This window comes from Pelophylax lessonae (assembly GCF_965119305.1).
Source record: "Pelophylax lessonae genome assembly, chromosome: 5".
In the NCBI taxonomy this organism is placed as follows: Eukaryota; Metazoa; Chordata; class Amphibia; order Anura; family Ranidae; genus Pelophylax; species Pelophylax lessonae.
Window position 1 is genome coordinate 382,790,937 of NC_138772.1, and position 72,089 is coordinate 382,863,025.

The following is a 72,089-nucleotide window of genomic DNA, read 5'->3' on the forward strand; positions in this document are numbered from 1 at the left end:
TTACACTTTGCTACAATGTGAAGTAGTGTACAGCTTGTATAACAGTGTAAATTTGCTGTCCCCCTCAAGAATAACTCAACACACAGCCATTAATGTCTAAACCGCTGGCAACAAAAGTGAGTACACCCCTAAGTGAAAATGTCCAAATTGGGCCCAAAGTGTTAATATTTTTTGTGCCCACCATTATTTTCCAGCACTGCCTTAACCCTCTTGGGCATGGAGTTCACCAGAGCTTCATAGGTTGCCACTAGAGTCTTCTTCCACTCCTCCATGATGACATCACGGAGCTGGTGGATATTAGAGACCTTGCACTCCTCCGCCTTCCATTTGAGGATGCCCCACAGATGCTCAATAAGGTTTAGGTCTGGAGACATGCTTGGCCAGTCCAGCACCTTTACCCTTGGTGTCTTTAACAAGGCAGTGGTCATCTTGGAGGTGTGTTTGGGGTCGTTATCATGTTGGAATACTGCCCTGTGGCCCAGTCTCCGAAAGGAGGGGATCATGCTCTGCTTCAGTATGTCACAGTACATGTTGGCATTCATGGTTCCCTCAATGAACTGTAGCTCTCCAGTGCCAGAAGCACTGCAGCCCCAGACCTTGACACTCCCACCACCATGCTTGACTGTAGGCAAGACACACTTGTCTTTGTACTCCTCACCTGGTTGTAGCCACACGTGCTTGACACCATCTGAACAAAATAAGTTTATATTGGTCTCATCAGACCACAGGACATGGTTCCAGTAATCCATGTCCTTAGTCTGCTTTTCTTCAGCAAACTGTTTGCGGGCTTTCTTGACATCATCTTTAGAAGAGCCTTCCTTCTGGGATGACAGCCATGCAGACCAATTTGATGCAGTGTGCGACGTATGGTCTGAGCACTGACAGGCTGACCCCCCCACCCCTTCAACCTCTGCAGAAATGCTGGCAGCACGCATACGTCTATTTCCAAAAGACAACCTCTGGATAGGATGCTGAGCACGTGCACTCAACCTCTTTGGCTGACCATGGCAAGGCCTGTTCTGAGTGGAACCTGTCCTGTTAAACCGCTATATGGTCTTGGCCACTGTGCTGCAGCTCAGTTCCATGGTCTTGGCAATCTTCTTATAGCCTAGGCCATCTTTATGTAGAGCAACAATTCTTTTTTTCAGATCCTCAGAGAGTTCTTTGCCATCAGGTGCCATGTTGAACTTCCAGTGACCAGTGTGAGAGAGTGAGAGTGATAACACCAAATTGAACTGTAATGGAACCACAACCCACACTGTACTTGTGGACTTCCGTCAGTATACGGCTTCCTCCCAGTCTTGAACATAGATATCAGATTTTCCAGCCGCCCTACATACAAAGGTAGCCGACAACTTAGCTTGTACTGGAATCTTCTCCTTTATTGAACAGTTTCACACTCAATTTATACACACATGAGCACATCCCCCTCCTGATCAGATTAACACACACAGGTCAGGGGTTGCCTGATTACATTATCATATGCAGATGAAATTGTATACAGAAATATAATTAACATATCTAAAGAACAACCAACACAACAGTATTCTATTTCCACTCAGCAACTAACAGATGACAATGATTCAATCAACCTGAGCCAATTAACTAGCAGACGGCCGTCCTCGAGCTCCTGAAATACAATACACATTATCAAATTCTCAGTGTCCATTAAGTATCTGTCTTTCACTCCCAGTGATGGTGAGTACCGTCACATTCATATACCTGCTCCCCATACACACCTGAGGCTAATTTGGGTCCAATTTTGACATTTTAACTTAGGGGTGTACTCACTTTTGTTGCCAGCGTTTTGGACATTAATTGCTGTGTGTTGAGTTATTTTGAGGGGACAGCAAATTTACACTGTTATACAAGCTGTACATTCTCTACTTTACTTTGTAGCAAAGTGTCATTTCTTCAGTGTTCTCACATGAAATATAATAAAATATTTACAAAAATGTGAGGGGTGTACTCACTTTTGTGAGATAATATATATATATATATATATCTAACATAAAAGTTATCCACTTCAACAAATAGAAAACTTTGAACCTAATGTAACTCAATATCCCCATGACAATTTATCATATATAAAATAACTCCAAAGTGACACCAAAGCAAAACATTTTTTTGAAAAAAGTAATTTTAGCAATGCTTAATGTGAAACATTGGAAATGAAAAATGGCAAATAAATAACATGCCTTGGTGTTGCCCTTAACCTGCCTGTGAAGTGGCACATCTGTGTGATGTATACAAGTTACTAAAGCAAAAAAGCGTGCTTAACTTTCTGGAAAATTATAGTTTCCAGCCGCAAAGCAGCCAGGGATCCCCTTTATCTATACTAGAGACTTATCCTAGTTAAGGGGCTAATATAGAAGTCAATGGTGACCCCTGCACAAGAAAAATGGGATGAGCTCTCCCCATTTTGAGAGGAATCTCATGCAAAAATAAAATAAAAATCTCTCCTAAATTTTAAATGACCACACACATCTGGTCCTGTTGCTTTTATTGCTTCTTTTTCACTGAATGACATCCCCTTTTTTTAATCAGACCTTTTGGTCCCCACTGCTAAAATGTAAAAAAGTTGTGAGGTAACGCAATTGACCATACATGTATATGACCGTATTTGGTCAGTGACGTCACGGACCTCCATGATGCCATTGACCAAATATAGATATGTCCATGTTTAGTCAGTGATGACACCCAGGAGACCCTGCTTCTTTGTTTATATTTAAGCGTCAGGTACTGAAGAAAAGTGATAGGACATGTGTTGGCAGGCTTTTTCTTTCATCAGCTGTTGGGCATTGTGATTGACATGGATCTAGATCACTCTCTGACCTGATTAATGATGGATGCACATTATAGGACATTTTTTTAAATTATGATTTGAGGGATGGGGTGCCACACACTTGGCCCTTTGCTTTTCCTGGCCAGCCAGGCTGCATGCTCGGATATGGGCCTGTGTGGATATTTGAGGTGGACCTCAAGCTTTTTTGCATGGAGTTTACCGTTAAAATCCATGCTAGACCTGAATGGTTGGGGAGAGAATTTGGGGGGAACCTCACATTTTTTTTTTTTGCATTGGATCCTCTTTAAAACTCATACCAAACCTAAATGACCTGGTATAAATTATGAGGGATCCCCCATTCCATTTATTTTACTAACTATCCCTGACTTCTTAGTTTACATGGGTTGGAATTTCTGGCCAGTAATTGAATGGAGCTGGCTGACGTCCTTGGTTGCCAAGGGCGCATGGGTGCAGTCACCGCCACATCCTTAACAACCATAGTCAGTGGAAAAAGAAAGCTGTCATATATAGTAGTGGGAGAAAAAACGTCTACTATATATGAATTTGACTCTTGTCAAGTTGGCTGAAAGACTGGCATTTCAATTAAAGCCTGAACAAGTTAAGTTCAGACAAAACCAGGAACACATCTCTAATCCCTAGGAATTGTTAAGGCTCATTTGCTAGTCTGCAGAAAAACATACAATACAGTTTGATTTATTTTGTGACAAGGTGTGATTGCAAAACAAAAAAGTATACTTTAGAGTGAAAATGTAACAGTAATTTGAATGTTTACTGCCAAGGAATTACACGAAGAAGTAGGTTTATGTTCAAGCAAAACTTGTCAATATCTGGCAATGTTTAAAAAAGGCATGGAATATTCACAATTTGCAAACAATGGATTGTAACAGAAACTCATCAAATTATCCCAAACCACAAAAGTAGAAGAAAATTGAATTACTGTACCTCTCACGGGACAGAGACCATTTATCCCTCTTTCACAATGCCAGATCAATAGTCTTGAATTCCAAATGGAGATTGATGTAAAAACTGGCCTGACATTAGCCTGGATAACGCTGGGTACATCCTTGCAAATGGAATTATTTTTTGATTTACAACAGAGTTTCTTCTTATGCATTGTTTATTATGCTAAGCACTGTAAAATGAATCACAAACCTTATAAAAACCTCAAAACTAGTTGATGAATAAACAGGTCTCTTGTGGCAAGTCGAACATTTGTCAAAAGGAATGACATGCGTTAGAGTGTTTGTGGGCTGATGTGGGTAATTCTGTGCTAACCATCCTCAGACATCTGTATCATATAGTACAATACACTGCAGGCCATACCAGGTCTTTTCTTGACCTCTACTAGTGTTCTGAATTAGCAGCAGTGATATAGGATGAATACTAGTTCCTATGGATTTAAAAAAGTTTAGTTATGTATACAAAAATAGGCTGTAGCGTAAGCGGCTTTTTACTTTAGGGCAGATTTTATGGGTTGATTTACTAAAGCCAAATACAGTAGGCTGTTCACTTTGCAATGTAATTTCATTTTACAAGGTCATTTGCCAGCCTTTCATTTAACAACACTCTTTTTGTTATTATTCATCCACATTACCAATGGTCTGTGTGTTCTAAACTCCATGCCACCATTTCTAAGAAAATTGTCATTGATGATTGGCTTCTGCCTCCTTGTTCTCTGCGCCAGCCCAGTGATAATGTCCATGCCATACCTTGTGTCATGCACCTTATGAGATCTAGTGCAGTTTTATATTGTTTATATGTTGCTACGGTGTTAGCAACATGAGCATCATTGCAGCAGCTGACACTCGCATTGCTAACACCATGGCAAAGTATTAATAAAAAACTTTTCCTTTTCTGAGATCTTACAATTTGCAAAGAAGATCTCACTGAAAAGTACTGATGACATAGCCTTCCCAGGGGGAATCTGTAAGGCCATGAATATGTCGCCAGTGCCTTGGGAAACAAGAAAGTGGAATGTATTAAAAGGTAAATACACAAATACATCTTTTATTAAACTCAGGACTTGAAGATGTTTTATATCAGCATGCAGAGCTGCATGCACAAGGCAATTTGAGTTTGGGGAAATGTCCACTTTTTTCCTGTCAGGAAGGGCATACCAGCAGACAACATGGGTCTTCTGGATGGTGTCCTGTGCATAGGTACTGGCTAATTCATATTCCTTTACATCCACATGGGAAATTGACTCGTGCTCATGCACATTGCGTGTGCACATTAGTTGCTCACGCGCACACATCTGTTAAACTGAGCCTGTTCTATGCTTCAGAGCTCTCTTGTATACAGCGTTCCTTTGTATACCTGCAACCTGTTACTCTGCATCTGGCTACTGTTACTGACCTGGCTTATCTTGACTACTCTTGAACTCCTCCTGCAATGACCCTGGCCTTCTTCTTACTATCCTGATTTTGCTCTTGCCTAGGCTTCTGCACCTGATCAGTGTGCCTGTGTATGGCCTGGTTTGTCTGCCTCTGTACCCATCGCTGCTGGACTGCCTGCTGCAAGCCTCTGCCTATATTCCTCTGGCACCTGCTCATTGCCTGTCTGCTTCCAGTCTGTGCCTGTAACCCCCAAAAAATAAATGTCCTAAATGTCAATCACAATGAACACAACCCCCCCCCCCCCCCCAAGAAAAATCCTGTCTTCCACCAAACACAACCAGCCCTGTTATTCGCCAAATGACAGGTAAACATGAAGATCACATGGGGGGTCAAGATATGGGGGCTTCCAGATTCCAATAAGTCACCCCCACCCTTGTCCTCCCCCAAAGCATCCTCCCTATGTTGATGACATGTGGCTTGGTATGGTTCGGGGGGAGGGGAGGGGGGAGCGGTTGTACTCTTAGAAAACAACACATAAGAAAAATGAATCTGAACAAACTGAATTGCACATGTCCACACAACACAGGGATGCAGGCTGCTTATTGACATTCACTCCCTTCCTTTTATTTAGGGAAATAAACACAGCAATCAGGTGATTTCTGCTGCTTCCTTCTGCTGCTATTGAAGCCTGTCAGAACAATGTTATGTCCTCTGTACAGAACTCTTGGGGGAATCTTGGAGGAGCCTTAGGTCTTGATTGGGCACAGGTTCCCCTGTGAGTTCAGCTGCCATCTTAGACCAGAGGGAATATATAGCCCCTGATGTGGCCATTGGGTGCACCTGCGGTTTGGGAGTAGGTAGGGAAAGGAACCTATCTTGTCAGGAACAGTTTGTTTTAGTGCAGGGAAAGGCATCTGTTGTATATGGATATTTTAGGGACCTTTTGGATCCTGTTTTTTTGTTCCTGGACTGGGTGAAAAGCATCCTAGCTCCGTTGATCAGATACCAGTCAGGCACATCCTTGTGCACTGTAAAGGAAAACGAATGATAGGGCGCTGAGGTCAGTAGTATAAAATAAAAAACACTTTATTAAAATAAGCAGCACCCTTACATAGAATTTAGCATGAAACAGAATGGATAGGGAACACCTGGGACCAAGCAGCTGTAATCAGTGTGAGGCTGCAGGCATCACTGTGTAAACAGAGACCGAGGATGACAGGAAGTTAGCCAGCTCAAAGAATGGATGTTATCAGGGGCGTTCTAGGCTGCAAACGAGAATGACAGCTGTCAAAATGCCTAGTGGATGGTGGGAGAGGGGGGTGTGCATCCTTGCGCACTGATGAAGTAAGAGAGAAGCTAAGATACTTCCCTCGTGTGGGTCCTGTGGCATGGACAGGATAAATCCCTCTTAAAGAGGTTGTAAACCCAGTTAACAAAAGAAAAAAAGCAAAAAGCCTGTACGACAAAGGCATTACTTACCTTTGAATGAAGCCCCGGCAGCGGCATCCGCACTTTGCTGACACGGCCGACATCTTCCCCGGAGTCACCAGTCACGGCACAGGCCCTGAGGAAACGGACCGGGTGGCCATTCCTTCAGAGTGCACGTGCCAATGATGTCATCAGCGCAGCATACAGTAAATATCTCCTAAACTGGGCAAGTGTAGGAGATATTTATAGTACCTATAGGTAAGTCTTATTATAGGCTTACCTATAGGTACAAACACACAAGGGGAGTTTACTTCCTCTTTTAAGGATGCAAGCCTCTGGCAGCCAGCCCCTAAAAGCATTGCATAATTGTTATATTCTGTATTGCAGAATATTTTTTGTGTCTGTGCACTTAATGGGCTACTAAACCCAGGACCCTGCATTCAATATATCTGGTCTCCCACAGTACACAGAACATGGAAATGCAATTATTTTAGTACATATAAACTGCTAAATATCTTTTCTCATCAGCAGTATATAGCAGTATATAGCAGTCTTGTGACTTTTATCAGTTGGCACAATTCACTAAAGGGTATCGCATGCGTTATGACAGTCACGTGACCACTTAAAGCATGTGATAATGAAAATGTCAATTCACTATTGCTTGTATGTGATATTTAGTGCAAACACCAAAAGCGCTTGTTAAATACAGCATAAAAAGGCACTAAAGTCGATTCACAAAAGGAAAAAAATAAAAAAATGCATGCAGTATTTAAGTATTGGTCCAAGCTTGCAATAACTATGGCAATGGTTAGACCCCCCCCCCCCCCCAGTGATTGGTTTAAAAAATAGAGTTTTGGGGGTGGCGTTGCTTGGTGCTGGATGATGATGGCCGCCTAACCTCTCGGCTCTCTCCCACAGAAGTCACAGCTTTAAGAATACAGGAGGATAAACTGCTCCAAACATGGGGAAAACATCGGGATCCCAATCATGCTCCCGATCCCCTAGGGATCAAACACCACAAGCTAATCACAGCATTCCCGAGATTTTCAGAGCACAGGAACGGGACAACCTGCAAGTGCCTCAGAACATGCCACATGGCGCGCACTCGCCTAACCTCTTCCCTAAAAGCTTGGATCAGACCCCAGCGACTGAAGATGGAGCTCAGAATGACCAGCCTGTCAGCATTGGGGTTCAGTTGCCTCTGATATTAAAGAGACCCTAGCAGCTGCCATCGCGGATCTAAAACTCAATATCCAGGCTATGGGTCTAAGGATGGATGCCATGGAAGAAACGGCAACATGCCATGAGACCGACATACAGATCCAAAAAAGAACAAGCTTGACTCATACCAACCAACTCCGAGACATGCAGAGACATCTCGAAGACCTCGACATAACCTGAGGGTGAGAGGCATCCCAGAGAGCGTTGATCCCAACTTGCTCACTCAGACTACAAGATCGATCTTTAATGACCTCCTGGGCAGACCACCGGACTCTGCAATAGACTTTGAGTGGCTACACAGAGCTCTTCATCCCAAGGGCAGAGACACAGAACCCCAGAGGGACGTGGTCTGCTGCTTGATTAACTTCAAATTAAAAGAGGACATCCTGCGGAAAGCCAGAGAAAGGAGAGAGAGATCTTGCTTCAGGGATCTGAAGTGAAGATTTTCCAGGACCTCTCCCCTATTACTCTACAGAAGAGAAGGGACCTCAAGCCACTACTAGATTTCCTGCGCTCCAGATCCATCGTATATAGATGGAAGTTCCCTTTTTGCTTGTCTGCATCCCATCATGGCCACACCGCACTCCTAAGATCCCCCGAAGATCTGCGAGCATTTTGTGAAACCCTCAATCTCCCACCAATTGACCTACCTGACTGGGGGAATCCTTACAGTATGCAGCCGATTCTCCGCACCACCTCCATGGATACTATTTCAGAAGAAGAAGATCCCCTTCTCCTAGGATCCATCATTCATCAGCGCCACGCTCTGGCAGAGGAAGCAGCCCTACATCCTCACTGATACACCAGAGACCACTTCATGAGGATGCCAGATAACTCGCTAAGGGCGGGTGAGTCTTCTTCCGACCTTCTGCATTATTGTTTCATCCTATTCCAGCGACAGAAACTCCCGCGGTTCCCTGACCCTTATACTCTCCAGTAGGCACCCAGGTCGTGAAGGATCGCATCCAAACTACCATGCACTCTCCACTCCATACCAGTGGCCGCTGGTCAATAGGGGACGCAGGGGCACCGCCCCCCCCAAGGCTAGTCACGTAGCATCAGCATTAAAAAAAAAAAAAAGTATTCCTTTACTGCAGCGGGGCGCCGGACCTGCCTTGGAGAGGGGGGGAGATTTGAGGGGGGATATGATATCAATGTACAAATATTGTACTGGAAATCCTAGCATATGGAAAAACCTATTCAGAGAAAGGAAATACAATAAGACACGTGGCCAGTCACTAAAACTAGAGGAAAGGCGGTTTAAACTTAAAATACGCAGGGGGTTCTTCACTGTAAGAGCAGTAAGGATGTGGAATTCTCTTCCGCAAACAGTCGTATCAGCAGGGAGCATTGATAGTTTAAAAAAACTATTAGATGGGCACCCTAAAGACCACAACATACAGGGGTATGCAATGTGTGGTTAACAGTAGACACACACACACATCATAGGTTGAACTGGATTGACTGATGTCTTTTTTCAACCTCACTAACTATGTAACTACAGTATGTAACACCCTGGCCAATGACCCGCAGATGTAGAAGATACCACTCTATATGATCTCCACACACAGCCCCATCTATGGTCCAGATTCTAATCTACTTTCCTCCACATACTCCTTCTCAAATGACTTCAAGGGTAACAGAACCCAAATACACTACATCGTCCTCTCCTTCAACGCTTCCCTACAACGAGACTCCCTCAGAGTCTCGCTTACCAACTCTGGTACTTACCTGCCTAGGCTGGGTCTGTCTTTTTTGACCCAAACCTCCGGATTTTAGAAGTAAACTTAACAACCGAATTTTGCAGAAGCCTCACTTTTCCGTATAGTGACTGAACCCATCTCCAAACGACTCCCTTATTTAGACCATCCTTTGCCCGTATCGCACTACTCTCACTTCTACATCACTACTCCTTCTCAGCCCAATTGATGAGGAAGGCAGATATATCCTATTGAACGGCCAAGTCAAAGGCCGCTTACTAACCCTCGCTAACATTTATAGTCCAAATAAATCCCAGGTCAGTTTCTTCAGAGACATCACACAACTTTAAACTACATTCCACCAGGTATGGTCATATTGGAGGGAGATTTTAACATTGCCCTGGACCCAACCCTGGACACCTCCTCAGGTACGTCCTCCTTACCCTATAGAGCTCTTTCACAAATTAAAAAATCTCTGAAATCGGTTAACCTGCACGCAGGGCCGGCGCTCCCGCTAGGCGAACTAGGCAGCCGCCTAGGGCGCACTGCCGCCTAGGAGTGCACTTTGCAGATTCAGACTGTGTCACCTACTGTTCAGTGAGTGAGTGACCCGGGCCGTGCGCACCATCTGGTGGATCTAAATCTCGTCATCATCACCCGGACGGAGCTGGGCCGCATCCCCGATCCGACTCTGTGGCTGCCGCAGCACAGTAAGAGCCAAGCGGAGCCCCATGTAGCCATGTCCAGGTAGTCAGTGTCACACGCTAGAGTGGCTGGTGTGGTGACAATGGAGCACTTTATTCATTCAGCATCCACACATGTCTGGGAGTCAGGTGTAATGAGGGTGCTGATAGTTGGGCAGTCGCTATGTGAACATAGTGGTACTGTGTGAGGAGGGTGAGGGCAGGGGATGAGCAGTGTGCAGACAGTATGCAGTGAGCAGTGTCTCTTCCCAGATATGTGGTCACTGCTTGGTGTACATCATCTAGGATCTCACAGTAAGGGGACATCCTGGATGTTTAATGGAAGGCTATGATGTGTAAGGGGGCACTCCTGATGTAAAGGGGCACTCCGGATGTTTAAAGGGGGGCTATGATGTGTAAGGGGGCACTCGTGGTGTGTAAGGGGACACTGCTGATGTAAGGGGTACCTTTGATATGTAAGGGAGGGCTGTGATGTGTAAGGGGGCTCTGATGTGTATAGAGGCAATGCTGATGTGTTAGGGGGACACCACTGATGTTTAAGGAGGCACTCCTGTTGTAAGGGGGCACTCTAGATGTTTTATGTAAGGGGGCACACCTGATGTAAGAGGGAGCTGCTGTTGTGTAATTGGAGGTTCTGATATATAGAGGTGCATGTATAAAGGGTGCACTCCTGGTGAATAAGGGGGCTCAGATGTGTAGGGGGCACTCCTGATATAGGGAGGCAATCCTGATATTTAAGGGGGACTCTGGTGTTTAAGGGGGCACTCCTGGTGTGTAAGGGGTCACTGCTTATCTAAGGGGTACCCTTTATATATAAGGGAAGGCTTTGATATGTAAGGAGGTTCTGATGTGTAAAGGGGCTCTCCTGATGTGCAAGGGGGCTCCTCTGATGTGAAAGGGCACTTTTGATGTGTAGATGTGCTTAAATGAGTAAGGGGGCACTTCCAATATGAGATGGCACTCCTGATATATAAGGGAGGGCTCTTATGTGTAAGGGGCTACTCCTGGTGTGTAGGGGGTTGCTGATGATGTAAGGGGTATCCTTGATATGTAAGGGAGGGCTGTGATATGTAAGAGGGTTCTGATTAAGGGGCTCTCCTGATGTGTAAGGGGGCACTGCTGATGTGTAAGGGGGCACTGATGTGTAAGGAGGCACTCCTAATGTGTGCGTGTGTGTGTGGGTGGGGGGGGGGGTGCGCAAGTAGTTGGTCTTGCCTAGGGCGCAAAATTGTCTAGCACCGGCCCTGCGCACGATTCTTGGCACACTCTGAATCCATCAGGGAAGGATTACACCTTCTTTTCACTGCCACACAACAAATACTCTACAATTGACTATCTGTTCATTTCACAGAGAGATCTTCCACATCTACAGATGGCGACCATTGAACCAATGGTATTTTCTGATCATCATCCAATTACCTTAACGCTTTCCTTCCCAGAAGCTAACTTCTCCACCAGGATTTGGCGACTAGATTCATCTCTACTAACCTACGAATATGACGTTAACTACATTAAATCCCATATTCAAGATTTCTTCAATCTTAACGACATACCAGATACATCTTCTATTGCTCAATGGGAGGTGCATAAATGCACGATAAGGGGTCTCTTTATGGCCATGAAAGCTACGAAAAACAATTCTCAACAACAAGAAATGTCCAAAATATTAGACAAAATTAGGAACCTTGAAGCCCTACACAAAAAGTCCAGGATAACACAAACTTACCAGGAACTCACCGAAGCTAGAACATCCCTGCGAGACCTCTTGGACAACAAACACACACGCAAACTTATGTTGTCACACAAACTCTTTTATGAACAAAGTAACAAATGTGGCAAATTTTTTGCCAAATGTATTCAAATCAAACGAGCCAGGACCACTATTTATTGTATCAAAGACACGAACGGTAATGCTCATGTAAAAACCCCAGACATAAATGCACAATTTGAAAAATATTATAAATATAATCATATAATCTAAAACCTGGCTATAACTCTCCTAATGAATTGTCCAAGAGGTCTCATCTAATTAATACCTTCCTCGACCAACACAGCCCCAACCCTATCTCCCCAAATGAAGCATGTCTTCTGGACAGAACTGGGATCAGTAACAAGGGGGGGGGGTATAGGTACAAGGCAAACAGCATTATCAAGAACAGGAACAGAATAAATGGCTAGCAGTATCTGGCAGCAGAGCAATACACTGGAGAGGAATATGTAGAGAAGAAATTAAATATCCTCCCAGAAGCCAGCATCAGGTGGAAATTATTTACTGGGATCTGCTGGCTGCTGGTAGACACCCACTGATGAGCATTTGGAACTACAACCTTCTGCTCTGGGAAGCACGGTTCCACCAGCAGATGATGCAGGTCCTGACAGTCCCCTCCCCTTAAGGATTGGACTCTGGATACTCTACCATGCCCCACCAGGGTTTGGAAGCAAAATGGGTACCCTGCAGCTGGATACTCGAAAGCTGGCTGAGTTCCCTGCTGGTCAGATCCCTGAAGAGGCACAACACTAGGAACTTACATTTCCTTATTGCAGTAAACATCCCAACGCTGGGATTCCAAAGGCAACCTAAAGGCTTAACACTGGAGTCCTTGATCCAAGCAGGTACTCTGATGACAGGGTGTCCCATCAAAACTGGACCTTGCTCATATAGGTTGCTAGAGACTGCTCCGCATTTTAACTGCCACTTAAGTTATCCAATCCGGGTCCCCCAATGCACCTGGGATCACAGAGATACCGCCTAGGTCAGGACAAGGTTCAAACGGAACTGTGCCCTTCCCTAGAAGACCTCTGCTACTGGGACTATAAGAGCGGCTGCAGCTCTCACATTCAAAGTCGGTATCTGGACCTCTCAGCCTTGCCACAACAGGAGCAAATGGCTGCAAAAAGAATTTGGGACAGGCAACACTATACATCTTAAACAAAACAGGTAACACATGCAAGCCACCTGACAACAATAGAAACTCAGAAGCTTCAGACCCCTCAGCAGGGGGGAGCTTATGTTAACAGGGTTCAGCTGGACAGGAGGTAGGGAATAGGCAAAGTCTAGCTGGGCAGCAGCCTGAGAATCAGCAAAGCCCAGCTGAGCAGCGAGCTGCAGATCATCAGAGGGAAGCTTGGCAGTGGACAGCAGATCGTGAAAGGCAGGCTTGGCAGCAGACAGCGTATTTCATGAGGCAGGATTGGCAGGAGAAAGCATATCACCAGAGGCAGGCTCTGAAGCAGACAGCAGATGACCAGAGGCAAGCTTGGCAGAGGTCAGTGAATCACCAGAAGCAGGCTTGGCAGTGGACAGCAGATGACCAGAGACAGGTTTGGAAGAGGACAGCAGATCACCAGAGGCAGGCTTGGTAGTGGACAGTGAATCACCAGAGGCAGGCTTGGCAGTGGATAGGGGATCACCGGAGGCAGGCTTGGCAGTGGATAGGGGATCACCAGAGGCAGGCTTAGCAGTGGACAGCAGATGATCAAAGGCAGGTATGGCAGCAGACTGAACCTCATCAGCAGGCATTAAGGCACACTGAACCACATCAGCAGGCAAGGAGGCAGACTATACCCTGTCAGCAGGCATTGAGGCAGACTGAACCCTATCAGCAGGCATTGAGGCAAACTGAACCCTGTTAGCAGGCATTGAGGCAGACTGAGCCCTGTCAGCAGGCATTGAGGCAGACTGAACCCTGTTAGCAGGCATTGAGGCAGACTGAGCCCTGTCAGCAGGCATTGAGGCAGACTGAACCCTGTACACAAGACTGAACATTCATGATATATCTGATCCCATGTTTACTTTACATTTGTTCGTTTTCATTTATTTTTCCGACACATTAAAGATATTCCAAACAAATGCTTATTATTGAAATTTCAGGAGTTGCCCAGTTATACCCCTTAGTGGAAGTTTACAGAATCTAATATACAGCTAACTGCATGTGTATGTGGATTTGTCAACTATAGGACAGCATCACAATTCTCAAATGTAGTATAACTGTACGGTTGTTTTTGTGATCCCCATTTAATTTGCAGTGTAACACTGGCATAGCTGTTTCCTCAAAATAAATTAAATGACACCACAGGCTGACCTCTTCACAGAACACAGCCTCATTAATCTCTCATCTATGCTTTAACACTGTAGGCGTGGGGAAAAATATAATTTACTCTTTACCTCAATCTAGAACGCACACAAAGCAAGCTTTGTTCTCAGAATAAGGTGGTATGTTTGTTAGCCAGCAAAATAGGTTTCCACAAATCACTTATTCATGGTGAGTAATTGTATATATTTAGCCACATGGACTTGTATTTGAGACACCAAGACTCCCCTTTTCACCTCTGACATCCATTTACAGTTAAAATACCATTTACTTGATTCAAAGCAATGTTCTAGGAAGATGTTGCAGAAAATGGCACAAGTGGATTCAAATATAATTAAATAGGTTTGTGGACTGGCAAGTTCTATGGGTCTAATGCACTTATACAGTATTTATAATAAACATGTATAGTGATCCTTTCTTCAAATATGAACATAATGCAGATCAAATAAATCAGACTGACTACTATTTCACTGAATATAGGGAAGGTATGTGCTAGGAGGAGAGATTGGAGTGGGGGGGGGGGGGTGGCTAAGAGATAGGATTTGTGTTTGTGTGTGTGTGTGTGTGTGTGGGGGGGGGGGTCTAGGGGGGAGGATTTCTGCTAGAATGGGGGGATTGGAGGGGTAGGAGGATATGAGCTAGGATGGGGGAGGATTTGTGCTGGGAATAGGAAATTGGGGGAGGGACAAGGATCTGTGTTAATAGGGGACATTTGGGGAGGGGGGCACTGCAGAGGCACTGCAGTCCATATTCCACTGGAAGAAAGCTGGGTCCCATGCAAGCAAAATGGTGGCCTCTTATACTGAAAGTGCTCTTCTGGCATAGAATAAAACAGTTTTCTCTCCCAATACTCTTTAATGATGTTGTGTTGTTATGTATCAAGTAGGACTTTTGTGCTTAAATAACTCATATACAGTACCTTGGGCATAGGGTATGCATCAAATTTGGAGACTTTATTTAATTTCCTAAAGTCATTACAGAATCAGATACTGCCATCCAGCTTGAGAATAAGGACAATGGGACTAGACCAATAACTGTGCAACTCCTCTATAACTCCAAGATATAAACCCATGGTCTAACATCTTATTTAGATCTGAAATGGCATGATAGCAAGCCTTAGGCACGTGCTAGGGTTTTAGATTAACTTTACATCCAGCTCAGTCAAAATATCATGTTTCATGATTGATGTTTGGGCTGAGAAAATATCTCTGTTTCATACTAAAAACTCTTAAGCCTCCTGTTTTTGGCTAACTGACAGGGTCTCGGCTGCTTTAGGCACCACCCTTGTTATTAACAGAGATGTATAGTAACTAAGTAGAACTACTTCACTACTGTACTTAAGTACCGAAAAGCGGTATCTGTACTTTCCTGGAGTAGAATTTTTTTCTCCTACTTCCACTTTTACTTCACTACATTTTTTCAATGATTTCAATACTTCTACTCCGATATTTTTTTTTTGTGCTGCATAGTTACTCGTTACAATTATAAAAATTACCACTGCCAGAACAGTAGATGGCAGGTTTCATGAAGTTCAAAAAAATGTGTATAACGTCATGTGTAAATCAGCACATACGAAAATAAATGCTACTGTATGTATAAATAAAATGGTCTACATATCTGCTGTTAAGGGGAAAGAGAACCTCCCCCAACTAAGGAGAGTCACAAACGTACATAGACCTTTTTTCTGGTAAGAGGCTGATTTTGCTTTTTTCACTGGAAGTTGAGAGCACAGGTTTTGCAGTTTTGTTTCACTGGAAGTGTCTATTTGGATATTATTTTGCACTTACCTTCATCCGCTGGGTAAGGGGGAAATCCACAAGGTGGTGGGAGTCTGCACCTATTATTTGGAATAGCACCTGTTTGATTCCTGAACCTTTGAAAATATAGTCATCTTGTTTTGTCACATATATATGGTATTATGGCATTATGGCATTATATATATGGACTTTTTATTGACTTTGATTTCATACACTCTTCCTTTATTTCATTATTGGAATATATTGTTGTATATCACATTGGTTTATATATGATTTTGCGCACCAATAAGAGGTGGAGAAAAAAAAAAACATGCAGGGAAGAGAAGGAGGGATGCTTTAAAGGGGAAAGGGAGGGACATACTTTATCTGTTTTTGTTTACAAAAAGTTACAGCCAAAGGAATTGTGATTGTCCTTTAGGTTAATCATTTGAAATAATATAAAACAATATGATGTTCAAACTTTTGACTTCTTTCTTTAATACTGTAACTACATAACACATTACTTGTACTTTTACTTTCAGTACTTGAGTAGCACATTTTTTTTAAAAACTACTGGTACTTTTACTTTCAGTACTTGAGTAGCAAAATTTAAAAAAAACTACTTGCAATACTTAAGTACAAAAAATGTTGAATACTTTTGTACTTCTACTCAAGTCACTTTTTGATAGAGCACTTCCACTTCTACTCAAGTCACTTTTTGATCGAGCACTTGTACTTTTACTCAAGTATGGGTTTAGAGTACTTTACACAAGTGTGGTTATTAATAAGGGGTTTTGGATAGTAAGGTAGTCTGTCTTTCCATGGCTCGATTTAAATTACATGATATATTTGGTAGGGCCTTCTTTTACCTGGCTGGCGAGCTCTATAATTTACCTCTCCAATCTGCTCTACAGTTTTATAGACCCCGTGTCATTTTGCCAAAAATGTACTTTTAACTGTTTGGATCAGAAATAGTACTCTGTCAGCAGGAATACTGGTTTGGATTTTGGCAGGGTGGTTATATACCTGAGACTGAGCCTGCTGGGCCTGTTTTACCTTGGCCTTACCAATGGGCATAACCTTTTCCATTCTGTCCTGCTTTTTGGCTATGTACTCTACCACATATTTGGAAAGGGTTTTCTTCTGTTCCCAAGTCCCTTTTTCAATGTCCAAGACCTCTTGGATTGCTGCACATGCCATGTGGCAAATATAAGACCGGGCAATAGGCAATATCAATCCTTCGCAATCAGCGTCCCCTTCAGAGTCTTATTAAACCTTTCTGGCTGACATCGTAAATTAATGCTTTTTAGCAATAAACACAACTATCAGGTATCAAGTGCTGGAGGCCAATGGAAAGAGGGCTTCCCTTGCAGCTAAGTTCCAAACTCCCCTGGAGATAAGACAGGAGGAGTTAGGCCCAATGTCGCACAGGTCGCCTGCAGAGTTGCTTGCAGAAAGGGTTCAGGGATACCGCTGTTGTGCTGCGGGGTTACTGCAGGCAGGTGGCACCTGTGAGATGAAGCAGGTAGTTAGGATCGCTGAGACAGAGGGTGGTTGATTCAAGCCAAGGTTTGATGCCAGGTGGGTTGCGGAGAAGACAAGGTCAAATGGTAGCCAAGGTCTGGACAGGTAGCAGGCAGAGGAGATCCGTTAAACAAGCCGAGTTCAAAGTCAGGAAGCAAGCCGGAGATGGAGGTGTAACAAGCCGAGTCAGTAACCAGGAATCACAGGAAACACAGGACGTTGATAGGAGCTGAAGATCAAACAGCACTTAGAGAAGGGCTGGCTCCCTTATAAAGGCCCAGGTGAGGGGCTGACGGAGATGCTGGGTCCTAGAGCCCTTCTCCTGTTCTGACGGATACTGGGTCCTAGAGCCCTCCTGCTATTGGTGCCCTGACAACAACTCTTTTATGACCTTTGATATAATGGGCATGCCTTTGTCTGTCAGAATTTCCTGCAGAAAACCAACTGGGTAAACTTTAAAAAAGTTACTTAGCAAAACTGTTTGTTAACTAATACCTTAAAGGGTTTTCCTCTGGATACTGGTTGGCATCATTGAAAACCACAAGGATATGCTGGTGAGCCCTAGCAAACATGAACAGGAGATACACAAGATCCATGGCAATCTTTTCTTAAAGGTTACCTCAACAACAAACGGTACCAGAGGGCTCCTGTAATGTGAAACTGGGCCAATAATCTCACACACAGGACAGGAATCAAAATACATTTTCACATCCTTATGTACAGTCCTTATGGGCAGTAAAACCTTTGTAATACCTGATCTTTGTTTTTATCATATCTAAAATGTCTTCCCAAAATATGAGTACGAGCTAGATCAAGTATAGTATGTCTGTGTGGTTGTGGTCTACCTCATTAACCCAATACAACAGGTCATTCTTCATGAGAGATGTGGGAGAAAAATGTATAAGCTCCCTTTCATATGGAAATCCCATTAATGACTTTTACCTGCTCCATGGCACTGCTTAGGGTTTGGTACCCTTAACTGAGCTGTCTTAAAGTTTGTTCAGTGTGATTTTTTTGTATTTAATAACTTTGCCGAAATAGCTTTTATTGGTGTGATGTGCTCAAATTGAGGAGTCTTTCCATTCTTGTGCAGAGATCATAAATGTGTTTTATAGCATAATAGCAAGTGATGTACAGTACAAATAATAAAATATAACCATGCCAAAAAGTATAGTTATATTGATGATATAAAGGTTTTGTTAAGTTCATGTAAGTATGTGTGTTCCCTTTTTTCCCTACATGGGCAGCTATATGCCCAAAAAGCCCCCAGCTACACCCCATCATAGAGGGTAGAGAGGTGGTAATTTGAATCTTCTTGGTAAAAGAATGTGCAGCTGTTGAAATACAAATATCGGGATTGGGCTCTTTTCTTTGCATCAGAGGTTGGGGGAAGTAAATATTTTAACATATACACACACACACACACATATATATATATATATATATATATATATATATATATATATATATACATACAGTAGGTATAGTTGTGTATACTGTATATAGCACCCTAGAAGTTTATCTATCGTCTGAATAATATTACATATAGCAATATTTGTATGTATAATCTAACGTTCTTCCCTATCTTACACTAGGAAGAATGTATATACTTTATGGACTATTTAAATTTCAATAGTGTGCTACAGGAAACCTCTGACTCACACAGTTTGGGATGGGAGGCGTTGTAATAATAGCCCATGCCTAATGAATACCATCTGTTAAATATAACAACTTTAGATTCTCTAATAATAAAATATGTTCCCAAACTAAGCCAAATAAAAATATAAAAATTCAATTCATCCTAAGTTCCATCCATTCATATGCATAATTGTATATTAGTATTGTTACTACATAGGTATGTATATAATATGGTAAAGAAGGCTCTAATAAAGTTATCTTGAGATAAGGAAAGGTCAGGTAAGTCTATCTGAGGACTGCCAAAACCTCTAGCAGAATACTCTCTACCTTGTTAGGTGTTACTGCTACTATGCCCATCTGGTTGACAGCTTCCAGGGTTTAAGTGGTGCAGGGTTTAATGCCAGTATGGGCACATTCTGTTCACATTTGCCGTTAATCCTTTTACCATAAGCCCCAAAAAAAGGAAATCACACCACAATATATTATTCTACAGTACATTTTTGACCACTCCAACTTCATGGTCCTGGTTTCCATAAGTGATTTTAATTAGACGACTCAGCAGTGGGATAGTTCTTGGTGTCCCTATGGATACAGGTGACTCCCACCAACTGGGTTTGTAGTTGGTGAGTTGAGCTGGGAATTTTCTATGGTTTTGTCTTGGCCCCAAACTTATTCTGCAGAAGAACAACGACCCTAAACTTTAAACCAATGTCATTAAGAGCTATCTTCAGTGTAAAGATGAACAATGAGTCCTGGATGTGATGGTTTGGCCCCCACAGAGCCTTGGTCTCAACATCATGATGGATAAGTATGTGTTTCTTTCTTGAGTACACACACACATACTACCTTCACAGCTTGCTTCAGCTGAGCTAATCAGTAAACAAGTTGGGGGAAAACCAAAAAAAAGTTCTATTAGCATCAGAGCCCATTTTACCCAAATCACTACATTGTTCTCATTTAAACTAACCCCAGTGCATTTTTTCTAAATAAATTCCTCCTATTGAGGTGGAGAGGTGGGTGGATGGTGTCATGATCTCCACCTCAGCCAATCAGAGGAAGCCTTGTATTCATTCTTAAAATACAAGGCTTCCTATGAAAGGCTGAGCAGCACTCAGCCCAACTTGATTTTATTCCAGGAATGGGATGGAAAGTGTATGTCCCACTGCCAGAACACAGAGCTGTATATAGCTTATGCTATATACAGTTTATACAGTGCTACCAGCAAATGCATCTGTTAATTAAGAAAATAGTTAATTTTGAACAGCCTGATCAAAATGAATAATTTAAAGTCACAGTAAACCTAGAGTTTTTCTTTAGAATATACCTCTTTTATGTCAGTCCTCCGTTCATATATGTCTGTATTTTTTTTATCTGGGTTATGTGATTTCTTATTTGTTATATGTTTGTGTCTACTATGAAACATGGAATAAATCAACAATTTGAGGCTTCACCTTATCTGGTCATTTTAGCAAGCGACCTACCTCATTTAAAGTCCCATGACCATTGTTCCCCCTTTTTTGTACATGTAATTAGGGATGGAGATTTGTTGCTCTGAACACCTCAGATCATATCTTTTATCATATATTTAAAATCCTGTGGAGCCATATACGTTACATTTTACACTTTTTCAGAAAGTATAGCTGATTTTACGCTCATTATGTGTATGGTATAAAAGGTATTGATCTATTTTTTTTTTTTTTTTGTTGCTTAAATTCATGTTTATTGTTGTATATCCTTCAATACTAGATTATTAATGCAGAACCAAATGTGAGCAGTTAATCTCTAATTTAAAAAACAAAAATATAATATGGCAGAGCTCTACATAGCCTTGTGAAATCAAAGAAACCAAGATAGTATATTATATAATATAGCTTTAAAAATAATGGTCGTTCTGGATGAAAGGAAGATCCACACTTTTGCATGCTTGTTTGCCATTTGGGATCCTATACATTAAAATCTGTATAGTGTTGTTTGTGCTCTCATCCAATATAATTTTTTTTGTGGAATTTTTCTTTATGCTATATTATTAACACATGACTATGCTATGAAGTACCTTTGTTTTGTTTGAACTTACTGCAGTTATATGGAAATCCTGTTTATCTGGAACGTCTGGAGCTCATGTCCTGAGACATAGGGGAGTAAATCTTTTTTTTTTTTAACCTGCTTATATTTTGGAGTTAAACAGGTCTGTTAAGTTTTCTTCCTGTAGGTAGAGGGTTGGTCCCGAAGTGGTGAGAAGTCTATAGAGATAAAGATATACAACATATGAACATTTAATTTGAACTGATTTCACATTTATATATTAAACTATTTTTATTAGGGTTGTATATTATTTCTTTTTTTCATGAGACTAAGTAGAGTGCTACCTTTTTATATTAAAAAGGTGATTGTATTCAGTAAGCCTTATTTTGTTTGTGCAATATTTATATTAATCTATACTGGCTTTCATAATAATATTCTATTCAATTTGCTTTCATTAAAGTGTTACTATAGCAAAAACTTTTATTTTTTTTTAGGTTTTAGACTAGGGAAGAGTTAAACTCCCTTCCAAGTTATCCTTTTCTGTATGTGTACCACTGGGAAATTTTTTCTTTACTTCCTGTCCCATAGACACAACAGGAAGGTTAAAGTACAGTAGATGTCCCAAAAGTGAAGGGAATAACCCTCTGGAAATTGTGTCTTAATTGTGAGTTTTCACATTATCTCCTGATTTGAGGGAAACTCCAAAATTTTGGGTGTCCCCATTTTTTCTATTTTAGTGACAACTGACACCAGTAGAAGAAGAGGAGCGATATCCCCAAGTAGGACAGTGCAATGAACTTGACAGAGGGTCTGACCCTTACCAGTTTAATCCAAAACTAAAACAAGGTTTTTCCTAGAGATACACTTTAATGTTAATGCTCTAAATTTCTTAAAGTTAAGATCTAATTATTATGGCCACCTTCATGTAACATCATATTTTATTAAATAAGTCTCTACATTTTAATATAAATTGTTTAGGCATTATGGCCACCTTCATGCAACATCATATTTTAATAAATACGTCTCTACATTTTAATATGAACTGTTCAGGCTGTTTTTCATATTCCTACCTTTTTTTATTTTAAACAGCATGTAATGTTTTTTTATAGATTTGTATTCTAAAACCCAAAACTGAAGATGATGTGATTGCAGAGAAGGAAGTACATTAGGTCCCAGGACAAGGTGAATCAAAGCTCATTAGTTTTGCATTAGTGTATGGGGAGAGCTCCAGTGCATAGTAATGGCATCCACAGGTAGATGTGATACATGGGGGCCCTTTCTGCTGACTTCCCACTAATGCACTTGTTAGCATTACATCTGTATTTGTCATGATGCTGAGGTTTTAGAAAGTGGTTATCAGAACCAGGTGGTGTGCATTAACATCACTCAAGGGTCATTGACAGTAATAACTGGAATGTTTTATAGCTTAACCTTCTGATAGCAAAAACCCCTAATGATCAATGGAAATCCTCATGTGTTTGCAGCAAAGTATTCAATAGCAGTATTGCACAGATTTCTGTGGGAATGAAATGGAAATATTTAACACTTGGAAATGGCTTTATGTGGTACAGAAATATCAGAGGTCAAATTTTAAAACTTTCTGAGAGTGTTATGATGTGTAGCTTGTCAAGGTTAAACATAAAAGGTAGTCAGCTTTCAGAGAAAAAGTGGAAAACCCTCCTGTGTCTTAAGCTGACCATATCCATTAGAGGACGGCTGAATTTTAGCGGAAATCTTCCTATGCACTTATGAACATGCTTGCTCATATACCAATGTTATGCCTGTTTGGGACCTTTGGGCATCTGAATTTCTGTTTTTACCTTGGGGGAGCTTTAGGATACTGGTTAAACTATTTCACCAGCCTATATTTTTTTCTTCATAGATCTCCACAAATTTAAAAGGCCATGTTTTGTATTCAAGTTGAAATTGTAGATATTGGCTACAAAAAGGTTTTTCGGTACACACAGTAATAGAAAATGATGGCAGTAAAACCTCTCATACCTGTTGCTTTTCTGTTAAAAAAAAAACTTTTCCTGCATCAGAGAGTTTGGCTTTCTTGGCATTTTATTTTAATTCTTCTAGATTTTAGGGCAAATTTAGAAATGTTAATTGTGCCTAACAAGTATATCAAAATACAGAACAATAAATTATAGCACATGCAGTTCTTTATTTTTTTAAATCAGAAACAAATATCAGTGAAATCTCCAATAAAAATCAGTATGGTTTAAATAATCCAATAAAATAAACAAAACGAAAAATACACCACCTAGTGTCACATAGTTACATAGTTACATAGTTACATAGTTAGTGAGGTTGAAAAAAGACAACAGTCCATCCAGTTCAACCTATGATGTGTGTGTGTGTGTTTGCTTTTAACCGTACATTGTATACCCCTGTATGTTGTGGTCTCTAAGGTGACCATCTAACAGTTTTTTGAAACTATCAATGCTCCCTGCTGATACGACTGCTTGTGGAAGAGAATTCCACATCCTTACCGCTCTTACAGTGAAGAACCCCTTACGCATTTTAAGGTTAAACCGCCTTTCCTCTAGTTTTAGTGAGTGGCCACGCGTCTTATTGTATTCCCTTACTCTGAATAGTTTGTTCCTTATGCCAGGGTCGCCAGTACAGTATTTGTACATTGATATCATATCCCCCCTCAATCTTCTCTTCTCCAGAGAGAATAGGTTCAGTGCTTGTAGCCTTTCCTCATAGCTGATGTCCTCCATTCCCCTAATTATTTTTGTTGCCCTTCTCTGAACTCTTTCCAATTCCAGCACATCCTTCCTGAGGACCGGTGCCCAGAACTGGACAGCATACTCCAGACCAGAGTCTTGTAGAGTGGAAGAATAATCTCTTTATTTCTGGAGTGAATCCCCTTTTTTATACATCCCAGTATTCTGTTGGCTTTACTTGCAGCGGCTTGGCATTGCATGCCACTGCCAAGCCTGTTGTCTACCAGTACCCCCAAGTCTTTTTCCATCTTAGACTCACCCAGAGGTTCCCCCCCTAGTGAGTAGCTTGCTTTCTGGTTTTTGGCCCCCAAGTGCATTACTTTACATTTTTAATCATTAAACCTAATCTGCCATGTAGTTGCCCACCCCATTATTTTGTTCAGGTCTGCTTGCAAGGTTTCCACATCCTGCATAGAAGATATTGGCATGCCTAGTTTAGTATCATCTGCAAATACCGAGATTGTACTAGATATCCCCTCCTCTAGATCATTTATAATAAATTAAACAGGATTGGTCCCAGGACCGAACCCTGGGGGACCCCACTTTCCACACCCGCCCAATCCGAGTACTCCCCATTAATCATCACCCTCTGGACTCTCCCCTGGAGCCAGTTCTCTATCCAGGTACTCACCTTATGGTCCATACCTACCTTCCTTAGTTTGTACAGTTAGCGTTTGTGGGGAACGGTGTCAAAGGCCTTTGCAAAGTCCAGATACACCACATCCACCGGCTTACCTTTATCTAGGTGGCAGCTCACTTCATCGTAGAAGGTTAATAGATTGGTTTGGCAAGAACGATTTTTCATAAATCCATGCTGATTGCTACTAATAATACAGTTTTCATTACTAAAGTCTTGTATATGGTCCCTTAATATCCCCTCCAAAATCTTGCAGACTACAGATGTTAGGCTGACCGGCCTATAGTTCCCCGGGATACACCTCGGCCCCTTTTTAAATATTGGTACCACGTTGGCTTTTTTCCAATCCGCTGGCACCATACCCGTCTGTAAACTATCCTTAAAGATCAAGAATAAGGGTCTGGCAATCACCTGGCTGAGCTCTTTAAGAACCCTCGGGTGCAAGCCATCCGGTCCCGGTGATTTATTTATGTTAAGTTTCTCTAGTTTAGTTCAAAGTCTATCTTCTGTTAGCCATGGCGGCACTTCCTGAGGTGTGTTGTTTAGTTCGGCCTTACAAGCTAGGTTCGTGTAGCCCCCCGATTCTTTTGTGAAGACTGAAGAGAAGAAATGATTTAACACTTCCGCCTTTTCTTTGTCCTCATTGGCCATATTACCTTTGTCATCTTTTATGGGGCCAATGTGTTCTTGCCTCGCTTTCTTACTGTTTATATACTTAAAGAACTTCTTGGGGTTCTTTTTGCTCTCCTCCGCTATATGTCTCTCGTGTTCTATTTTAGCCGCCCTGATTTCACCTTTACATTTCTTATGAAGGCCTTTTCTTTAGCACTAATATGCATTTTTATGTTGGTGTTTAGCCACCCAGGGTTTAATTTTGCTCTTTTAAATTTATTTCCCTTTGGAATGCACTGGTCAATCCCCTTGTTAAGTATGCTCTTGAAGCACTCCCATTTTTCCTCTGTGTTCTTTGTTCCCAGGGTTCTATCCCAATTGATATTTTCTAGCAGCGAGCGCAGTTTTGGGAAATTGGCTCTTTTGAAATTCAGCGTCCTTATATTACCCCTCTGCTTCCTATAACTGTAATTAATACTGAAACTTATTGACCTATGGTCACTGTTTCCTAAGTTGTCCCGTATTTCTATATCCGTGATCAGGTCTGTATTGTTGGTAATCAGTAGGTCAAGTACCGCATCTTTCCTCGTCGGTGCATTCACCATCTGACCCATGAAATTGTCCTGCAAAACATTTAGGAACTGCCTAGCCTTGGCTGAGTGTGCGGTTCCTTCTGCCCAGTCTATATCTGGATAATTAAAGTCCCCCATTATAATGACGTTTCCCGTCCTTGCTGCCAATCCTATCAGTAAAATGAGGTCTGCCTCCCCCTCCTCCCTCAGGTTGGGGGACCTATAGCATACGCCCAATATTACCTTCCCCACCGTGCCTTCCCTTTGAAGCTCTACCCATAGGGATTCTGCCTCGTCCATAGCTCCATTATTAATATCATCCCTCATATTTACCTGTATACTGTTCTTAATATACAGACATACCCCTCCCCCTTTTTTACCTTCTCTATCTCTGCGATAAAGGGAATATTCCTGATTGAACGCGTCCAATCATGAGAGCTGTCAAACCAAGTCTCAGTTATCCCCACAAAATCTAAGTCCTCCTCAAACATCAGCAGCTCCAGCTCTCCCATCTTGTTGGCCAGGCTTCTGGCATTGGTATACAAGCCTCGTAATTTTGATCGGTTACATTTATACTCACTTGATGTTTTTAGGCTGCTCTCTTGATTTTTCCCCATACCCACCCTGGGTATAGGAGCTCCGAACACTCTACCACTAATGCCCCCATTTCTGCCCTCTGAAACTTGCTTACCGCTGGCTAATTCTACATCTGTACCCTCCCCCCCATTCCCTAGTTTAAAAGCCCCTCTAACTTTTTGGCCATCCTCTCACCCAGTACGGCTGCACCCACCCCATTTAGGTGCAATCCGTCCCTACCAAAGAGCCGGTGGCCGACTGAGAAGTCGGCCCAGTTCTCCAGGAACCCGAAACCCTCCTTACTACACCAGCTCCTCAGCCACTCGTTAACTTCCCTAATCTCCCGCTGCCTCTCTGGTGTGGCTGGAGGTACAGGTAGTATTTCGGAAAATACTACCTTGGAGGTCCTTCTCCTCAACTTAGCGCCTAAGTCCCTGAAATCGTTTAGGACTCTCCATCTTCCTCTGCCTATGTCATTGGTACCCACGTGTACCATGACAGCTGGGTCTTCCCCAGCCCCACCCAATAATCTGTCCACCCGTTCCGCGATGTGTGTTGTACAACATCCAGAAATATATTAGTCCATTCGTATAATAAATTAAATTAAATACACACAGTGTCTTAATAATAAATCACGCATAGGTCTTCTTCATTAACCACCTCCCGCCCGCGCTATAGCCGAAAGACGGCTACAGCGTGGGCTCTAATTTCCGGGAGGCCGTCATTATACTGCCTCCCAGTAACAGGCTCCCCGCACGCTCCCGCGAGTGTGCATCGGGGAAAATCTGTGTCGGCTGTGTCCCTTGGACACAGCCAATCACAGATCATGGTGAATGGCCAATCACAGCGGCCATTTACCACGTGATTGGAACGTGCAATGAGAGATGATCTCAAATGTAAACATATGAGATCATCTCTCATCGCCAGCTCTCCTTCCTTACACAGAGACTGCAGTGTGAGGAAGAGGAGAGCTCATCAGCGGTAAGGGGACACAGAGAAATGTAATCAGGGCACTGATCACCAGTGCCCTGATTACACAAAAGGGAAAAAAATGCCATAACTGCCCACAGTGCCCGCCATCAGTGCCCCCATCAGTGCCCACAATCCTCATCTAGGCACTGATGGGCACTGACTAGCAGCGCTATGGGCACTGAGTGTGAGCACTGATGGTGCTGCCCATCAGTGCTCATCAGTGCCACCTGTCAGTGTCCATCAGTGCCACCCATCAGTGTCCATCAGTGCCGCCTCTCAGTGGTCATCAGTGCCGCCCGTCAGTGCCACCTCTCAGTGCCCAGCAGTGCCACCTATCAGTTCTCATCAATGCCGCCTATCAGTGCTCATCAGTGCCGCCTATCAGTGCCACCTATCAGTGCTCATCAGTGCAGCATATTAGTACCTTCTCATCAGTGCCACCTCATCAGTGCCCATAAGTGCCACCTCATCAGTGCCCATCAGTGCAGCTTATCAGTGCCCATCAGTGCCACCTCATCAGCGCACATCAGTGAAGGAGAAAAATTTATTTATTTTCAAAATTTACTCACAGAAAATAAGAAAAACTTTTTTTCAAAATGTTTTGTATTTTTTCTTTTTTTTTGTAAGAAATAAAAAACCCAGAGGTGATTAAATACCACCAAAAGAAAGCTCTGTTTGTGTGAAAAAAATGATAAAATTTCATATGGGTACAGTGTAGCATGACCGCGCAATTGTCATTCAAAGCGTGAGAGCGCTGAAAGCTGAAAATTGGCATGGGCAGGAAGGGGGTAAAAGTGCCCTGTAGGCAAGTGGTTAAAGTGCCCTGTAGGCAAGTGGTTAAAGTGCTCACATAAAGCTTCTTATTCGGGCACTTCTCCCATATAACTCTCACAAGAAGGGAAACTCCACACCAGTGCTCCTCTACCCAAAGTTGAAAACACACCTTTTCATTAAAGTGCTCATATGAAGCTTCTCATGAGCGCTCTTCTCCCAAGTAACTCTAACAAAAGGGGCTCTGCACCGGTGTTGCTCCACCCAAAAATTGGAAACACATTCTCTCTTTTCTTTGCCTGTTTTTTTCAAGATAGACACATGAGTATTTTTTACAGATGATTTTACAGTCATCCAGCTCAATAGGTGGCTCCACAGCAATTACTGCCACTAAATCTATTCTCCTTGCTCCACAGGTTCAGACATACTTAAAAAAAGAATCCGCCAATCGTTCAACCAAATTTTAATAAAATACATTTTTAATCAATACTTATTTTTTTTTTTTTCAATGCAGCAGCTGTGGGTAAAGAAATGTGGGATTTAATCCTACAAAGCATGGAGTGGGGAATAGTAAATACAAATGAAAAGTTTACCATTTGCCTGAAATTCCTTCTGAAGTGTAGCAGTGTACTTCATGGTTAGTGATGATGCCTAGGCACTCTTGTGCATTCATCCTTACAGCCGTACATTTGCAGTATAATATCTAAGGCACTGCTGCATCTGACTGCTAGTCTCTAAAGATTTTTAATGAGTTAGGATGTCGCTGCTGCTTACTGTGGTTTTTGCTGGAGGCTCTGACATGTGGAAGCAAAGCCCTGTGCCTCTATCGAGATGACCACCTTCTCAGAGAGGCTCAGTGTGTAGCAAAGCATTGTAATTCAGTACTGGGAGAAAGAGCAGCTGCAGGAAGAGCAAGGCAATGCTGGCAACTAGTTCTTTGATCTCAGCCTGCTTTTTTGGTGGGCAATGGAATGGCATACCTTCCAGAGATTAATTCTTCTTTAACATTGTAATATAGTGGAAAAAAAGCCAAAGTCCATCTAATTTAATTATAATGCCTTTATAAGGAATAATATTTATGTTAGAGAAAGCCCAGTGATCCTGAAATATTGAATTCTAGATCATTATAGGTTATATTACTCATCTGTAAGGTGATATGAAGTGCACCAATGTAGTCATTTTTGCTGCAACATTTCCGTAGTAGCATTGGGCTGAATTCTAACTTCAAAAGGGGGTGGTGAGAAGCACTATCTTCTCTAAAGAAAAAAAACAACTAAGACCCTATTTTGACGAGAAGAACATATCATATGGGTTTATCAATTTGAGTCTGGAGCTCTGTTTTCATTATAAGGCTATTACAAACATATTTCTTTCATGTTAGGCTTGTAAGGATGTGTAGCACTCTCCTAGGTAGGTGCTAGAAGAGAGAGTATAGCTTTTGGGTCTTTCTGTTTACCAGAGAGATTGCTAGGTAAATGTATATTGCTTTCTGACTACCAGAGAGCAGGATCTGCTAGAGAGGTCTGCTCATGTTGCTCAGGTGCAGCTCATTTTGTCTGAAGTGTTTCACATTGGTCCAATAGAGAAGCATATTGAACAGTGGGAGGAAATCTGACAAATGAGCGCACAGGCGTTTAGTACAGCCCTGGTGATTGGCAGAGGAAAGTGCCTTGGTGCATTTTGGGATACTGTGTAAATGCCAAGGGCACATGCGCTCAGAGTCTTTCAACTGGAGAGCCAGGTGCCAGAGGGAGGGGAACAGCTGCCCCTCCTCTGTAGGAGCAGCTATGTGGCCTCAGGTGGTTGACCTGAGGGATGGAGGCTCAGTGAGGAGCCGGACCCAGATGTCCTGCAGAGCTGACTGAAAGGGAGACACTGGAGATGATCTGATTCTGCCTATGGTGAGTACAGATCTGTGTCATGGGGCCTGTTCTGAGAGGGCCATCCCTTCTGTGAAAGAGTCAGTGGACGGGTGTCAGTCAAGGGGATGCTAGAGAGTGTCCTGAAGATAAAGTAGTTGCAACAAGTCTGCTGCTAGAGAGAACAAAAAGACTTAATTCTTCCATAAAAAGTAGCAGTTTGGTTAAACCTGGTGAGGGCAAGTGAGAGTTGTCCTTATCAACTATACAGTATCTCACAAAAGTGAGTACACCCCTCACATTTTTGCAAGTATTTTATTATATCTTTTCATGTGACAACATTGAAGAAATGGCACTTTGCTGCAATGTAAAGTATACATACTTGTATAACAGTGTAAATTGTCTGTCCTCTTAAAATAAGTCTAAACCGCTGGCAACAAAAGCGAGTACACCCCTAAGTGAAAATGTCCAAATTTGACCCAATTAGCCATTTTCCCTCCCCAGTGTCACGTGACAAGGTCTCAGGTGTGAATGGGAGCAGGGGTGGTAAATTTGGTGTTATCGCTCTCACTCACTCATATTGGTCACTGGAAGTTCAACATGGCACCTCATGGCATAGAACTCTCTGAGGATCTGAAAAAAAGAATTGTTGCTCTACATAATGATGGCCTAGGCTATAAAAAGTTAGCCAAGACCCTGAAACTGAGCTGCAGTACAGTGGCCAAGGCCATACAGCAGTTTAACAGGACAGGTTCCACTCAGAACAGGCCTCGCCATGATCTACCAAAGAAATTGAGTGAACGTGCTCAGCGTCATATCCAGGGGTTGTCTTAGGGAAATAGACGTATGAGTGCTGCAGAGGTTGAAGGGGAGGGGTCAGCCTGTGAGTGCTCAGACCATATGTCGCACACTGCATCAAATTGGTCTGCATGACTGTCATCCCGAAAGAAAGCCTCTTCTAAAGAAGATGCACAAGAATGCCTGCAAACAGTTTGCTGAAGACAAGCAGACTAAGCACATGGATTACTGGAACCATGTCCTGTGGTCTGATGAGTCCAAGATAAACGTATTTGTTTCAGATGGTGTCAAGCGTTTGTGACGGCAAGCAGGTGAGGAGTACAAAGACAAGTGTGTCTTGCCTACAGTCAAGCATGGTGGTGGGAGTGTCATGGTCTGGGGCTGCATGAGTGCTCCCATCACTGGGGAGCTACAGTTTATTGAGGGAACTATGAATGCCACCATGTATTGTGACATACTGAAGCAGAGCATGATCCCCTCCCTTCAGAGACTGGGCAGTGCAATATTCCAACATGATAACAACCCCAAACACACCTCCAAGATGACCACTGCCTTGCTAAAGAAGCTGAGGGTAAAGGTGATGGACTGGCCAGGCATGTCTCCAGACCTAAACTCTATTGAGCATCTGTGGGGCATCCTCAAACGGAAGGCGGAGGAGCGCAAGGTCTCTAACATCCACCAGTTCCGTGATGTCGTCATGGAGGAGTGGAAGAGGACTCTGTTACACTGTTATACAAGCTGTACACTCACTACATTGTAGCAAAGTGTAATTTCTTCAGTGTTGTCACATGAAAAGCTATAATAAAATATATACAAAAATGTGAGGGATGTACTCACTTTTGTGGGATACTGTACATACATGAGATATTATGACTAGTCAAACACTCAGCATACTTGCCACATGTTGCCCAAGAAGCAGGAGAAACCAAAACATAATAAAGGTAAGATTATTCTTAAGACAACAAATGAAAATGTTTGAAATGGTACTTTGAAAACTGGTTTCTGGACAATAATCATCCAGAGCACATGTGTGCAGTGGACATGAAATATTACAGGAAATGTGAATGCGTGGGTTTTGACCCTCAAGTATTTTCCCATAACAGTTTGGCTTTTGGAGTCTTCCTCTCATTGGATTTTACATGACTCAGTTCTCATTTAAGGGATTATTTCATTCAAGGCATTCTGACTGGAATCACTGGACATTGATAGTAAACATTCTATGGCATAATCACAAGTTTTTCTTAAGTAAGCTAGTTATTTTTACAATAGAAAGTTATATTGCTGGAAATGACTTAATATGTTCCCATACTGCTCAGAATTTGTAAAATATGTAAGTTTACTATTTTGGTTCTCCTACAGAAAAATTATATATAATATATATATATATATATATATATATATATATATATATATATATATATACATAAAAGAAAAATATTATATATATATGTATATACAGTATGTGTATGTACATAATTATGTATTATTATTTATTTATTAATTTTTTTACTATATTATTTTGGTACTATCTTGTGCTTCCAATTGAGGGTTTGGGCAGCCCTGGGCGTGTTTTACAGTCAGGGCTTGTTCACGTCATGTACAGTGAATGCAGTTTTGCACACTGGATCAACGAAGGTCACTGCCGGGGCACATAGAAGGCAAAGGATTTCTATGTGCCTCATTCATACCACAATGTTTCGACATGTGTGTTGCAATGCATTGCGTTAAAATGCAGCCTGTCTTCATTTTAACACAATACAATGCAGATAAAAAGGAAAGATATAAAAAATGTATTGTTGTTCCTATTTTGACACTTCCAGGGATCTGTCTTTTGACGGATGACATTAAAATGCATGCCAACGTGCAAAAAAACACAGTGTGATGCACTGTAATACACATGAAAATGCATGTTAAATGCACATTACCCTTGCTGTAGATATGTGCCCTAAGCCTGGTCAAAAACTTCCAGAGATGCTATCAACCCATCCTTCCTTGTTGCTTGGACATTGCTAAGACACTCCCAGCTGATTCAAACCCCATTTCATGCACTCTCTCTCCCCTGTCGCAGTAGCTCTGAGCGAAACTATGCTGCAACAGAGGAGCGCACCACACATGTGTGAGGGTTTGAGAATTTGCTCCTGTATTGTTGGGGGCCAGCAGTAATAGCTGGAGGTGTCTTAGCAATGTCCTAGCAACAAGGCAGCACAAGATGATGCCATCTCTGGGAATTTTTCAGCCAGGTTTCACAAGGTATGCAGATGGCCTACAGCTATAGCCAGGTCATTATTAAGTATGGGCACGTTCGCTAGCTGAACCCGAGAACAAACTGGGCGCTCAGTTGGAAGTTCGCCTGCTGCCGAGCACCCCATAATGCACTGCGATCTAGCAGTGCATTGTTTGCTGATGAGTGGCCAAAGCATGCAGCTGACCTGTATTCACAATGTACTGTGAGTGCCATGATTGGCCAAAGTCAGGGTGCCTTTGGCCAATCATTGCACAGGGGCTAAGTCCATGCTTCACACTATATAAGGCTGCTTACATAGCAGCCGTGTGTAGTGTGTTAGTGGAGATTAGGCAGGGTAGTCAGTGGATTGTGTGTTCAGTCAGTTTAGTGCAGTCTGTGTAGTGTAGTGCTGTGTTCTGATTCTTGTGTAGCATAGTGTAGTGGAGCCACTGAAGTGTTGGTGATTACAACATGTCTGTGTCACCCCACCGATCCCATTTTTATTGATAATTTTTTTTTTTGCAGCAGCATCAGGTTCTATTGCTTCATTATTAGTACTCCCCCTTCTGTGCCGCAGGTGCTATTCCTTCTGCGTAAGCAGTGATTTTCTTTTTTTTTTGGCGCATGTGCACTAATAATATTTAGGGCATAATTGCTGTCCCCCCTTCTGTGTCACGGGTGTTCCTCTTTCTGCGTCAACAGTGGTTTCCTTTTTTTTTTATTATTTTAATTATTATTATATATTTCTTTTTTTTTTCTGCAACAGCACTAAAAATTGCTGTTCCTCCATTCCTCCAGGCATTCCTCCTCTGCACCAGCAGCAGTTCCCTTTTTACTTGTTTTGTTTTGGTTTTCTTAATTTTATTTACTTTACTTTTTTTTTTTTTTTTTTTTGCAGCAGTAGTAAAAAGAAAATTCTCAACAGTTGTTACACCCTTATTTTCTTTATTGAAAAAAAAAAAACTATTATCAAACGGTTCATAGTGCACCAATCACAAAAGTATTGCACCTAAACACCATTTTTCCTTCCCACACTCTTTAATAAAAAGTTATAAAAATCCCTTTGAGAAAATAAAAAAACAAAAATAAAAAACTGTTTATAGTGCCCCAAGCACAAAAGTATTGCACCCAAGCATCATATTTCCATTCCACACTCTATAATAAAAAGTTATACAAATTCCCCCCAAAAATCCCCATTATGTTCGAAAGGCCAACAAGAAGAGGCAGACTTTCACAGACTACTAAAAGAAGGCAAGCAGCCTTTGCATCCACAGTGAAAAGTGGTGATCGTGGACATGGTGCATCCTCCTCAGGCGGGGCATGCTTGTCCTTTTTTCCCAGTGCTGGCTGTGTTATTGAGCCTTAATATGCAGAAGAGTTGGTGGAGTGGATAGCTTAGCCATCCTCATCCCCCTCACCCTCTGTCACCCAGGCTCATACAAGTTTGCCTTCCAATGCAGCTGCCAAAGTGGCCTATTCCACAGGATCCTTGTCCACAGCTACTCCTTCTGTAGCTCCACCACCTGAATTATTTGATTATAGTGTCAGTTACATGCTGCTGGAGGTTGCAAAGCAATTTAAATGCTTCAATATTGGTTCCCAGGTGAAGAAAGGGAGTAACGTGAGCCTAGAGTGAGCGGGTGCCAATGACAGACAAGAAACTAGCAGTCATGTTCCCCCAACTGCAGCATACTGCCAAGTCTGCTTCAGTGATGAAGAGGGAGAGCCTGATGGGGTCACTGACTGTACTTGGGTGCCTGAGAGAACAGAGGAGGAAAGTGAGAAGGAGGAGGAACAACTTCAACAAGGCAGGATGTCCTCCAGGGGCCAGCTTAAGGACAGCCACCCTGTTGCATCACACCACAGAGCTTCACAGGTGCAGGGCGCTGCTGACTCTCTGCTGACTTCCAAAAGTTAATTGGTGTAGGCTTTTTTCAACACATGTGCAGCAGACTGCAGCCTTGCTGTTTGCAATGTCTGTCTAAAGCGGATGAAGCATGGTCAGAACACCAGCCACCTGGGCACCACATGCTTGACAAGACATATGGTGACCTGCCATGCAGCCCATTGGCAACAGCACCTGAAAGACCCACATCAATGCAGACCTCTCCTTGTTTCTCATTCAGGATCTCTACCCCTACTATACCTCAAGTCTTCTCAAAAACCTGCACTAAGAGGGGTGATGGTATAGCAATGGGTGCCACAGGTACTTTCACCCAATCTGCTAGCAGTACACTACCTGTTGATTTCACCAGGCAAATTTCACTACCCCAGTTGCTGAACCGTAAAAAAAATACTGTTCCAGCTATCCACATGCTCAGCGTCTAAATGCTATCTTGGCCAAACTGCTAGCATTACAACTGCTGCCTTTTCATCTGGTAGACTCTGCCCCTTTCATGAATTTGCGGAATGTGCTGTACCACAGTGGCAGGTTCCAAAAAGAAATTTCTTTTCACGTAAGGCCATTCCAGCACTGTACCATTATGTGGAAGGCAATGTTTTGGCCTCATTGGACAGGGCGGTCAGCAGCAAGGTTCACATTACTGCTGGCTTGTGGTCCAGCAGGCATGGTCAGGGATGTTACATTTCCTTCACGGCGCACTGGGTAACTCTGCTGGCAGCTGGGAAGGATGCAGGACAGGGTTCAATGCTGGAGCTTGTTCGACCCCAATGCCTCCAAAAAGCTGGTGGTGATTCTGTCACATCTGTCTGCTCCACCCCCTCCACTTCTTCTTCCTCTCTTCTGCTGAATTGTCCTCTGAACCAGCAGTGCAAGACCAAACAGGAGTTTTGGCAACGCGCGTACCGCCATCTTTTAAGCATGAGGAAAGCGGACCCTGAGTTACCTTTGGGTAGACATGTGGCTACTGTACATGCCGGTAAAATGCCTAAGGTTAAGTTCTTGATTCTTGATCGAGTCCACCCCGCCCCTAGAGGAGGGGACTGGAATAAGTCCCTCCTCCAACTTGAACTAAGGTGGATCTATTTGCTCAGGGCCACTGAGCCCCCAGGACTTAATGGATCCCTATCGTTCAAGCCCTTTCTTGAGGGTTTTAACTCTGGAGGAATGGAGATCTAATTCTCTCCCTCCCAACCAGATGGCCATTTACCCTTAGCATACTCGGGGCTTTCATATAACATTACATTATCTTTAGTGTCCACATGCTTATATGGTTCCACTGCCCTGGTCTCAAGTATATCTATATTGTATCATATTGTATAACATGTAATTCTTTTCAATACAAAAATTATATGTTTGATATTGTCATGTAAAAATATATATGCATGCTTTCTGATGTTTGCTTCATCAATATTGACATACACTGTATGCACATTTCTCTTCCCTGTATGTTGACCCTGTCATTTTTTGTATTCTAGTGTCTGCAATTGTCTACATCTGCGGGTCGTGTCCTTGCTGACATGTATATGCAATAATTACAATCCTTAATTATTTTTTTGATTGATACAATTATGGTATATTTTTTTGCATTATAAATCAATTCGGCAATTAATTTGGCTTTTGTAAATCCCCTTCAGCAATCTGTGTTGACTCCGGGTTGTGCCCCTCCTTCGGTGGGCGTCCCGACACGGGGAGACATACACCGCGCTGCCTGCGTGGTAGTTTGGTCCTATTTTCCACCTTCTGTTCCCCTTGCGGTTCAGCTTGGACCAATTGGGAGCCGTAGTGTATTTACACTTCCGGCCCTGACCCCCGTGTCGGTGGAGCGCAGATGCCGTTCCCGCCCACGTTGCGTCATGTGTGACGCATGTTGTTTGTGGGCGGGTTCGGCACCAGCGTTCCGGGAAGCCCTTCCCTTTGAAGCCAGCTGATACATGCCTCCCACTAATCGGCCAGCACTCTTATAGTGCACCTCTCGCAACACACAGCCAGCGCATTTGTTTGCTGGCTGTGGTGCTGAGAGGACGCCGTTTGCTCCATTACTACTAACATCCAGGTACTGACCTTTTATTAGACCAGTTTATTATAAAGCAATCTTCTGTTTGTTCCTTCTAAAACCCCTTTTTTGGTCGGTTTTTTATATGTAGTTTGCATCTTATATTGGCCCTATTGCCCTCTTTATGTTGGGCTACTTTTGGCACACCTTTTGTCATAGTGCTATAAATCCTTTCCTCTACCTATTTACTATATATAGATATGTGGCTACTTTACATGCCGACATCCATTAATATACAAATCTCTTTTTTTGCCTATTTACTACATATATCAACCAATTTAGCCCTGATCTGTCTACCTTTCAGACCGGCGCTACCTATGTCCTTGCTATTCACCTATGTTTAAAGGCTGCTCCTGGCTTCTTCAAATTAAGGACTTCATACGTCCATTGATTGTGGGCTACACACCTGATCTCAACAGCTGTTGGTTTACTGACCAGTACATTCATCTACCACCTTCCTTATTGCATTTGGTCGCAAGGACACTCGCATCCACCAGATGTTTTTAATCATGCAGGCTACCTGAGCACAGTTATTTTTCAACCCTGTGAGTACTCGCTAACGTCATCATAATTATTATGTAAAACTTTAAGAGTCATGTTGTAATGTTTTTTTTTTTTTTAAAAAAACCTTTAAAAATTCTTGGTTTTTTTTATATATTTTCTTATATATCGATCTATTTATTCATTAGAGTACCGTTTGAACCATCCCCTGAAGAAGAAGCAAATTTCCTTTGGCTTCGAAACATGTTGGGTTTCAGTTCAGACTACTGTGGTTGATTTACCTGTCTCTCCTCCTCGCCTGTATTGTTTTTAACCATTATATTATATTTCTATGTTTATAAATAAAATTATTTTTTCAATTTACTTTTCTCATATATTCTATGTGCCTGTAAAGTCCCAACAAGGGGAACCCCATTCTTTGCCTAGTATTATTAGGGATGTGGCACACATAAAGCGCTAGGCTTAAGCACCTTTCCTGAACCAGCAGTGCTCCCCAAATGTTCAAGGAGCTACGCAAGTAGTCAGGCTAAAAGATGCAATGCAGTGCTTCAGTTGGTCTGTCTAAGGGACAGGAGCCACACTGGGCCAAAGATTCTGTCAGCTCTGCAGGGGCAGGCTCAGAGGTGGTTGACGCCACGGCAGCTTGAGCCAGGAATGGTTGTATGCGACAATGGCACCAACCTTCTCTCCACCATCCGACAGGGACACTTGACACATGTTCCATGCTTGGCACATGTCCTGAATTTGGTGGTGTAGCATTTCTTGAACAGGTACCCGGGCTTCTTCTGAGGAAGGCCAGAAAAGTTTGTGGCCATTTATGGCGGTCATACAATGCCAGTGCTAAGCTGGCTGACAATTAATGGGAGTTCCACCTGCCCACCAACTGCCTCATTTGTGACATGCCCACCATTGGCAATGCTGCAGTAGCTGCACATGCAGCAGAGGGCCATCAATGAGTACCTGTGTAAGTATGGCACATGGCCAGGCTCAGGAGAGCATGGCTTTTTTTGGCCACGCCAGTGGCAGCTGATAAAGGATGTACGCACTGTCCTGTCACCCTTTGAGGAGGCCATAAACAATGCATGCATCAGTGACACTATCCCTCTAGTCCTTCTGCTGGAGCACACTTTTCGGGGAATCATGGACAGGGCACTTGAGACAGAACAGTGGAAGGTAGAGGAGGACTTCCTTTCCTCTCAAGGCCCCCTTTGTGCAGATACTATTCCTGCAGGGCCGCAAAACATACAGGAGGATTGTGGCGGTATGGGTTAGAGGATAACATGCAACAGTCTTTAAAGGATGGAATAGATATATATACTAGATAGACATTGCACAATATCTCTACATATATATAGTAGCGCAAACTCATCAAAAAGATAGTGCCATAAATAATGTAGGGCTCTTTTACCATAGAGTTTAGCTGAAGGAGAGGAAGTTATGGTGCAAACCTAGTCTGCTATTGGTTAACACACCGGAGCAACCACCAATGGCCGATGCTGACAATCCCGGCCCCGCCCTGTGGGGTGATGGGCATGGGTATTAAAGGTTACCGCCAAGCCGCCGCGGTCACGCTCCCGGGGAAGAAGTGGAAATCACGAAACGCGTCGGGGCGTGACTAGGCGGTGTAACCAGGTTTTATAAGAGGAGTTTGGAATACCCAGAAGGCGCTGCGTCCACGGCGTGGAGCCTGGACATCATCTCCCGAAGGGCATCCCTCTCCGAATGGTGACTGTATTATACGTTTGATGACATGTAAGAAATGTGAGTGTGTTACCTTTTGTTTTATTTAATAAAGCCTTTAAAAACGGTATCACGCTATTGGGATTATGCTTTCTCTCTCCATATGCTGCTGAGCTTTTGTTGACTGTGCTGGTGTGATTCCCGGTGTGGATACTCTGGACCAGTGACCATCATTATAAGCCTTAACGCTCAAACACGAAAGTGGGTTGGGCCACAGCATCTGGTGAGTGGGCATTTCTCCTCCCCCCTTTGGAGCACGGTGGTGGTGGTGATCCCCTTGAGAAACACGTTTCTTCACGTAGTCATCCCAGGAGATAGATTGAAGGATTACGGACTGTTTATGATATCTCTTAGTCTCTCTCTTTTGCCTATGTGACATCTGTTGAACCATTGGACTTTGTGCGGTTTGCACATTATTTATGGCATTATTTATGGCACTATCTTTTTGATGAGTTTGCGCTACTATATATATGTAGAGATATTGTGCAATGTCTATCTAGTATATATATCGATTCCATATTTTCTCAGTTAAGTAGCTGCATAGCCATTGCATTTATAGGTGAGTGGTTCTCATTTTGAGCGCTTGGGATAGCTTATTTTATTTCATTCATTTTTGTCTTCGGTGGGCATTTAAGCTGTCATATTATATAGTCTTTAAAGGATGGTTTTCCTTCCCCAGAAACCCCAGTAGTTGTACGCAGCTGGGGAGAGGTAATTCCTGACAATGTCATCCTAAGTGACCCAGAGGACTCAGAATCTCCTGCCTCCTCAAACTTAGGCTGCATTGGCACCCTCATTCTGCAAAGCCTACGAAAGGACCCAAGGATTCATGGTATCAAGGAGAGGGATCATTACTGGTTGGCAACCCTTCTTGATCCACAATACAAGGGTAAAGTTGCAGAGCTAATCCTGCTTTCACAGAGGGAGCAGAGGATAAAACTTGAGGACGCCTTGAAAAATATTTTGTCAAACACCTTTCCAGACACTAGGAGGTTACCATTTCCTGGACAACATGTTTCTGATAAAAGTCTCCAGTGTAAAGTGGTCCTAGGGCAATTCCATAAGGTGCTTGTCTCCACGAGTGCTCATGCAATCCCACCACCTGTTCACACTGCCGCTCACCTTAACAAAGAGACCCTACAGGGTCAACCAGCATTTCATCTCAAAATCAAAGCATCCTCACACTTTCTTCCTTAAGCGTAGTAAATGATTACACCTCCGATGCACTGTCAGCTCCTCAAACAATGTTACCAATATGTGTAGGAGACAAGAAAAAACGATCTAATGCTCTCTGTATGCAATCAAGCACTCTTTAATCCATATAAGAAAACAACTCACATTTTTGATGAAAAAAACAGCGCATATCTGCAGAGTGTGCAAGCAGGCGTGCATCAGGTCCACCAACCCGGAAGAGTGAGAGGCGGCCGCGGGTCACGTGACATCCCTCGTACGCGTTACGTCCGTGAAAATAAGCGGGACTTCTTCAGCAAGGGTCACGTACCATACTGCGGACCCGTCTTTTATGACAATATGATCTGCCCACCTCCTGTCTTCAATTAACTAATCAGTATGATTCCAAATGGAAACAGGAAACAGGAAGTGATGTACACAGGAAGTGATGTACACAGGAAGTGATGTACACAGGAAGTGATGTACACAGGAAGTGATGTAAACTAAGGGCAGGAAGTAAACACTGCATGACCCTTAAGCCAGGACCAGCCTGTATTCTTATATGCAGTGTGTACGGGCAATTTAAAAACTTTCCACAAGAACCAGCTTGTGGAAATACATTAAATACAATTTAATAAATATACTATGCCCAAATTTAAAATAATACATCTTCCCATAATCCAAAGGATTCAATGGGTGGTAATCGTCATTGTGACTCCGGCTAAATCTCAACTCTCCACTAGATGGCGCATCTGAGCATTGCCTAATCATAAATGTGAACAATAAGTGACATATACACAATAATGCACATAAAATTATTAAAATTACTAAATATAAACCGCAATGTGAATACTATAAAAGACAAAGAACAAAGCAATAAATACATTCCCTATAAAATATAAAATATAAGAATATGGGAACATTAAAAAGGCAAAAAATATCTCATCGGTCAGAAATAAAACAGTTGAGATCAAACTCAACATTGAGTCCCAATGGCGTTAAAACTTTACATTCAAAAATCCAATAAGACTCCCGTTGACTCAACTGTCTAATAAAATTCCCACCTCTCCAGTGTGGGTGGACTCTCTCTATTCCCCAGAATTGCAACCCTCTGGGATTTTTTTGATGGAATTTTTTAAAATGTCTTGAGACACTATGCGTTTCTAAACCTTTACGGATATTAGTGATATGCTCGCCCACTCTGACGTGTAAAGCACGAGAGGTACGTCCTATGTACTGAAGGCGGCATTCACACTGTAACATGTACACCACCCCTTGCGTTTTACAGGTGATCAGATTTTTGATGTTATATGATTTATTAGTAGCAGTAGCTACAAATTCTTTTCGTTTCTTTAGGTTCTTCTTGCAGCTCTTACAGGTAGCACATTTCCCACATGTATAGGTGCCAGAAAGAAAAGAAAAAATATGATTCTCCCTGATACGAGGTGGGTCAACAACCCCAGGCACGATTTTATCTCGCAGTGAAGGGGACTTCCGGTAGATAAACTTAGGTATCCGATTACAAAAAATGCATCTTCTGATACAATTAATCAGTCTAATCTAAGGAATAGATCTACCTTTAACCCTCCAGGCCAAGATATAAAACATTTAGAAGTGTTCCGCAACATGGTCTGTGGGGACTTAGAGAAATTAAATGTGAAAAGAGTATCAGATCCCCAGTACATAAAAAGAGGGATTCAGTCACTTGAAAATAGGAGTGACATTGTAATTCGGCCTGCCGATAAGGGAGGAGGTTTGGTAGTCCTTAGTGGAACCTATTACAGAGGGGAAATGCTGAGACTCCTGGGTGACAGGAGCACTTATCAGATCCTGCCCCATGATCCCATGTTGGAGTTTAAGGATGAATTGCACTCTCTAGTGACAAAAGGAGAAAGAAAAGGGGTATTGAGTCATAAAGAGGCTTCGTATCTTAATCCCCTTTTTTGTAGAAGACCAATTATCTATTGTCTCCCTAAGATTTATAAAAGTACAGATAACCCCCCTGGCCGCCCAATCGTGAATGGAATAGACTCCATTTCTTCAAGATTGGGCCAGTATATTGATTACTATCTACAGCCAGTTGTGAGGGAAACAAGATCCTTTTTGAGAGACACTAAGCATATGATCCAACTCCTGAATGATTTGCCGTGTTCCAATGATAGTGTATTAATTACAGCAGACGTTGGGTCTTTATACACTATCATTGGACATGAGGACGCTTTAGCAGCAGTCAAATGGTCCCTAGCCACTTCAACTCTGACTAATAAACACAAAAGATTCCTATACAGAAGTTTGAACTTCTGTTTAAACAGGAATTATTTCTGGTACGACCATCGCTACTACCTCCAAACAAGGGGAGTAGCGATGGGGGCCAAGTTTGCTCCCAGTGTGGCCAATCTTTTCATGGCCCACTGGGAGGAAGAGGCTATATTTGGCACCCTACCACAGGAACTTATTTGTTACAGACGTTATATTGATGATATTTTTATGGTATGGGAAGGAGACATGGCAGATCTGCAAACATTTATGGATAGGTTGAATAGTAACACCAAAAATATCACTTTAACATGGAATTTGGAGAAGGAAAAGATTGCCTTTCTCGATCTTGAGATTTATAAACACGAAGGCGCCTTGAGAACAAGGAATTTTTTCAAACCTACTGATAGGAATGCATTTATCCCCTTGGATAGTTGTCACCACCAGATGTGGCTTTGCAACATTCCAAGGGGACAATTCACTAGATTAAGACGCAATTGCGCTTCGGATAGTGACTATCAAGTACAATCAAAGGTTTTGGAAAAGCGTTTTCTTGAGAAAGGATACAAAAAGGACCCCATTAGAAAAGAATTGGAGGATGTGGGAAGGAGTAACCGCGATACTCTCCTGAATGGAGACAAAATTAATCCAGTGGATCCAGGTTACAGAATAATTTTTGATTACAATATACACTACAAAAAAGTAGAACGTATTGTTAAAAAGTATTGGCCTATCCTTAAAGAGGACAAAATTCTAGGACCCCATCTGACAGAATTCCCTAAGTTTATCTACCGGAAGGCCCCTTCACTGCGAGATAAAATCGCGCCTGGGGTTGTTGACCCACCTCGTATCAGGGAGAATCATATTTTTTCTTTTCTTTCTGGCACCTATACATGTGGGAAATGTGCTACCTGTAAGAGCTGCAAGAAGAACCTAAAGAAACAAAAAGAATTTGTAGCTACTGCTACTAATAAATCATATAACATCAAAAATCTGATCACCTGTAAAACGCAAGGGGTGGTGTACATGTTACAGTGTGAATGCCGCCTTCAGTACATAGGACGTACCTCTCGTGCTTTACACGTCAGAGTGGGCGAGCATATCACTAATATCCGTAAAGGTTTAGAAACGCATAGTGTCTCAAGACATTTTAAAAAATTCCATCAAAAAAATCCCAGTGGGTTGCAATTCTGGGGAATAGAGAGAGTCCACCCACACTGGAGAGGTGGGAATTTTATTAGACAGTTGAGTCAACGGGAGTCTTATTGGATTTTTGAATGTAAAGTTTTAACGCCATTAGGACTCAATGTTGAGTTTGATCTCAACTGTTTTATTTCTGACCGATGAGATATTTTTTGCCTTTTTAATGTTCCCATATTCTTATATTTTATATTTTATAGGGAATGTATTTATTGCTTTGTTCTTTGTCTTTTATAGTATTCACATTGCGGTTTATATTTAGTAATTTTAATAATTTTATGTGCATTATTGTGTATATGTCACTTATTGTTCACATTTATGATTAGGCAATGCTCAGATACGCCATCTAGTGGAGAGTTGAGATTTAGCCGGAGTCACACTGACGATTACCACCCATTGAATCCTTTGGATTATGGGAAGATGTATTATTTTAAATTTGGGCATAGTATATTTATTAAATTGTATTTAATGTATTTCCACAAGCTGGTTCTTGTGGAAAGTTTTTAAATTGCCCGTACACACTGCATATAAGAATACAGGCTGGTCCTGGCTTAAGGGTCATGCAGTGTTTACTTCCTGCCCTTAGTTTACATCACTTCCTGTGTACATCACTTCCTGTGTACATCACTTCCTGTGTACATCACTTCCTGTTTCCTGTTTCCATTTGGAATCATACTGATTAGTTAATTGAAGACAGGAGGTGGGCAGATCATATTGTCATAAAAGACGGGTCCGCAGTATGGTACGTGACCCTTGCTGAAGAAGTCCTGCTTATTTTCACGGACGTAACGCGTACGAGGGATGTCACGTGACCCGCGGCCGCCTCTCACTCTTCCGGGTTGGTGGACCTGATGCACGCCTGCTTGCACACTCTGCAGATATGCGCTGTTTTTTTCATCAAAAATGTGAGTTGTTTTCTTATATGGATTAAAGAGTGCTTGATTGCATACAGAGAGCATTAGATCGTTTTTTCTTGTCTCCTACACATATTGGTAACATTGTTTGAGGAGCTGACAGTGCATCGGAGGTGTAATCATTTACTACGCTTAAGGAAGAAAGTGTGAGGATGCTTTGATTTTGAGATGAAATGCTGGTTGACCCTGTAGGGTCTCTTTGTTAAGGTGAGCGGCAGTGTGAACAGGTGGTGGGATTGCATGAGCACTCGTGGAGACAAGCACCTTATGGAATTGCCGTAGGACCACTTTACACTGGAGACTTTTATCTGTTTATATGGACACCTATTAACACTGGGACTCTGCATGATTTTATAATTTTACCACTAGGATTGCGCTGCATTATTTTTCTATTATGTATTCAGAAGGTGTTTTGGAGATATTGCCCTTGAGTGCTTAGCTGCTGGTCCATTTATTAGTGGTGTGTACAAGAGTCCAGCGCTGAATATTTCTTTTTATTTGAACATGTTTCTGAGACTTTGTTTGGTCAAAGGAAGAGTGGTGGAGAAGGCAGCTGGCTGACCGATGCCTTTGAACAATTCTTTAGACCTCAGAGCTGTTAGGTTTAAGCAACCATCAGCAGCGTCTGCATCATATGGTGCTGGATTTTCTTGGGGCAAGAGCAAACTTGGAGACCTTTCCAACTGAGCATCCACTGGGTTACTGGGCTTAAGGATGGACCACTGGCAAGAACTTCCTCAATATGCAATCGAGCTACTGGCCTGTCCTGCATCCAGCGTGCTCTCCGAATGGACATTCAGTGCTGCTGGAGGATTTGTGACGGATAAAAGAGTGCATCTGTCCACAGACTCTGTTGACCGGCTGACATTTATTAAACTGAATCAGTCCTGGATCAACAGCAGCTATCAAGCCTCTGATTCTGATGTAACTGATTTGAATTTGCTAGGGATCTGGGATCCCTTACAGACTGCCTATGCTGCCTATTCTATTCCTGAATCTTGATTATGCTAGCTTCCAACAATGTTTTTGGTTTAGGGCACCACCAACACCCAAGGCCCAATTTTTTTTCTAATTTTTAACAGCAGGGCACATTCCTGTGCTCAGCAAGAGCAACTGTGAGGGGTTACAGTGTTCAGGCACCACCAACACCCAAGGCCAAATTTTTCTGCACCTGTTTGACAGGTGCATGTAATTTAAATTTTGTTTCTAATTTTGAATAGTAGGGCCCAGTAATGCACCCAGAAAGAGTAACTGTGAGGGGTTACAGTGTTTAGGCCTCACCAACACCCAAGGCCCAATTTTTATGCACCTGTGTGACAGGTGCGAGTAATTTCATTTATTTTTCTAATTTTTAACAGCAGGGGCCTTTTTTGCACCCAGAAAGAGTAACTGTGAGGGGTTACAGTGTTTAGGCTTCACAAACACCCAAGGCCTAATTTTTCTGCACCTTTTTGACAGGTGCATGCAATTTCGATTTTTTAAATCTATTTTTTAACAGCAGGGCCTGCTCCTGCACCCAGCAAGAGTAAATGTAATAGGTTACAGTGTTCAGGCACCACTAGGGATGGGCAAATGGTTTGGACCGAGAATAAGTTTGGCCTGAACATCACCCATTCAGCTACTCGCCTAACACCTGAACTTTCATGGCACTTAGCGTCAATAGGTTGTTAAGGCTTCCTTGCTGAGAGCTGAATTTAAAAAAATAATTGTAAAAAAAATGTAAATGAAAAAAAATTGGGGTAAAAACAGCTTGGGGGGGGGATGGCTTTTAGGAGAACCCCATGACAGAATTAAGAATAAAAATGGTGTGGGCCCACACCCCCAAAATCCATATCAGGCCCTTTGGGTCTGGTATAGATTTTAACCCCTTGGAGACTAAGCCTTTTTCTGACAAATATTTCTTACAAGTTAAAATCAGTATCATTGCAATATTTTATGTTACACTGTATTTGGGCAGCGGTCTCAACTGCAATTGTTTTGGGAAGAAATACACTTTCATGAATTTAAACAAAACAAAACAGTAAAGTTAGCCCATTTTTTTTGTATAATGGGAAAGATGATGTTACCCCGAGTAAATAGATACCTAACATGTCATGCTTTAAAATTGCGCACACTCGTGGAATGGCTACACACTTTGGTACCTAAAAATTTCCATAGGCGACGCTTTAAAAAATGTTAACGGTTACCTGTTTAGAGTTACAGAGGAGGTCTTGTACTAGAATTATTTCTCTTGTGCCAATGATCACGGCGATACCTCACATGTGTGGTTTGAACGGCGACTTGCATATGCGTTTGCTTCTGCAAAAGAACACGGATGAACAGGATGCTTTATAAAAAGTTTTCTTAATTATTTTATTTTATTTCTTTTATTTTTACACTAGACAATTAAACATTTTTTTATCCCTTTTATTGCTGTCACAAGAAATGTAAACATCTCTTGTGACTATATTAGGCAGTGACAGGTTCTCATTATGGAGGGATCTGGGGTTTATAAGATTCCAAATCCCTCCTTTGCACTTAAAGGAATTCAAAATGCCAAGTTTGGCTGTTTTGAATGCTGTAATTTTTTTTTTAAATCTTGCGCCTTTAACAATCCAGTACCCTGAAGTGATGTCATGACATTGCTTTGGGGTTTTTACATCAGCTGCGGCTTTGTTCGGGTCTTCGGCCAGCCCGTCTCCTGGTGGGATGGGAGGCCCGAATGAGCCGCGGAAGGTGGCGAAAGGGGGGGGGTGTCCCCTCCCGCTTCTTGTAATGACAGCCGAGCGGGGTGATACCAGACCCTTATCGGAGCATGCAACCTGGCAGGCCAGGAAAGGGGGGGAACCCCCCCCAAAGAACCTAATCCCAATGTTGATGGGGACAAGGGCCTCTTCCCAACAACCCTGGGCTGTAATTGTCAGGGTCTGCGGGTTGGGTGCTTATTGGAATCTGGAAGCCCCCTTTAACAAAAAGGGCCCCAGACCCCCCCATGTGAATGGGTATCTGGTACATTTTACCCCTACCCATTTGCCAAAAAAGTGTCAAAAAGTCCTTTTTTAAAAAATAAAAAAAATAGTGTCCCTTGATATAATATTATTGTCAATCACGACGCCCGCCAGACCTGAAAAATAGAGAGGGGAAAAAAATGCTTTCACCTTTTAAGAGGCCGCCCGATGTCTTCCTCTTCTGTGATTTGACAGTTCTTATAAAGGCAAATGGCGGGGCTATCCGACTACATTACGTAACATCAGAAGGGGAGATGTCACAGGGTGATGTAGCTGGGTGGCCCAGCCCCTTGCCTATATAAGAACTGTCAAAGCAGAGAGGAGGCAGACGGCGGGGGGCCTCCCAGGAGATGGATCGTTTTCATTTTTTTATATGTTCCGGTGGGCATTGTGATTGACAACAGTTACATCATGGTATTCATCACAGTATTCCCAGGAGCTGGCAACATTACATTTCAGCCGAGAGCAAGTTTAAATGACATTTTTTTCTTTAGAAGTGTCAGTATTGCTGCAGCAGGCTCTATACATCGTACAGATGCGCCGCTTTACAGGCAGACTAAGTGGATCCCCCCCAGGCATTTTATTTAAAGGAATTTTTCATTTTTATTGCTTTTATTGCTTTATATGCATCATTAAAATCACTGCTCCTTTAAAATTGATCACTTTAAAAATTTTTTTGCATTTGTTCATGTCCCTAGCGCAGTACCCGGGTCCCCATACACTTTTTTGGCAATAGCTTGCATATAAGCCTTTAAAATTATGACTTTTGATTGTTCACGTTCGTGTCATATAGATTTTAATAGAGCTAGAACTTTTTCCCTGTTTGAAACTTTCTGGTGTGAACCAAACAGGGAGGGGTTTTCGACTCATCCCTAGTCATTATCCAACTTTAGGTAAAGCGGAACAGTTTGTTTTTAGCTACAGGCATCCCTTATCTGCATATGTAATGTTTTGGTAAATGGATAAAGGGAGGGCCCCTGCGCTATCACGTGAGAAAAAATGCGGTCACGTGACTTCCTCAGGGATGACCGTGACGATACGCGTCGGGATGTCACATGATAGGCAAACCCCGAAGTGCAGTGATACGGATGGCTCGAGACACAGAGCCACAGCGTTTTATAGATGTTGTATGCCGAACATCTGCTACTCAAATGTGAGTTATTATTATTCTATTTCCAAATAAATTACTTGTAAATACTACACCAGAAGAGCCTCTCTTGTCTATTCTCCACTTGGAGTTTTTAGGATGTTACAGTCTCCTTCCTGAATTACTGCAAGAGTGCCAGGAGTTTCTTTCACATGCTGTATCCTTACAGCAGTAAGGTAAGGGTGTAGTACACCCGGAAGAATTTCCTTTGAATTATTGATTCACCGCTTAATCATCTAGTGTTGGAGTCACCTATATGGTTATCTATTGAACACATATTGGAGATCACCCAGGATTTCTAGCACATATATTCCATTGAATGAACTTTTGATTTACCGTATATATATTCTAAGTACATTCTTATATATTGTGATTTGCAATTATTCACATTGCTTGGCACATGGTTCACTGAATGGACCTTTGATCTAAGAAGATTTTATGTCACTCATCTACCGCTTCACCATCACTTTTTATTATTCTACAATCTTTATTTAATTGCATTGATAAAACCTTGTATATTAATCTTCTTACCGATCACTTGGATTGTAAGTACTTCATTTGTATATTCCGTTTTTTTCAATCCATTCACACTATTCTTACACTCCGTTTGATAAGCCCAGCTTCATTTTCTATCATTGTTTTGGTAAAGGTGAACCTACACTTTAAATATTCTGATAATGTTGGAACCTGGTGGAGTTGAAGCTTTGTTTTGTGCGCCATTAATCTTTCATCAGTCTACAGTAAAGATAATATTTTCATCCATTAGTTCCAATTTCTCCGTCTAACCAGAATCCTCATACTCCAGAGCGCCTGTAAAGTCTTCTGTGAAGGGCAACAAACACTTTGCACAGAGACCATAACATGTTGCCCAGGTGATTTAAAATCTGCACCCATAATTCTGTAAGTAAATAACAACTAAATTCTGTGTAACCCAAATGAATGATATTTCTCACTAAGGAGGATCTTTACAGAAAATGAAAATGTCTGTCTGATAAACATTGAGAAAACGTAACCAAACAACCATTGAAGCAGAGTGGCCTTGTTTGCATGGTGAGGAAGAGCCAGGAATAAAAAAGTACCATGCTTTGTGTGTCACTCTTACTATATGTGTATAATAATGGACATATCAGTACAATTTCTGCTTGCTTTGACTTTTTGCATTATTAATAATGCAGGAAATAAAAAGCTTGACAACCAAATTAAATTACATTAAATTAAACATTTTATTGTGGCTTTAATTTGCCCCAAGTTACAATGGCTAAAATATACACATATGAATATAAAATTTCAGTGACTTGCTTGAATAGCATTAAAATAACTCTGTAAATGCAACTCTTGCTAAATATTTCTGCATTCTGAAAAGATGATGTACTCATCCCCCATTGTTGGAGTTTACTAAACAGTAATTCATTATTTAAAAGAATTATAGATTTTGAACAGGAAATGTTAAAAGAAGAAGTAAATTAAGTAGTATAAATTATTGATGACTTGCTGATACAGTCAAGGTTTCTTGTTTGTGTATGTGAGTGAGGAAAACAATGGAAAATTAAAAACCCGTGAGAAAAAAATCCAGAACTCATATTTGCTGCCTAGTTAGCCTAACTAAAAAAATGGCTGGATAATAGAAAATATAACAACCAGAAAGATTATATGGCTGTTTGTGGTGGTACCACATCAATTAAGACAATATACTATAAAGAACCTGAAAGAATTTGAACTTTACCGGTATCAGCGAGGCGAGGAAGGACCACATAGAATTTTTAAAAAATTATTTTTATTACAAAATATATATAAAAAAGACAGATAGAAATATAAGCTCCCATGTCCTGTGCAATTGGCCTATTAATAAGCCACCATCATATTAGAAGTACACATACTAATCAAACCATTGAACTTTGCAGAGGCTTTGTAAGAGGCCGATGCGTTTCGCCTTTTAGCTTCCTCAGGGCCTCATAATCTTGATCGCACAGATAGCAAAGTGGTCTAACCAAAAGAAAAGGCACAGTAAACAACATGGAATACATACAACACAATATACATTCAGTGTTTCTCTGTGTAAACTTTTACATCGCTTGAGCAATATAGCCTGGAGATAGTGACAACATATATAATATAACATGAAATGCCAAAAGCAGTTGAACAGGCGGAACCTAGATATGAAACAATATTGATTTTAATCTGTCTTTTTTTTAAATATATTTTGTAATAAAAATAATTTTATAAATTCTATGTGGTCGTTCCTCACTGGTACCGGTAAAGTCCAAATTCTTTCAGGTTCTATATTGGATAATAGAAAAAGAAATGACCTGATAAAGTGAATAAATGGTAATGGTGAACATGGTTCTTTTGTAAAGTTACCAGGCATATGTGGTAGCCAATAATAATCTAATACATACATTGTTAGCCACTTCGACTGTTGTATCTGTTGAAAATATACAGGAATACTAAACATATATATCTAGGTATTATCAACTATTATTAAATATTACAGAGTTTTGAATCTGACCACAGGGTAAATGTTGTCAGAGAAAATTATTAAAAGATTAGGCTAGGGGACACCAATATACGTTTTAGTTGTCCTTTATTATGCCACCAAGTATCCAGAAGCTGTCACTTTAAGAAATTGCTCATCCAAGGTCATCGCACTGGAGTTGTTTCAGATGTTCATGAGAACAGGGCTCAGATGTTCATGAGAACAGGGCTGACGGATCAAGGTACCCCATTTATGTCAAAAGTAAAGAAGGACCTCTATAAACTGTTTAAGATTAAACATACCGGACTTCAGTGTATCATCCGCAAACTGAAGGGTTAGTGGAGTGGTTCAACAAAACCCTAAAGGGAAAGCTTAAAAAGCAGTTGAGGAGGATGGCCATGATTGGGATTAGTTGTTGCCTCCCCTGTTTAAGAGAGGTACCCCAGGCCTCCACAGGATTCTCCCCCTTTGAGTTGGTTTATGGGAGACACCGCCATGGTCTACTGGATATAGTGAAGGAAACGTGGGAACAAAAGGCTTCCCCTTATCGGAGTGTGGTGGAACACATTTCACATTTGCAGGATAGAATAACAAATGTAATGCCTATAGTTTAAAATAGAAATGAAAGGCAAAACACTTTTGAATAGATAAAAAAAAAAACATTATAAATACCTTTTTTCCATTTTTTTTTAATAAAGGATCACATTCCCTCTGTTCTTAGCTGCATAAGAGCTGGAGGGAAGCAGCAGCACACTGAGCTTGCCAGTGAATGGCTGTGCAGCGGGGCATGTCAGGACAAGTCTGATCATTGGAGGAGAGTACACAGTGTTCCCAGCATAGCAAGATAACTAACTAGGGTGTGCTCCCCTGCTTAGTGTGGTAAGTTTTTTTAATAGAAAAGTAAGGGGACTAGCAGGAATACCAGAGATTTTATAGAAAGGAAGCCAATACAAAGATAACAGGATATGTTTTCTTACAAGTACATGGTACAGCAGGCACATATCAGGAATAGGAATTGTTGGCATAACAAACACTTTAACCTGGTTAGGCCATTTAAACACTTAAAATGGATCTTATTCTGGGATTTCGCTATTTGTTTCAAATAATCCTATTCGTAGTTTCTCAGTCATACTTACGAAAGCTCCGGCAGGTGTTCTCTGCTTTTCTTTGGCATAACAAACATCCAAGGCTCTGGTATAAATTGCTTACATTGCCAAAACTGCAGATAGGAGAAGGTGCTCTTAATGTGACTCTTTATCAGAAAGCAGCAGTTTGTACTATAATTCTTAACTGGTTTCATAATGTTTCCACAAAACTTCAATTTTAAAATTTCCTTTCCTCTGTAGCACCCTACAGGTAGGTGCTAGGTAAATGTATAGTGGGCTTTGCCTGCCTAACAGCAGGGCCATGATTTCTTTTTAGTAGGGTGTCATGGTTTCCAGGTGTGTCTGCTGAAGGGGGAGTCTCCCCACTTGCTCTGCGAGAGGCTTCTTATAGGGCAGTGCAGGAAACCCAATCAGGGAAACATTCAGGCTTGTAACTACCCTAGAAGGTAGATTCTGCCACAAAGGATTCTGGGAGTGGGTATAAGTTTGAGGGAGAGCATGACTCATTGTCTTTGGCGGGAAGCAGAGTCCCAGGAGGGAGAGGACGGCTGTCTCTTTTCCTGTCAGAGAAGGTGGAGGGTCCTGGGTGCTGCCTGAGAATCTAGAGAGTGCTGAGTGGAGCTGAGGGGGATCCGGTGTGCCGAGAACCAGCGGAGAGCGAGAGGGGTCCAGTCCCAGGAAAGCCTACAGTACTGAGGATTGCCCCTGGGGGGTCTGCCTAGAGTCAGTGGAGACCACTCCGGAGAAGGTTCTAGGATCCAAGTGTCAGCTAGCGGTAAAGGGGGTACCTAGTCAGAGGACCCTGAAGTGGTAGAGGGGGTACCTAGGTTGAGGACCTGAAGCAGAAAATGGGCGCCTGAAGTTTGGGCCCTGAAGAGTAAATGCACAGTGTGAGTGCACCAGTTGAGAGTTGCAGCCATACAGGAATACACAGCAAGCTACCTCAAGCCAGGGCAAGGCAGGAGAGAGTAGTCAGTGACTTTGCAGTGCAAGCAGTGTCAGATGTTCAAGGTTCTACAGTCCTGGATCTGCTAGACTTAAGTCGGGTTCTAGCACAGCTTTCAGAGATAAAGTGTGTTCAAAGAGTTAGTAAGCATTGGCTAGCATCGGCTGGCGTCAAGACAGCGCTAATGGGGATTTTTTGCTACAAAAGTCCCAGAATTGTACATAGTCAAGCCAAAGGAGTATCTCACTCATTCCCTTCTCCCATCCCCTAAAACTACAATAAAACAACCAAACAAAGAGGCCGGAGTTGTCAATGTGTCAGTTCTCACACCCAGGGCGCAGCTCACATGGGCTGAAGAGGTAACCGGTATCGATGGCAGACCCACCTCAGGCCACAGGCCTGGAACCCTTGCTACACCTCTTTAGATCTTTTGGCTTTACCATCTCCTTTTCTCCGAACTACCATAGAATATCTTTCAAATATCACAAAACAAACTCTTTCTTTATGGAACCAGACTGTTATAAATCTGAGGATTTCATAATATCTTGTTCCTATGACACCTCTTTTTGGCAACCCAGCTTTTCCACCTGCTATCCAGGGCAAAATTTACAGGCCTTGGACTAAAAAAGATTACCACAGATTATCCCAACTCTTACAAACTGACTCTTCTTATATCTGGCAGCCCACAAATGAGATTGTCAAGGGACTCATTGTTTCATAGACAACAACTTTTCATTTATTCATTCCATTCCAAACATCTCTAAATTTCAGCTTTGATTAATTACTTTTACAGAATACTTCTCCATCTCATGCAATATTTAAATGACTAAACTCTCTTCTCTCTGGCCCACCCAGGGCTACCTAAATATACACTATATTGTCAAAAGTATTGGGACCTCTGCCTTTATATGCAGATGAGCTGTAATGGTCTTAGTCTGTAGGGTTCAATATTGAGTTGGCCCACCCTTTGCAGCTATAACAGCTTCAACTCTTCTGGGAAGGCTGTCCACAGGGTTTAGGAGTGTGTCTATGGGAATGTTTGATCATTCTTCCAGAAGCACATTTGTGAGGTCAGACACTGATGTGGACAAGAAGACCTGGCTAGCAGTCTCTGCTCTAATTCATCCCAAAGGTGTTCTATCGGGTTGAGGTCAGGACTCTGTGCAGGCCATTCTAGTTCCTCCACCCCAAACTCGCTCATCCATATCTTTATGGACTTTGCTTTGTGCACTGGTGCACAGTCATGTTGGAACAGGAAGGGACCACCCCCAAACTGTTCCCACAAAGTTGGGAGCATGAAAAATTTCCATAATGTCTTGGCATGCTGACGCCTTAAGAGTTAATTTCACTGGAATCAAGGGGCCAAGCCAAATCACTTGCCTACCTAATAGTGAGAACCCCGTGAGGGCAGCTCTTCTCCAAAACAACTTTCTGTTGTTGAATAAAAGTGGGCAGAAAAGTTCTTGAAGCTCTTTATCTGAAAATCATGCAATATATTTAATATATAGTATAAAGCAAACATTTGGATATATCTACTCAATAAATTACAGGATACCATAGTTATTTTTTCTTTCAGACCCCTTTAGGCTCCAGTTTTTCTGGACTCTGGTGTCTTTTTCAAGGGAAGGAACTCCTTGGGCTTTTACTTTTCATCAGAAAACACTTCCAGTTTTCTTTCTTTATATGCTGTACCCACTGCAATTATTTCTAAACAATTTTTTCTTTCATACTTTGCTGTAGCTAACTTTATTGTCTTCCTATTTGACAAAACTTCAGGAAAACATATGCTTGCTAAATCTTTCAAAGTAATTGTACCATAATAGATTTACTGAGTGTTTTTGGTGTTTCTGGAAAGACCCATGGAAAAGACAATGGAGGATGGGCCACTGCATTATTAACTGTAACATCTGATTTGTTCATTAAGATTGTGCAAGGAAATCATAATTCCAAAATGGATCATTATTCTTTTATAAATTATTTTATTGATTTTTCTGGACTTCTAAATTTTTAAACAGTTCTCTCTCTCTGCCTAGTTTTAAGCTTTTTTTATGCACTATTTCATATTGAGTAAACAAAGTCTCAGTTATATATTTTGAGCCAATTTTCAGCTAGTCCAATAAAATAGCAGAATATTAGCATACACAGGGTACAAAGTAAACAGTAAGCTAAATGCCAAAAGTTAGAAAATATTTGTATATCCTTTTTACTGCTACTGTTACCAAGTTACCTTCACTGCAGTAGCGTAAATTACCATAACAATAAAGACTAGTAGCTGCTGTAATAACCAGAGCACATAAGGACGGCTTGTTACTCTATGTAGATAATATTAGTGATTGGATCTGGTAAACAGTCAGAGGTATGCTTTTTTTCTGGGATAAAAATGCTTGTTTTTTGGTAAATCAAATCAGACAACAGCCACAGAGTCAAGGATTGCTTTACATGGCCAGGATTTGTGGAAGGGCCACAGATGGTAACTTCTGAAAGTGACAGATTACTGGTCACCCACAGCACTGCACCTGAGTCATAGGCCCCTCAATATCTACTATTATCCTCTAGTTACATAAAGGGCAGTGGGAGGAACCATAGTGCAAGGATGGAACCAGGAAATTGACCTGTGCTCGTTTTTGCGGGATCTTTAGTGGTTAATATGTGTAATTGTATTTAGTATGTGGATTTCTTTTTTGAAGTAGACAGGGCTTTATTTACATTTGTATCCATGTTTATACTGTATGTCAACCAAGCCATTCCGCAGATGGAACAGTGACAGGGGTAGGGACATACTATAATGCCGTCAGATGTGCTTGAAGATTTGCAGCAACTATTTGCCTGTTTTGTAAATAATATATAAAGCAGTGCTAAAAAATTGAACTCAATATTGGGAAAACACAAAAATGAATCAATATAATGACATCAAACTTATTTGGTGAAAAATGTGTATAAAGAAATCACAACAAATATATAAATAGTGTCCACAAGATCCCATTTACAAGGGCTAAAAAGGAAAAATATATGAGAAAAAGAAAGTCCAAAGGAAACAAATCGTCCACGATTCACTTGCTCCACTAGTGTCCCCACAATCACAATTCGTAGTGTTTCCACCACCAGGTGACGCCAAGAATTAAAGCCTCTTACCAGATCCTGTGGACCATCACATAGTATATTCAAATGCATGTGTTACATCTCCTTATGAAGGGAAACTCCAAAGCCCCAAAAGTGATCCAGTCAGGGTTGGTTCATCCGCAGGATGAAAAATCAAAAGCATATACTGTACGCCCATAATGTAACCCAAAATATAACATTTATTCAACATATAGTAAGTGAAACTTGCAAAGGGAATCACACTAAGCAAATCCTTGGGCAATAGGTTTAAAAAACTTGCATATAGCAATAAAAACAGATACAATTGCTCTCCCAAAAAGCAGCAAGTTGTGTGGCTACACTGGACTCTCCCACCAGTCAACAAGTGTGCGTGAGGATGAAGCATCGTAGCCATGCCCAACTAGTTGTGTCAAAGAGATTATGTTGTTTTTTAAACCTATTGCTCAAGGATTTGCTTGGTGTGATTCCCTTTGCAAGTAGACATGTGCAGAATGGAAAAATTTGTTTTGTCCTTTTTTCCCACACAAATAGAGCTTTCTTTTGGTGGTATTTGATCACCTCTGCGGTTTTTAGATTTTGCGCTATAAACAAAAAAGAGCAACAATTTTGAATAAAAACTCCATATTTTTTACTTCCTGCTATAAAACATTCCCAATAAAAAAATGTAAAAAATATAATTTTTTCATGAGTTTAGGCCAATTTGTATACTGCTACATATTTTTGTTAAAAAAAATCCCAAAAATCATATTTTAATTGGTTTGCGCAAAAGTTATAGTGTTTACAAACTACGGGATAGATTTTTGGAATTTTTATTTATTTTTTGGTTTTTATAAGTAATGGCAGCGATCAGCATTTTTTAGCGGGACTGCGACATTGCGGTGGACAGATTGGGCCCCTAACTGACATTTTTGACACTTTTTGGTGACCAGTGACATTACTGTAATACAGTAATCAGTGCTAAATAATATGCACTGATACTGTATAAATGACACTGGCAAGGAAGGGGTTAGCACTGGGGGTGATCAAAGGGGTTAATGTGTACCTAAATATGCTTACTAACTATGTGGTGAAATGGTTCTGTGACAGGCACAGAGAGATCTAAGTTTCAGCTTAGCTGAAACTACTGATCTCTCCCTGCCTGTCTGACAGAAGACTCGCCTGCTTTGTTTTCATAAGCAGGCGGGTCTTCTGTCAGTTTATCTGATGATTGCGGGAGGCCGGCGACGGTCGCAGCCGGTCCTCCCGTGGCCCGCCTCCCGCTGTGTCTAAACAGACCTTGTGCACAAAATCACATAGTACTACGTGATTTTGCGCAGCCAAGCCGCCCTGCTGCAGTAATACTACGGTGGGCTGTCGGCAAGAGGTTAAGCAGCGGGCCGAGAAGCCAGCCACCTGCGTCCTTAACAACCATGAGGCTTCATCTGTCAGCGGGCTTCCCCACTGACAGATGAATATAAAGAAAAGAATGCCAGCAATTGCCCGGCAATAGAAAAATGTTAAAAAAAATGGTGTAGGGTCCCCCCCACGCCAATATTTTAAAAAAGAACAGCGTGGGGTCTTCCCCAAAGTCTATAACAGACCCTTTTCCGAGCATGCAGCCTTGCAGGACAGGAATAGGGGGGGAAACAACAGAGTGAGTGCCCCCTCCTGAACCATACCAGGCCACATGCCCTCAACATGGGGGGGGGGTGGATGCTTTGGGCTTTGCACACCCCCTACCCCAGCGTACCTTGTCCCCATGTTGATGGGGACAGGGGTTTCTTCCCGACAACCCTGGGCTGTGGTTGTCAGGGTCTGTGGGTGGGGGTCTTATCCGAATCTGGAAGCCCCCCCAGATCCTGGCCCCCCCTATGTGAATGGGTATCGGGTACATCGTACCCCTACCCATTCACCAAAAAAGTGTCAAAATGTAAGAACCACAGAAAACAGTTTTTGAAAAGCCCTTTATTAAAAAAAAAATTTTATGTAAATCCATAGTCAATCCCGATGCCTGCCAAACCCGAAAATAATAAAAAATAAAAAATGCTTTTGCCTCTTGGTAGGCCTCCCGGCGTCCGCCTCCTCTCCGCTTTGACAGTTTTTTTTTTATTTCAGTGTATATATACTTTCTACATTCCTACATCAGTACTCTGTGCTAGCATAGCTTCAGCCATTGTTGATCTACTCGGCATAGTGGAATAAATCCTGCTGTCTGTAAAATTTCAGCTTGAGCTATTGACCTTTGTAAACAACAGACCTTTTATAGCAGGAGGTAAGAAGAAGCTGGAAACATGTAAAAAAAGGAGCCTTAACTACTATTTGCTGACTAAGCACAACAATTGAAAAGATTTACATGCAATGGTTATTTTACCTGCAAAAAAAATAAACAAAAAAAAACAAATGTATTATTTAGTCCTGATCATAAAAAAGTAGGAAAACATGTACAAAGTCAATATACATTGACTTTAATAAAGGGATACCTATTTACCCCTTCCACCTGGCTTTACCATGTTGCCTATATAACCTGTTTTACTGTATATACAGCAAACATTTCTGCCACAATTACCTGAGCTGCATTTTTGTTATTATAGTATCTAAACTCAAAGTTACAATAACTGAATCCTATTATTTTTTTATTTTTTATTTCAAGGCTTAGGAATTTGTTTGAACATTAGCATATTAAATGAATGGCAAAATATTTGTTGACATCAGAAAAATGGTCAAACAGATGTGTATACAGTGGGGATCGAAAGTTTTGGCACCCCAGATAAAAATTTGTATTAATGTGTATAAAGAAGCCAAGGAAAGATGGACAAATCCCCAAAAGGCATCAAATTACAGATTAGACATTTTTATAATATGTCAGCAAAAGTTAGATTTTATTTCCATCATTGACACTTTCAAAATTACAGAAAACAAAAAAATTGCATCTGCAAAAGTTTGGGCACCCTGCAGAATTTATAGCATGCACTGCCCCCTTTGCAAGGCTGAGACCTGCCAGTGTCATGGATTGTTCTCAATCATCGTCTGGGAAGACCAGGTGATGTCAATCTCAAAGGTTTTAAATGCCCAGACTCATCTGACCTTGCCCCAACAATCAGCACCATGGGATCTTCTAAGCAGTTGTCTAGAAAACTGAAACTGAAAATAGTTGACGCTCACAAAGCTGGAGAAGGCTATAAGAAGATAGCAAAGCATTTTCAGATGTCAATATCCTCTGTTCGGAATGTAATTAAGAAATGGCAGTCATCAGGAACAGTGAAAGTTAAAGCAAGATCTGGAAGACCAAGAAAAAAATCAGACAGAAGAGCTCGCAGGATTGTGAGAAAAACAATTCAAAACCCACGTTTGACTGCACAATCCCTCCAGAAAGATTTGGCAGGCACTGGAGTTGTGGTACACTATTTCACTATAAAGAGATACTTGTACAAATATGGTCTTCACGGAAGAGTCATCAGAAGAAAACCTCTTCTACGTCCTCACCACAAAAATCAGCGTTTGAACTTTGCAAATGAACATATAGACAAGCCTGATACATTTTGGAAACAAGTTCTGTAGACCGATGAGTTTAAAATGTAACTTTTTGGCCTGAATGAGCAAAGGTACGTTTGGAGAAGAAGGGGCACAGAATTTAATGAAATGAACCTCTGTCCAACTGTTAAGCATGGGGGTGGATCAATCATGCTTTGGGGTTGTATTGCAGCCAGTGGTACAGGGAACATCTCACGAGTAGAAGGAAAAATGGATTCAATAAAATTTCAGCAAATTTTGGATGATAACTTGATGCCATCTGTGAAAAAGCTGAAGTTAAAGAGAGGATGGCTTCTACAAATGGATAATGATCCTAAACACACCTCGAAATCCACGGGAGATTACATCAAGAGGCATAAACTGAAGGTCTTGCCATGGCCTTCACAATCTCCTTACCTCAACATAATTGAAAATCTATGGATAGACCTTAAAAGAGCAGTGCGTGACAGACAGCCCAGAAATCTCAAAGAACTGGAAGACCTTTGTAAGGAAGAATGGGCAAAGATACCTCAAACAAGAATTGAAAGACTCTTGGCTGGCTACAAAAAGCGTTTACAAGCTGTGATACTTGCCAAAGGGGGCAGTACAAGATATTAACTCTGCAGGGTGCCCAAACTTTTGCAGACGCCATTTTTAGGTTTTCTGTTATTTTGAAAGTGTAAATGATGGAAATAAAATCTAACTTTTGTTGAAATATTATTAGAATGTCTAATCTGTAATTTGATGCCTTTTGGAGATTTTTTCCATCTTCCCTTGGCTTCCTTATGCACATTAATACAAATTTTTACCTGGGGTGCCCAAACTTTCGATCCCCACTGTACCTATAAACAGTAAACATGCAGCAAATAAATAACATAAAAGCAAAAAAAAAAAAAACACTTTGCCTAATAAAGTTAAGGCTAATAAGCAGAATATTGATTGCTTTCTTTCTGAAATGTTAGGACTGTAGACTCAGCAAATACAATGTGTTTGACACATAAAGATTAATGTGAACTTTTCCTTCAATAAGAGACAGTCATATGTCAACAAAAGCAATGATGGTTTGTAAAAAGCCTAACTAAACCATCCCAGTTGAGTTCAATTTGTTGTGTAAAAACACAATGGTGGTTTCCGGCATATGATCCAGCTAAATTATTCATCTGATTTGCGTGGAATATATAAATGCATTTTTAATTTTAAATAGAGTAGGAAGCAGTTCTCATACTTTGTACATATACAGTAGTTAGCATTGACCTCTTCCCACACTGTGCTTTCCCTTCACTCTTTGTTGCTTAATGGAGGAAAGATTGGTGGTATCTACTTGTCTGACATCTGATGGAATCTGTAGTTGTCTATACTCAAATGAAATTTGATCAGCAGACTAAACGCTGCTGTTCTGCCCCTATTTATTTTCCTCTGCAAATTTTATAGTTCAAGGTAAGAAGGCAAAACTTTGGAAATCGTATTTATTACTATTTGTAAACAAATATTAAAAAAAACAGTGATTTACAAGGTGATGATTTTTATCCCGCTGGGTGGAAATAAAAAAAAAAAAAAATACCAATTGGCTAGTGATTGTTTAAGCGTTTATTCACTCCTAGTGCACTGCCGTAACTCATACACTATATTATCAAAAGTATTGGGAATCCTGCTTTTACACGTACATGAACTTTAATGGCATCCCAGTCTTAGTCCGTAGTGTTCAATATTGAGTTGGCCCACCGTTTGCAGCTATAACAGCTTCAACTCTTCTGAGAAGGCTGTCCACAAGGTTTAGGAGTGTGTCTATGGGAAATTATAACCATTCTTCCAGAAGCGCATTTTTGAGGTCAGGCACTGATGTGGACAAGAAGGCCTGGCTCGCAGTCTCCACTCTAATTCATTTCAAAGGTGTTCTATCAGGTTGAGGTCAGGACTCTGTGCCAGCCAGTCAATTTCCTCCACCCAAACTCGCTCATCCCTGGATCTAGATGGACCTCAGGTAGGTATTCGGGGGGCTGCTGCACACAAGAGGCTTTTTATCTTAATGCAAAGAATGCATTAGGATAAAAAAACTTCTGACTGTACTACCCCTTTAACATAAAGAGTAGGATGAAATATATGAATAAATAAAAGAATAGCGAATGTCATATGGTTTGAGCATTTGACACCCAAGCCACACATCAATTATTTTCAGTAATAATAATAAATAATCTATAAGCAATAATAGAAAATAGAAAAAAAAGTCAAAACTGTAATGTCCCCTTACATTTGGTGGTCAGTAAAGTGCCCTCTTACACCAGTGATCAGTGAAATGCCCACTATGGATTTTCAGTCAGCGGGATAAAGTCCACCTACAGTCCACCTATAAAACTAGAGGAAAAACGGTTTAACCTTAAAATACGTAAGGGGTTCTTTACTGTCAGAGCAGTAAGGATGTGGAATTCTCTTTCACAAGCAGTAGTATCAGCAGGGAGCAACGATAGCTTCAAAAAACTATTAGATGGGCACCTAAAAGACCACAACATAAAGGGGTATACAATGTACGGTTAACATCAAACACACACACACATCATAGGTTGAACTGGATGGACTGATATAACTAAAAATTGCTGCTCATTGGGAGAAGGGCCCTCTTACACTGGTGATCAGTGGGAGAAGAGTCCCACTACACTGGTTGTCAGTAGGAAGAAGGCTCCTCATAATGGTGGCCAATTGGAAGAATGTTGCTTACATTGATTGTCATTGAGAGGAATCCCCCACTTACAGATAGAAAAGATCATTGCCGTTTGCTTTTGCAGTTACATATTTGAGAGAGAAGTTACTCAAGGAATCCTACCAACCTCTGGAGGAACTCTGGGGTTCCATGGAACCATGGCTGACAACAATTATTATTAAATCACTTTGTAGAACAAATAATATGAGTTATACAACTAAAACATGTGGGATGCAGCTGATGCACACAAATGGTTTGATTTTGCAAAAATGCACTAGTGTAAAAACCTGTTTTTTCTGCTACCAGGGAGACGCAGGTTGCGCATTCTGCCAGCCATAGAAGTGAATGGCTGTACTTACTGGTATTCAGATATATGCCACCGTTTTTGTGCACAAAAACACACATATGTGCTGATGCTGTATTCCATGAACAAGGAAATTCTACATTTGGGGAATACAATATTGACATGTGCATGTTTTACGCAGATGCACAAAAAAATATAAGTGTATATCCAAGTACAAGCACACACAGCCATTCGCTTCTATGGCCGACTGTGTGCGCCACCTGTGGTTTCCCAGATGCAGAACAATGCAGGCTGGTACATTTGTCCAGACTCAAATTGTCTGTGTTGAATTGGAAAATTTGAAGTACAATGTGCTGCTGCTGCTATTTAACAGAAGGATACATTTTATGCATTTGAACACAATACACCTATTTTAGAGTAATTGTTCATGGCTTCAGGGATAGTGCCTGTTTTTGAAGATTTGTCCTTGAATTTATTTAAAACAACATTTTCTGTGTTTTTAATATTTAAAGAGAACAGCATCAGTTTTCTGCAATGTTAGGGGTATTTCTCATTGTCTTTTCCTATCACTTTACACTGATCTCCAGGGTCGTACTTTGATGGCATTATAATGTGCGAGTATACTCTGGGGTGGTCTTTGAGTACTCATATGCTTATTTCTGCCCATCAATCAACCCTTCCTTTTTTTGCTAAACTGTAAAATTCAGATGGCCAGTAATGTTTATGTCAAAAAGTCAGAAGATCATTCTAGGATATCCCATGCTTAAGATTTATTGTTTGCTTTTTGAAAATAATTTCTCAGCTAAGGACACCCACCTGCTTGCATGCGTGAGCTAGGGGCATGTAGGCCAGTGTAATTCTCCCTTCATTCAGCTGGTGGCATCTTCCACTGTACAGATGGAATGGAGACTCAGAGGAATAATGTTCCACTGCAGCTTCCATGGGTGTTACAGGGAGGGCAGCTGTCTGATTGGACGCTGCAATTCCCAGTGATCTTCTGTGGCCATCTCGGATGAGGCAGCCCTTATAAATAGGGGATCCTGTCGGGGTTTGGCGCACATTTACAAGTGGCAGAGGACAGGGATAGGAACCTGTTTTGATTGGAAAAGAGACATAGCATTAGGGAAAAGTTCCTGCATAAGGAGGGAAGGCAAAGGGCTACGGCTGTACACCTCCTCAAGCATTGGCCCTTGGAATTCCGCCTGCTACCTTCTCAAAGTTTCCTAGCAGCGTTAGCCAAGTCTTGTGATTTTGCCAGTCAGCCAACTCTACAACAAATGCTCTCCTGCTATTGTGAGTTTAAAGAAGTTCCTCTGCATACCTGTGTTTATGCTGTGTGTGACCTTCTGGTACAAATCAGTAATACTTTGACTGCATTACCTGCTACCTGGTAATCTCTGCACCAGCATGCTGTTTCGGACTATTCTGTGTTTGAATAAAGTGCCGGCATTACTGCAACTGTTACTGCAAGTGTTAAAACCAGTGTTACCAACAGTGTTTCTGCAGGAATGCTGGTAACCCCTTTCCATACTACTTTTTCAAATACAAGAATATATACCGCTTACTTGTCTCTCTCTGTTTGTGCTGCTCTCACTGTATTAAAAAAGAAAGAGTTAGGACTTTAAATGAAGCATGTGGCTGCAATAGGTAAGATGATCAATGTATAATATCACATTTATTAATTCATATATACAGTGCCTTGCGAAAGTATTCGGCCCCCTTGAACTTTGTGACCTTTTGCCAGATTTCGGGCTTCAAAAATAAACAAATAAAACTTTAATGTTTTGTGAAGAATCAACAACAAGTGGGACACAATCATGAAGTGGAATGAAATTCATTGGATATTTCAAACTTTGTTAACAAATAAAAAACTGAAAAATTGGGCGTGCAAAATTATTCAGCCCCTTTACTTTCAGTGCAGCAAACTCTCTCCAGAAGTTCAGTGAGGATCTCTGAATGATCCAATGTTGACCTAAATGACTAATGATGATAAATAGAATCCACCTGTGTGTAATCAAGTCTCTGTATAAATGCAACTGCACTGCGATAGTCTCAGAGGTCCGTTTAAAGCGCAGAGAGCATCATGAAGAACAAGGAACACACCAGGCAGGTCCGAGATACAGTTGTGAAGAAGTTTAAAGCCGGATTTGGATACAAAAAGATTTCCCAAGCTTTAAACATCCCAAGGAGCACTGTGCAAGCGATAATATTGAAATGGAAGGAGTATCAGACCACTGCAAATCTACGAAGACCTGGCCGTCCCTCTAAACTTTCAGCTCATACAAGGAGAAAACTGATCAGAGATGCAGCCAAGAGGCCCATGATCACTCTGGATGAACTGCAGAGATCTACAGCTGAGGTGGGTGACTCTGTCCATAGGACAACAATCAGTCGTATAATGTACAAATCTGGCCTTTATGGAAGAGTGGCAAGAAGAAAGCCATTTCTTAAAGATATCCATATAAAGTGTCGTTCAAAGTTTGCCACAAGCCACCTGGGAGACACACCAAACATGTGGAAGAAGGTGCTCTGGTCAGATGAAATCAAAATCAAACTTTTTGGCAACAATGCAAAAGTTATGTTTGGCGTAAAAGCAACACAGCTCCTCACCCTGAACACACCATCCCCCACTGTCAAACATGGTGGTGGCAGCATCATGGTTTGGGCCTGCTTTTCTTCAGCATGGACAGGGAAGATGGTTAAAATTGATGGGAAGGTGGATGGAGCCAAAAACAGGACCATTCTGGAAGAAAACCTGATGGAGTCTGCAAAAAACCTGAGACTGGGACGGAGATTTGTCTTCCAACAAGACGATCCAAAATATAAAGCAAAATCTACAATTGAATGGTTCACAAATAAACATATCCAGGTGTTAGAATGGCCAAGTCAAAGTCCAGACCTGAATCCAATCGAGAATCTGTGGAAAGAACTGAAAACTGCTGTTCACAAACGCTCTCCATCCAACCTCATTGAGCTTGAGCTGTTTTGCATGGAGGAATGGGCAAAAATGTCAGTCTCTCGATGTGCAAAACTGATAGAGACATACAGCTGTAATCGCAGCAAAAGGTGGCGCTACAAAGTATTAACTTAAGGGGGCTGAATAATTTTGCACGCCCAATTTTTCAGTTTTTTATTTGTTAAAAAAGTTTGAAATATCCAATAAATTTCATTCCACTTCATGATTGTGTCCCACTTGTTGATTCTTCACAAACAATTACAGTTTTATATCTTTATGTTTGAAGCCTGAAATGTGGCAAAAGGTCGCAAAGTTCAAGGGGGCCGAATACTTTTGCAAGGCATACACATATACACATGTTCCATCATAGCACAATACAATTATAAATATAATGTTGGTTTATAACACATAATTAATTCATATATGTACACATGTTCTATCATAGCATATTATAGTTGATCCACATCAGCATATTACAGTGAAAATGATTCATGATTATAAAAACTTAATGTAGATGGTCCTAAAATGTAAACACATGATTATGACAACGCTGCATCTAAAAATCCAAACGCGTTTTGTGGATTTCCTCCACTTCCTCAGGAGGAGATGCGGGGTAAGTATCTGCAAAAACATACATGAATTCCACTATGGTCTGATAGTTATCCAAAAAGGGGGAGGAACACTTACCATTACTTACAAATCAGCTGTGAGTTCAAAATGTGGTACTGAGAGCTGAAGGTTCACTGCCGCTGTCTGTTTAGGGAGCTGCGGTAGTATGGCCCATTACACAAAGTGAAAAAATACCAAGAAACGAACATCCATGGGAATGTAATCCCCAAATAGTAATTAGTGGTGATGCAGTAAACATCTCCAAGAAGCATCTGTGGAGAGTATTGAATGTGTGTAAATATATATAAAAAAGGTATGTCTGATTACATATATATATATATAGGGTGTAGACCAGTACTTATCATTAAGTTAGAGAGGGATACGTGTGAAGTGGAGGTGGTACTAGTGAGCCTAAACCCAGGTAAGGAGCAGAAGCAGAGTAGTGTAAAAGAGTGATGAAACATTCCCCACCACTCTCTCACTGTATTGGGTACCATAGCTCCTGGCCCTGCCCACAGGAGATGAATTCCAGGAAGTAAATGTTATATGAACCATCTGCCCTTACTCAAGAGGGCAATGGCTAGAATGGCTAGAAATGCTAGGAAGAGATGCTTTTTCAAAGGGATTTCTCAACAAAATAAAGCGTGGAGACATAGATAGATGGGTGTGTTTGCCCTGAATATTAAAAATGAATTAAATAGCATCTTCAGTTTGTGGTGCTCAGATAAAGTGAAGTTTAACTTTAAAGATATTACATTTGCCTTAGAAACCTACCTAGGCCAGTAAAGAGACACAGTCACATTGTTCTTTAGCTGCATGTGTTTTCTAAGTGTAAATTCATTTTTACAAAATATTCCAAAAACCAAAAAATCAACATTTTTAAGTTTATGATTTTGTGTTGGGTCCCATTCATAGCCGTCATGGGCGGCAGGTTGGACACCCCTGAATTATGCATTAGCATATATTATTAATTAAGCACTTCTGGACCGGAAGGATTTTCCCCCTTAATGACCAGGCCCTATTTTGCGATTCAGCACTGCATTACTTTAATGGACAATTGCACGGTCGTGCGACTCTGTACCCAAACGAAATTTATGTCCTTTTTTTCCCCCACAAATAGAGCTTTCTTTTGGTGGTATTTGATCATCATCATTTTTATTTTTTGCGCTATAAACAAAAAAAGAGCAACAATTCTGAAAAGAAAAACAATATTTTTCACATGCTATATGACAAAATCTAAATTTTTTACATTTTAGGCTAATTTGTTTTCTGCTACATATTTTTGGTAAAAAAAATTACAATAAACATATTTTGATTGGTTTGCGCAAAAGTTATTGAGTCTACTAACTACGGGAAAGATTTATGTCATTTTTATTGTTTTGTTTTTTTTGTACTAGTAATGACGGCGATCTGCAATTTTTTGCGGGACTGCGACATTGCGGCGGACAGATTGGACCCCTGACTGACATTTTTTACACTTTTGGGGGGACTAGTGACATTACTACAGTAATCAGTGCTAAAAATATGCCATGTTACTGTAATAATGCCATTGGCAGGGAAGGGGTTAACCCTATGGGTGATCGAGGGGTTAAATAGGGGAGTGATTCTAACTGTGGGGGGGGGTGTGGCTTCTGAAATGACCATAGAGACATGTGATCCTATATAGAAGGATCAGATGGGCTATGTGATCATTTCAGAGAGAAGAACGGTCAGCTGTCTTTACAAAGTTGCCTTGGAGTATGGCTATGACTACCCATATGCTCCAAGGGAGGTCATGCTATTAGTGGAAAAATACAGAGACTGGTGGTGCGATGAACATGGGACTATCTCATTGTCCCTAAGCGGTACCGAGATTCTCCGAAGGAAGGATTGAAGGAAAAATTTAAAAAGGTCAAGGTTCAGTGGTATTATGGATGCTCCATCTACATAGATAGGGTGGAGGTCCGTCGCCCAGATGGCTCCAGACAAGCCTGGTCCATCCGGGTCAAATGTGAAAATGGGGAATATGTTCAAATACCTCATCCGGAGTACTATATCTGAGAGAAAATAAATTCATCAGTATTCATCAGTGGCTAGAGGAGGAAGGAGAGACTTAACAAGAAAGTTTGTGTGGCCGGCCGGCTACCACAACTGACCAAGGAAATCTTTTTTTCATGCAATAATAGAGTGCTGAATTCAAGTTGCATCTGCTAAAGTGAAATAGACCCCTTGAACCATCGGGCCAGGGTCTTTGGCAAAGTGAAGTGGTGTGTTGCTAGACCTTTTGGGAATATCAGATCAGGGTCTGGGTCCTTTGAAAGGTAGATTTTGTGTGCTGGATCCTTTGGGCCATCGGGCTGGGATCTGTTATGGGGTGCCCTGCTGGACCACTGTGATGTTTCCCTGACTCAGCACGACTGTGGGTCATGAGAGACCGTGACCTGCCCTGTTTCCTCATTGGAGTGTTCAAAGAGACAGCAGGAGGCGCTGTGTTTCACTTAAAAAAAAGAGGACTCTGTTTAGACACCTAGTGTGAGGGGATCGGCTCTTCCAAGTTAAAGGAGGACCCCTGTGTAAAGACACTGGTTGGCAGAGGTAGTCAGGGAGGGAATGAAAAGGTTGCCATTGCAATCTTGAAGGAGGGTCTTTCCATGCAACTGTTCAGTTATATAGCAATGTGATGTGATTTCCATGTGATGTATGAGATTGACTAACTTTTGCTTCCTTTCTTCATACAGGTGGGACCACCTTAGAGTTAGGCAGTCAGGATGTTTGCATTATATTTTTCCTTGTTGTTCTCCACCAGGTGAGTTAATTTGGTGGGGGGTGCATCAGTTTTCATGCACCTTAAGATGTGTATATACATGTACAGCAGATTGTAAAGGTATATTTTGTCACGCTAATTTATTCAGTAAATTCGTTTTTTCCCTTTTCCCCCTTTCCAGGTTTGTGGCATACTCCTGATTTTTTTGGCAGAGTTTTTGAGTTCTTGAGTTCCAGGGACCTGACTTATTTTGGTGTGGGGTTGGTGTAGCACCCTACAGATAGGTGCTAGGTAAAACCATAGTGGGCCTTGTCTGCTTAACAGCAGGGCTGTGATTTATCTAGCCAGGGTGTCAGGGCTTCCAGATGTGCCTGCTGAGGGGAGAAGTATCCCCACTGGCTCCTGTTAGAGGCTTCTCATAGGGCAGTGTGGGAAGCCCAATCAGGGGACACATCCCAGCTTGTAACTACCCCAGAAGGCAGATTATGCTGCAAGGGATTATGGGAGTGGGTATAAGTTTGGGGGGAAGTACGTGGCACGGTGTCTTTGGCGGGAGCAGAGTCCCAGGAAGGAGAGTGCGGCTATCTCTCCTCCTGTCTGAGGAAGGTGGATATCTCGGGGTGTCGCCTGAGAATCCAGAGAGTGCTGAGTTGAGCTGAGGGGATCTGGTGTGCCGAGAGCCTGTGGAGAGAGAGAGAGAGGTTTCAGTGTTAACCATAGTTTGCTTTGCAGCTACCGCCAGTCTACTGTTTTACTAGACTGTATACTATTATATTGTAATGTTTTATTGTTGCTGTGTTTTTCATTGTTAACCATAGTTTGCTTTGCAGATACCGACATTCTACTGTTTTACTGTACTGTATACTATTATATCGTTATGTTTTATTGTTACTGCGTTACCATTGTTAACCATTGTTTACTTTTCAGGTACGCCCATCAGCTGCAGAACTGATTTGTTTATCCTGACAGCAACAGCGTTTGCTTTCAGCATATATATAAATCAATGATTGCAGTGCTGTAGGAGGTGATTTCACCGCCGCAGTTAAAAAAGAGCATATATGGCGAAGCATAGGGCATGGGGTGGACACAGAGGGCGGATCTCCCTTATGCTTTGCAATATATTTTTTTACACTTTCTTGACAGAGATTTCTTCCTCCACATCGATCAATGTGAATGGAGGAATCTGTTATGTTCTTTTTTTTTTCATTCAGCCCATGGGCCCATGGCATTTCATGCCCCCTGAAACTGTGATAGGTAGTGAGGAGTGAAACCAACAGTTTAGGCCCTTAGAAAGCCTGAAGGTGGTGATTGGATTTCGGGGTCCTGTACACGGCTAGACTGCCAAAAATTCTCAAAAATGGGGTATCCCCATACTCAGGAGAAGCAGTAAAATTTACTTTGGGGTGTAATTCCACATATATCAATGGCATGTGTGTGCAATATATCATTTCAATGATAACTTTGTGTAAATAAAATGTATTTCTTTTTTGTCAATTTTCAAACACCTGTGACAAAAAATGTAAATATTCAATGGGCTCTTCCTTGGGGTTTCTACTTTACAAAAAAGGGTAATTGAGGGGGGGGGGGTGTGGGGGGAGGGTTTTTACTGCCCTGCCATTTTAGCGCTTCAAGAAATGAGATAGGCAGTCAGAAAGTAAAAGCTGCGTAACGTCCAGTATATACACCATAGTTTGTAGGCGCTATAACTTTTGCACAAACCAATAAATATACACTTATTGAGATTTTTTTTTATCAAAGACATGTAGCTAAATACATTTTGGCCTCAATGTATGAAAAAAATTGCGTATATTGGATATTTTTTTAAAGAAAAAAGTGGAAAATTTAATTTCTTTTCAACATTGTTGGTCTTTTCTCATTTATATCACAAAAAATAAAAATCACAGTAGGAAAAAAGGACACAAATTTAGTTTGGGAACAGCATTACATGAGTGCGCATTTACCAGTTAAAATCCTGCAGTGCCAAATTGCAAAAAAAAGGCCTGGTCATTAAGGGGGAAAAAACTTCCTTAAGTGGTTAAGGAGCTTGTTTATGTTTACCTCATTTAGATCCTCAATGCCTGTAGTTGATATGTCTTGTGTGACCACAATACATAAAAAGGTTGGTAGGATGGATTTTTTTCCAACCAAACTAGGTTACTTTTGTATTTTTTTTTTTTTTTTTCTTTTTGTAATTCAGCTTAAATGTTTGCTTTGTTTGAAATTAGTCAATTCGTTTGTTTATATATTTTTTAATATTTGTCACCCTTGCGATAATTTGTAGAGCCGTTTTGGCACTATTTGTCTGGTTTTGATCCACTGTTGGGCTATTTTTAGAATTTCCACCTGGCGGTCCTTTGCTTATATTTCTTTACTACAAGTAGACTGCCATAGGATGTTGTGTGAAAGTTTAGATCATGGCTTTATAACTGCAAACCTAAAAGAAGATACATTTCTAAATCAACCAAGATGAAATTCAACTCACATATTTTAAAATAGAAGTACTCTACACAAACCTTAAAATAAATCCTCACCTCAGTATTAAAGCTACTTTGTTGTGCAACATTCACCATGAAAGAATTAATATTTCATAAAACGCAAATGGTAGCTTTAAGCAGTTTGTCAGAGCTGGAATAGTTTAAGTGTCTCTTATTTAAAAATGATGCTACAGTAAAATCAATGTATAACATTTTCCTCCGTATTGATTTTTTTTGCCAGTCGGACTTCCATAATGGCATTTTACCTCTATCATATCTGTTCATGTTTTACAAGGTCTTTTAAAGCAGTAAAGATGAAGTGCTTGATGGTGCTGACAAATCTTTTGTTGCCTATTTTAGTC